The sequence below is a fragment of the Helianthus annuus genome, chromosome 16 (assembly GCF_002127325.2).
Source record: "Helianthus annuus cultivar XRQ/B chromosome 16, HanXRQr2.0-SUNRISE, whole genome shotgun sequence".
NCBI classification, from domain to species: domain Eukaryota; kingdom Viridiplantae; phylum Streptophyta; class Magnoliopsida; order Asterales; family Asteraceae; genus Helianthus; species Helianthus annuus.
The window spans coordinates 117,658,080-117,730,168 of record NC_035448.2 but is presented as its reverse complement, the minus strand read 5'-3'; the positions used below and the strand labels follow the sequence as shown (position 1 = coordinate 117,730,168).

The 72,089-nt window shown below is 38.4% G+C and overlaps 1 protein-coding gene, 1 long non-coding RNA gene and 1 pseudogene across 21 annotated transcripts; 1 reads left to right on the top strand and 2 right to left on the bottom strand.

Moving 5' to 3' along the window:
- Positions 1-3,803: 3,803 nt before the first annotated feature.
- On the bottom strand, positions 3,804-10,228 carry LOC110917012. Of its 15 annotated transcripts, none has more exons than XR_004883683.1 (9): positions 9,972-10,228; positions 7,166-9,814; positions 7,000-7,062; positions 6,651-6,704; positions 6,133-6,228; positions 5,955-6,049; positions 5,328-5,445; positions 4,590-4,701; positions 3,804-3,993 (listed from the first exon to the last, which is right to left on the bottom strand). It is a non-coding gene; the product is annotated as an uncharacterized LOC110917012 (long non-coding RNA). The 15 variants fall into 15 exon arrangements; XR_004883682.1 differs by having other exon boundaries at positions 7,008-7,062; XR_002580217.2 differs by lacking the exon at positions 7,000-7,062 and adding an exon at positions 5,530-5,715 and having other exon boundaries at positions 8,773-9,814.
- Positions 10,229-14,345: 4,117 nt separating this feature from the next.
- On the top strand, positions 14,346-18,706 carry LOC110919513 (annotated as a pseudogene).
- Positions 18,707-33,032: 14,326 nt separating this feature from the next.
- Positions 33,033-63,881, bottom strand: LOC110917245. 6 transcript variants are annotated; one of them, XM_035985206.1, is made up of 5 exons: positions 63,129-63,229; positions 62,936-63,024; positions 34,035-34,665; positions 33,583-33,703; positions 33,033-33,493 (listed from the first exon to the last, which is right to left on the bottom strand). In XM_035985206.1, the coding sequence occupies exons 3-5, from the start codon at positions 34,342-34,344 to the stop codon at positions 33,421-33,423; spliced, it is 504 nt and encodes a 167-aa protein (XP_035841099.1). In that variant the 5' UTR covers positions 34,345-34,665; positions 62,936-63,024; positions 63,129-63,229; the 3' UTR covers positions 33,033-33,420. The 6 variants fall into 6 exon arrangements, 1 of the variants encoding a protein (XP_035841099.1); XR_004883678.1 differs by having other exon boundaries at positions 33,570-34,665; XR_002580437.2 differs by lacking the exons at positions 62,936-63,024; positions 63,129-63,229 and adding exons at positions 35,391-35,479; positions 35,585-35,736 and having other exon boundaries at positions 33,570-34,665.
- Between the last annotated feature and the right edge of the window lie 8,208 nt (positions 63,882-72,089).

Below are 72,089 nucleotides of genomic sequence, written 5' to 3'. Positions count from 1 at the left end.
AGCGGGAATCACAACACTGCGGTTGGTGATTTTAAGGATGTACACAAGTTGTTGTTCAGTTTAGTTTTGAGCCACAAACACAACCATAACTAAAACTTTTGATTAAGGTATTTAAAAAGGCCCTAACTATCTTCACACCCAGTTTGCATATCTGCACACTTAGGGTTTACCTACGCTGCGTATTGACCTATACGCAGCGCATAGGGTTACCTCTATACGCTGCGTATAGAGCTATACTCAGCGTATATAAACCATGGATTTCAGAGCCTTATCAGCAATCATTGCACAAAAAACAAGGGTTATATACGCTGCGTTAGGTCTATACGCAGCGTATATAAACCATTAGATTTTTTTGAGTCATTTTGATAGGTTTGAGGGATTATTTTTTCACAAAGTTTAAATACGCTGCGTATAGAGCTCTAAGGAGCGTATATAAAGGTCTGAAAATGTCTTTTATACCCTTGTGTTGAGGCTATACGAAGCCAAATACAAGGGTAGTTGTGTCTTTTTTTGTCTCATACGCTGCGTAGGGACCTCTAAGGAGCGTATATAAAGCTCCATTTTTGTATTTTTTTTATTGTGTATTCATTTGTTTATTTATAAAAAAAAGTAAATTAATTGTGTGTATTTTGGGGTATTTCCATGTTTATTTATAAAAAAAATATTATTAAAAATAATACAAATATTATGAATTATAAGAATTAAAAATAATACAAATACTATCGTATCGTAGGGTGTGGTTTAGGTCCCGTATTGACCTCGTATAAGCCTATAAGTGAGATATCATGTCGTATAGGTGTAGTATAGGTCACGTATTGACGTCGTATAAGCCTATTGTTAGTACACGATATGTGGACGCGACTCAGTTCGGTTCAGCTAAGGTTCGGCTCAAGTCTAACGTTATGACATTCCTCCGTCGTGCGTTTGAAAAGTTCCATACACAAAGCTGGAGAGCCAAACCTTGAGCACCAGGCCGGTTTACCAGACTCGGGCTAAACCAAATGGACGAAACACAACTTGGGCCTCAAATGTTTTGGGCCAAAGCCCAAAGTCGACGAAACACATGGATGTCGACGAAACAGGACCTTGATCCCATTTCGTCATGTGCTCTTCCATTTCATCGAGTATTGCTTGTGTTTCGTCGACCTACTTGTGTTTCGTCATTGCTGTGGCTATAAATAGGCTGAAGACAGAACAGAAAAACGAGAGAGAGGACACAAGTGTGAGAGAACTAGAGAGAGTTTACAGAGAGCATTTGTAAACATAGTGCTGTAACTGTTTTTCAAGTATTAATACAAGGGTGTTAATCATTGAATCTCCGTGTTTAGTATCTTGTGCTTCCTTATCTCTATCTCGGTTTGCATCTCCGGTTGGATTCCGCACAACCGGCTGTGTTTGACAACATGGATTAGGCGACTAGATCCTCCCCTAGCCGGACCTACAAGTGGTATCAGAGCCTTGGCTCTTCTCCTTGTTAAAACCGAGGTGTTTCGGGTTTTTGAAGTTTATTTCTCCTGAAAAAAATCAGTTTAAAGCTTCAAAAGTCTTCATATTTTAGCTAAAAGTTCTTATAAAAACCATTTTATTTTTCATTTTCACATGTTAAAGATTGGTTTTTAGTGAAGTTTCGTGCAAAAATTTGTGTTCGGAAAATTTTCGGTTCACCGGAAAACTCATATTTTTACCGGATAAACCACTGTGTTCTTCACATATTCATAAGTGTTCTTCAAATTTTCAACTTTTTGATCTTGGTCAAGTAATTGTCAAAGTTGTTAGTGTTTTGAAAATTGTGATTGGATTAAAATATTGATACACCTTACTTTGGTTGGTAAATTGAGAATGGTGATGGTTTGAAAAGTTGTGTCAAGTGTCAGATAGGATAAGGTCAAGCCGAAAAATTTCACCAACTTTTCACCAACCCTCTCTGTTACTTTTTCGACGAAACAGATATCAGACGAAACAAAAGCCTTTTCGCCAAAAACATACTTGACGAACCACAAGTCTTGTTTCGTCGACTTCACTTTCGTCGATATAGATTCTTTTTCTGTTTTGTCGGTCAAAGCCCAAAAGGAAGTGTGTTTCTTCATACATTGGGCCTTAATTTGGATTTGGGCCCATTTCGTCAATTAGAAGCTCAAAAAGAAAAAGCTGTTTCGTCACAATAGTATTGGGCCTCTTTCGTTGACATATCACTTCTCAAACCTGCTTGCCGAACACTCGGTTTCGTCGATCAGTAAATCAGTTTCGTCATTCACACTTAAACAATTCTGTTTCGTAGACAAATCAAAGTCTGTTTCGTGAAACGTGTTTCGTCATGAGTGTTGTTAATTTTTAACAGAGGAGTTGTAAAAGTATTTTAACTGCCTGTTTCAAGTGATTTTGTCAGATAATCAGCTTTAACTATTCAAAATGAACCCGGATTGGTGGGGTAATCCGTCTACGGCAGAAAGTAAGTATTGAAGCACGGGTTTGTCACCTTCTTGGGCCGAGTCTCCCGCACCGGTATCTTCGCAAGCTAATCTTATTTCGACCGGTCAATGGGCATTCGTATCAAATCAAACTCCAAGTATTCAAAGCATTCTCTTAAGCGAGAGCGAAACCGGAAGTCTAAATCGCCCACCAAAATTGATGCACATAAACGAATATCCGGGATGGGTTGATAGATTCCATACATATGTTCTTGGGCAAAACACAGAATTGTGGTTACGTTTTACCACAGATTTCGATCAAACTCTCGAGGTTGCCGCTTCAACCGCCGCCACGTTTGCCGATCTTTCGGAAGATCAGAAAAAGGCATATGATTTAGAAAAGAAGGCATACGCTATTCTAACTCAAGCATTGAGCAAAGATATCTATCATCAATTTGTCAGCTTCAAAACGACAAAGCGATTATGGGATGCGTTGAAAACGAGAGGTGTAGGAAATGAAGCAACTCACCAATTGCGACACGACTTACTTAAGAAAGAGTTTGATGGCTTCACATGCATGGAAAAGGAATCCTTCGGAGATTTGACTAGTCGGTTTTATCACTTGCTTACTGAATTGGGTAACTATGGGGTAGTGACAACTCCAGCTGAGGTAGTCACAAAGTTTGTAGATGCATTGCCACCTCAATGGAATAGTTTCTTGGAAATCCTAAAATACAATGGAGTGTTGGCTACAACAAACATCAATGACTTCGTGCAGCTCTTGGAAAACAAAGATCAGGAAGAAACCCTAAAGGCGAAAAGGGTTCCAGTGCCACAGAATCCTGATATGTATTATGGAACTTCCAGCACTTCTTCTGCAAGACCCGTTTCACATGTTCCAATTCAAACAACGTTTGTTACTAGCACTGACACTACAAAAAAAATGCCATACAGTGACACACAAAAAATGCCACCAATAGCCAACAAAGTGCCACTAAAAACCCTTTAAAGAATGAGCGGCACACAAAAAAAGTGCCACTAGAAGCGGTGTCACTAAAGCCTTTTAGTGGCACTTTTCAGTGTGCCACTATAAACATTTAGAGTTTTAGTGGCACTTTTTGTTTCTGCCACAGTATTACAAAAGAAACTTTTTGTGGCACAAATTTTATGTCGGTAAAAACTATTTTTAGTTGAATATTCATACTACTTTTAGCGGCACATAATTTTGCCACAAAAATCACATTAACAAGTGCCACAACATATGTTTAGTATATTATTATTATCATTATTTATTTCCAGTATAGAATTAAAATAAAAATAAAGAATATAAAAATCATAATATCATCACTTCAATAAAAAGTTTGATCATTATCCAAACATATTCCAAATATTCGCAAAAATATATATATATATAGAGTTAATGTCAAATTAAGTCTAAATATCAAACATAAAAAAACAACCCATAAATGTTTGAATAAAAACTCGAATTCCATTCATCCATTGAGTTCTGAACCTCTTTGACAATCTTCATACAAGTAAAATGATCCCCATGCTAACGCTTTTAAGCAATGGTACTAACAATTACCTGTTTAAAAATATCACAAAGTTAGATTTCTAACAGGATTATTTTTATAAATTGCTAACAAGATTAGGTTTATATGAATATAATGTTTCCTTCAGTTGTAAACACCCAATTTACTTCTTCTCACATAAAACTAAGACACAAAAACATGAAATCAGTGGAAATGTAACGTGAAAGAATAATATCAACAATTCAAGACCTTGGTTTAATAAAGCACGTGAGGCACTCTAGAATATGTTGAATCTAACTAATACGATTTTATGTAGAATGTTTTACCTCAACTTATGACAGTTTTGGTTATGTCTTGTTATATTATCTAAATCAGATCAAGACCTTTTCCGTAAAAGAAAATTATAACCTGGAGTGAGTTGTTAATGGGTTGGCTAAAGTGCACTTTTAGACGGTTAAAGTGTGTCAATCTTAATTAACATTTCAACTTTTGAACGACTAAAATTCTTTTTTTAGACTTTTCACAAGTAACCATTTTACTATGACATGTACTTAAGAATATGTTCTAATGAAAAGTATGGTCCAAAAGTCATCAATTTTATTAACTTATCAAGTTCAATAAAATTAAAAGTTGAGTTGGGAGTAAATACTTGGTAGTGACTACACAAGTATTGACTGTTGAATTGAGTCACACCTTCATAGTAGAGTCTAACCATGTATAAAACAATCCAGGGTCTTCTTTTACAGTAGGAGTTTTATAAACTGCATAAAAGATATTGAAGCAATTTCAGAAATGTGAAGGTGCAAGGTTACATAAAACTATTGACACAAATTTGAACTACTCACTTGTCCTATGTTGTCAAAAGCGCAAAAAGCGCGCGCCTAGCCGCTCGGGTGCAGCGAGGCGTACCTATAGCGCCTTGTGGTAGCCTAGGCGCAAAAATGTTTTTTTTTTTTTGAAAAAACAGTGCTGATGTGCAAAAAGGCACACGCCTAGGTGCAAAAACGGTGCTGAGGGGCAGCACATAAGCAGAAAACAAAAGGTAACACAAAAAAAAACGAAACTGAGTGCGTGCAAAAACTGCCTCACGCGGGAGCATCTAACTTAGAGTGGCTCGAAACCACCCAATGCCAATGTACTTTTTTACTAAAACGACCCATTTGAACCTGAACACAATTGATACTTTATCTAAACAACCCATTTTACTAGTACCAAGTTTGTCCCGAACAAGTTTTGACCCCGACCACGCACATTTTGCTAGGCTTATGTGCAATGAATGTGCCTGTTCACATAATAAGCACATTTTGCTGAGACAAAAATAAATAAATAAAAAACCAGTGTGTCCATTATAGAGTATTAGAGTGAAAGGCAACTACTGAAAACTTACTTTAATTTTTTTTAGTATCATCAATATGTGTCACTGTCTGGTTCCCGTTCACCTGTGTGTTTCAGAAGGCAGAAGGTAAACATGATGAAGCCATCCTTCTTAATTGATTACTTCCTTCCTGACCAAGTAAACTAGATGTTAATCAAACCATCATCTCAAAGCTTGGTCTAATACACTCATTTAATAATACTAGTGGGAATACCAGCGCGTTGCAGCGGGTGCGTGTCAAAGTCGTTCAAAATGTACTTTTAATATAAAAAAGCACCTGAATCATTCTTCCAAAATTACCAAACTATAATCACTTATTTTTAATACATGCTTTGGCCCATGCGACTCTTATATTGGTTAGCATATTGTTGTTAGGGTTGTCATATCGTGTCAACTCGACCTGTTAAGACACGAACACGATAAGACACCATATGACTCTTTATATCGATTAGCATACTGTTGTATGGTTCTTCTGTGTCTTTGCACCCAGTCATCCCTTAACAAATCCTTTGGTTCTATATGTTTCAAATTAATAATAAGATATTAAGCACAACTGCACAAGCATTACCAAACTCAGTAGTTCCATCAATAAGTTTATGCTCTAGATATTAAACTCGTCATCGTTGTCTATTAACATACCACAAAATTCTGCTGAAGAAGGTAGTCCTAATTTCTTAAACGCATTGAAGCACCACCCGCAAAGTTCAACCTTACCGTCAGGAATATGCTAGACACTGCAAATAACGTTGAAAAGACCAATGTAGATTAATTATAATTTATAATCATATATATAATAATACTGTTTCAATGATCATACTCGTTCAAGAGTAAGGTGAGCAAGATCAGTTGTTGATATCATCACTCCAGTAGCAAAGCTACCCAGTTCAAGGCTTAGACCCAACTTGTCACTACACTGAAATAATAGGATAACTTGTCATTATAAGCACAATAAGGCATTCTTATAACTATTTTCAGTAGTGTATCATCATAAGATAACATATAGAAGTGACAAAATGGGTAGAGGCTGTAACGGGTCAAAATGGGTAAGATTGAACCAACATTCTTTTTACCCCAACTTTTTTTTATATAATATTTATGTGAATATATAAAATATGATTAATTGATTATAACATGTGAATATATAAAATATGATTAATTAGCTTTTTACCCGTTTGACCAGTCAAGAGTCAAGATGAAACATATAACAGGTTGACCTTTTCACAAGTAAACGGTTTGATAATTTTAATTTGCTACCCTTTGGTACAAGTAAAAGTAATTTTGCTATGCAAGATTCAAAAGCATTATGCCAGAGTGTTGAGGAGAATTGGAACTAACCAATGCGACTATCAAGCAGAAAGTCACTGGCGCCAATTGATGAAGTTCATTGGTCTACAAATTACCAATGAGGTGACATGAGAAGATATGAACCAATATGAAGAGAAATTAATCATTTCAGATATCAGAACATAGATAAATTTAGTTAAGTTAAAAAGGACATTGGTTACCTGAATAATGTTAAGTGGACACCAATTCCCAAATTAAGCTACAAGGTTGACACCCTTTAGATCTATACGATTTTTATGGGTTACTTGAAGAATGTTACACCATTACCCTGACCGACCCACCCATCTTGCCTTGTATAGTGAAAACAAATCCGAAATAAGATGTTAATCAAAGTTGGTACCTGATTACCTATCTATACAGTTTGCCCATAAAAAAATGTAACAGGATGAGCAATGGAGGTCAACTGAGAGAGGCAGAGAGCAATAGATCGCATAAAAACGATTTGACCTTTTAGAGATCAAATACAAAACAAACAACTCATATTATAAAAAAAATCAATGACTAACCTATAATTTATTTACTAAGATGTGATCTATGAGGTGAAGCCTGGTCTGTTAAGCAAAAGTTCAAAACTTGTAGACAAATATGTAATAACTTGTACCCAGCAACCAAAATTTTTCATTAATTATAAGATTTTTGAGACAAACCCAATTCAAAGACAGATCGTGATAATTTATCTTGATAACGTCATCGTTTCAGTCAACGCTACCAATTGCTTATTCACCTTCCTCTTTTCAGTCTTGAATTTCTTCGATCTCAGGGGTCACTACAAAGAATTCTCGCAATAGCGGTTTACATTACTCACAGAGCTCAAGCTCAAGCTGGGGCTTGCATTACTCACAGCTCAAGCTCACTACCCGGAGTTGAAACCACCTGCTTGTAACATCTTTCTACCCTATGTTGTCAAAGACGCAAGGCGCAGGCGAGGCGCATCGGCCTCGCCCGGAGCCTAGGCGCAAAAAAAGTGTGGGCTTTTTTAAGAAAAGCGCACATAGAGAAAAAAATATAAAAAATATGTTATGCTTTGAAAATAAATAAGATTCCACATATAAAATTAAAAAAAACTATTATATATGCCATTTAAGATCATATATAATAGTTTTTGCACGCACTCGGTTTCATTTTTTTCAGTTTTCCTGCTTATCCACTGCGCCTCAGCACCGTTTTTGCGCCTAGGCGCGCGCCTTTTTGCGCCTCAGCAGTGTTTTTTTCAAAAAAAAACCCATTTTTGCGCCTAGGCTACCACCAGGCGCTATAGGTGCGCCTCGCTGCGCCCGGGCGCCTAGGCGCGCGCTTTTTGCGCTTTTGACAACATAGTTTCTACCAACAACAAATTGCGAGAAAGTAAGCGGAGAAAAAGCTGTGTTGATGTTCTCTGCGATCTACCTGCTAGCTGTTGGTGGTGGAGGTGTAAAAGCCGCATTACCATCACAGTGGATTGTGCTAAACTTACCCTGTTACCTAGGTTTTTACTAGATGTACCCCTTTCCACCTATACCAGTGGCGAAAACAATCGGTCCGTTTTCGAAAAGATCTATTTCAGCAACTAATAGAGCTTGGCCTCAAGAGATTTCATAACCAAATGAAACCTAGTTTTTTATTTGCAATCTCACGCAATTTCAAACTTAAAAAATGATAGTTAAAAACTTATGTAAAAAGGTGCCGATATTCATAAAAACTGCAAGATAATATGTCAAAATAATAGAGTAAAAGTGTATTGATAATGAAAATATGATTATCAGCTTTAAAGCCTGGTCAGAACCCGAACTTATTTCACCAAAAACCGGGTTTGACTTTCTTTGAGCTAACCCCACAAGGTTTCAACCGAACCAATTTGAGCCAAAAACCCGATTTGTGCACCTCTCCTTCTCCTAATCTAACTTCTCTTTGGTACCTACTGGAAATACATCTATTGCCATGTATAAATAGCCTAGCCCAACCCTTGTGTTCTGAAAAAAAGCCCAACCCAACCCCCAACCCGCACCCAGACCTGCAACCCTAACCATACTTATATTTGACTAAAAAACAGTCAAACATCATGAAATCAACAACAGATCTACTCAAATTACTAACATAACAACTGAAATTACAAAGCAATTTGGAATATTCGTACCGTTTTCGAAGTGGCGTCGGAGAATCAGGCGAGATGGAGGTGCTCCGGCAGAGTGAAGGCGGTGCAGCGGTGCGGTAGTGCTCCGGCAGACTCAAGGTTGTGCAACGGTGCGACGGTGGAGATGATGAGTTGTGGTGTGTGCAGATTTCATCTTGGAGGGAAAAGAGGGAAAAATGCCACTAAACTGGTTGTGTGAGCTTTTTACACATGTTTTATTCAGGGATAAACCCTAGTCCTTCGATCAGTTAAGCAAACAACGACCCAGATCAGTTGCAAAGCCCGTGTACTGGATCAAGACTTTTAGCGGCGACTTTTTAGATGTCACCGCTAATGCTTGAATTTCTTGTAGTGGGTATAATCGTCAGCGACAAAAGTAGTGAAATCTGTCAAGTTCTTGAACTTGCGATGTTATGAAAAAATTAGGGTTTGTTCAAGTAGACGGTGCCAATTCGCAAGCATTGGGTTGATTTAACGCAAAAGGAAAGAGGAACCATCGTTGATATAACATAATAATCTCAAAATAAGCTATAGGCATTTGATCGAACACCTTATAAGCATGCTTAGAACAATCAAAGCACATGCAAGATACAACTCATGAAGCATACTTTATTAATTTGAAGAATTTAAAAGCTAACTCATGCTTCTTAATCCATCATAATAGCAAACTGAACTGAACCACGGTGCTCTTGCACTATTGATTATCACTAATTCCAGTACAATTAAAGCTTCATTACTTTCAAACTCTAAAATTAATCTTTTCATATGTTTACAAATCAAACAGGTTGTGGCCCGATGATAAAATTACCAATTCTCGCATATTTACAATTGTCTATCTAACTATTTGAGGGTATGTAGGATGAATAAAAACAAAATAAAAACAAATTCATACAAATGCACAGTTCTACATGAAAAGAAAAAGATGATTAGCACCAAATCCAAGATTGCTCACCTGAATTGATGAACAAATTGAAATAGAGGCCTCATTCTTGAATAGTTGATTCTTCCAATGCAAGATTAAAATAAAGAACAAATTCAGCCAAACCTATGATTTGAATTTAAAAACAATCTGATGTTCATATCTCAATTAAAGAAACAAACCTAAGATTACTAGCTTATGCACGATAGGTATATGAATCTTAAAATATATAATTAATAATTTACCAACTACCAAATCTAAAAATATACAATTAATAATTTACCAACTACCAACGAAACCCAGTATCAGTCTCCTCCGAGGTTGTAACGAGTGTATAGAGGACGGATGATAGAGAGGATGGGGGATAGGTGAGAGGGGCTTCGTCCCCAATAACTTCAATCTGCTTGATACCTTCAAGGTAGATGACGGTTAGGAAGTGACGAAGAGTGGGAGAGAAATGTGGGAGCATAAAAAAAACCTAACTAGTGAAGAAACACTCCAAACTTCTGTATGAGAGGGAGATTTGATTGGATGGGAAATTTGATGGGCGGGAAATTTGATGGGCGGGAAATTTTAATGGTTTTAGCGGCATAAAAAATTTATAGATGCGCTCAAAGTTACAGGATTAAATGGGAGAACTTTCTAGTGTCATACATTAAGTGCCATTAAAAACATATATTAGTGGTATATAAGTTAAATGTCACTAAAAATGTGTACAAGCATATATGGCATACACAATGTGCCATTAAAAGCTAGATTAGTGACATTAAAGTCAAGTGCCATTAAAAGTGTGTGCCACTAAATGGCATTTTTTTGTAGTGTGACTTATATGGCAATCCGATACAGGTTCCTGTAAAGCCAGCTCCAACAACAGACTTGTATGGAAATCCTTTACCGTCAGCTCCACAACAGCAAGCCTTTCGGCCCTCTACCGTAGCAACTGACTTATACGGGAATCCACTTCCTGTTCAACAACAAGCTTGTTATGGGAGCACATCATCTGCTGGTCAGCCATCTAAGCCAAATACAGTACGGCTTGACACTTCAAGCTTCTCGAAAGTAACTGTTGAAGTAGCAAAGGAACATATGGAGCTACTGAACACCTTGGTGAGCGCGTATTGTGGATTAGTGGAAGGTCAGATTGGAAACATTAATCTGACACAAGAAGATTATCAGCAGATTGATAAAGAGGAGATGGATTTGATGGACATCAAATGGGCTTTCGCAAGTGCTGTAAGGCGAGCAAAGGATTTTATGGAAAGAACTGGCAGAACTAGCTTGGAAAGCAAGAAAGACACCAAGTATGGGTTCGATAAACAGGCTGTCAAGTGCTTCAACTGTGGTGAACGGGGTCACTTCAAAAGAGAATGTACAAAGCCTGCTCAGCATGGGAATCAGAATCCGTTCAGGAATCAAGGCAACCAACAGAATCAGAACAGGAATAACGAGCGTACGTTGATACCTGTCAACAACCCAAGTCAAGCGGGACCATCAAATGTCAACCAGGCTCTTGTGGTTCAAGTAGATAGATGAAGGTTGTGATTGGTCAATACAGTTGGGAAATGATACTCCTGATGGAACAACTTGTTTTGCTGAGGTTGTCAAGGATCTTAAACACGCCAGTGGTGGAGAATCTTCCACCAATGGTGATGAATCTTCTGAAGATGAAGACAGTTCCGGTTACAGTAGAAGCTCAGATGAAGAATCCTCGAGTTCAGGCGATGATCATTTGGATGACACATCAAGTGTGTCAGTCGATGCAGAGGTTGATAAACTATTGGAAGAAGCTGCAGCAAGAAATCAAAGGAGATCTATATTGGTGGATCAAGCAGCTTATTCTTCTTCTTCTCTCCACTCAGCCTTTATGGCTAATGTCGACAGTTCATCAAGTTAGGTATGTGTCGATGAACCTACTGTTGTTGATTGTGATAATTGTGCTAGATTAATTATTAAATGTGATGATTTGGAGGCAAATATGTCTGAGTTGCAAGGCAAACATGATGCTTTAAAAGCTAATTTGTTTGACTTGCAAGACAAACATGTTTTGTTGAATGCTAAGTGGTGTGACTTGCAAAGCAAACATGAGGATTTGCAAAACAAGTATGATGTGACATTCATCCACAACCAAAAGTTGACAGTAGATCTTTCTAAGTGCACAGAAGCCAACATGTTTTATGAAAACCATGAAAAGGAATTTAAATCAATGATTGAAAAATTAAAGAAAGATAAAACTGAGCTGACAAAAATGGTTTCAAGAAAGCAAACTGACATAAATTTGTATATCAATCGCCTTGAGATAATGCAAAAAGAGATGGCTTGTGTTAAAACTAAAAGTGAGGCGATCCAGCTCAAGTTAGACAGTTATTTAAGCTCTAGCTATGTGTTGGATCACATCATTGATGTTCAGAAAGAGAAAAAGGATGTCACATGCATTGGATATAAGAAATGTCCACCACCTGTTAGACACAATTATGATGCCATGCCTGATGAAGAGGATCGAACTTACTTTGAACCATCTGTTCCTTTGGACATTGAGGAATTTGCGACAGGACTTGGATACAAGAAGGAAGTATCATCAGATTCGGATGTGTTAGCAGATACTTGTGTGTCTTCTGCTGAACCGAATCAGGATCCTCCAGTTGTGATTGAGGATGCTGATTCTTCTGATGATGAATCCGATGATACTGACTCAGCAAAGTCTGATGCGGTAATCAAAGAAGAGGATATATCTCTTGGATTGTTGATAGTGGGGCATCCAGGCACATGACAGGCGACATGAAGCTTCTCTACGACGTCAAATCTATTAGAGGAGGTTATATTGCTTTTGCTGGAGATAAAGGCGGATATATTACTGGTGAAGGAATGATATCCAACGGGGTTGTAAGCTTTGATAAGATCAACTTTGTACAACAACTTGATCACAATCTTCTCAGCGTTTCACAAATCTGTGATAAGAAGTTTTCAGTACACTTTGATGCAAATGGATGTTATGTGCTGAAACCCGGCTTCAATATTCCAAAAGAATGGATTCTCTTATCTGCTCCAAGGATAAATGATTTGTATGTCCTTGATATGAGCCAAGCTATTACAACGTCTGCACAAGCAACCAGTTTTGTTTCCAAAGCCACAGAAAAAGACTCAATATCTTGGCACAGACGAATGGGTCACATTCACTTACGCAAAATGAATCATTTGGTGTCAAATGAATTGGTGAATGGTGTTCCTCTTAAAAACTTCCATCTTCAAGACGTCTGTGTCTCGTGCCAGAAAGGAAAACAAACGAAGAAGCGACACCCGACTAAGAAGATCAACACGGTGGTCGTTCCGCTCGAACATTTGCACATGGATTTATTCGGTCCTGTCAAGCATAAAAGCATCCGGAATGATCAATATTGCCTCGTGATAACTCATGATTATTCAAGATTTTCTTGGGTGGCGTTCATGGCACACAAGAGTGAAACTTTCGGTATTATCAAAAACTTAATCATTCAGATTGAGAATTTGTATAAGTTGAAGGTTAGACGGATACGAAGCGACAATGGCACTGAATTTAAAAATCATGCCATGGCGGAGTTTTGCACTTCAAAAGGTATTCTTCACGAATTTAGTGCGGCTTACACTCCTCAACTGAATGGCGTCGCTGAACGTAAAAACCGTACATTGATCGAGACTGCTAGGACGATGTTAGTAGAGTCACAATTGTCGATTCCCTTCTGGACTGAAGCTATTGCCTCTGCATGTTACACGTTGAACCGAGTCCTTACAGTCAAAAGGCACAACAAGACCTGCTTTGAGCTTCTTAACAAACGGAAACCAGATTTGTCCTATCTTGAACCATTTGGAGCTACGTGCACTATAATCAATCCTAATGGAAAGTTTGGGGCAAAAGCAATTGAGGGATACTTTCTTAGGTATGCCACCCCGAACTTAAGAGTCTGGAATATAGAGACTAAAAGGGTCGAGGAATGGTCTGAGGTCAGAGTATAAAGGCACACATTGCTAGTCAAATGTCCTGGTCAGCCTTGGATGTTTGAGTACGATGATTTTTTTCAATTCGATCCATGTTGAAGCAGTTGAAGAAAATGCTGCGGCAAGGATGTTTTTCGAGAGTGACAACGCAACAGATTCACCGTTGGTTCGTCCAATTATTGTCAATCAAGAATCATCTTCAGTGAACAATTATGCTCTCGACAATGAGGATTTTCACGATGCTACCGAATTGAACGAATCTTCAGAGGATGATGAATTTCTAGATGCAGATCAAGAAGCTCCAACAACAGCAGTTCATGGTACTTCAGAGGGTACACCTCCAGTGGACGCCCCTAGAACAGCTGAAGCTACTGCATCATCCTCTTCGTCAATTCCGGGTATTGATTTGGTTGTGGATCTTAATCTCAACAATCTGGGTACAAATATTCCAGTTCAAGATAATCCTGAAACAAGGATTCATAATACCCATCCACAACAAAACATCATTAGAAATGTACAGAGTGGCGTTCAAACAAGAAACATGTTGTGAAACAACAACAATGCAGGCTTGTATGTAGCTATTCTAGAATCTGGTCAACAAAACGATTGGTCTTTCGCGTGTTATGTCTCACAGGAAGAGCCAAGAACTTGGAAAGAAGCTTTGAAAGATAACTCTTGGGTTGAAGCAATGCAGGAAGAACTTCAACAATTCCAGAAACTTGGTGTCTGGAAGCTCGTAGAGAAACTTGCAGGTTACAAGAAGATTGATACCCGTCGGGTGTTCAAATGCAAAAAGGATGACCGTGGAGTTGTTATTCAGAACAAAGCAAGGATAGTCGTTCAAGGTTTTTGTCAGATAGAAGGGATCGAATACAACGAAGTGTATGCACCAGTTGCACGTCTGGAAGCAATTCAGATCTTTCTGGCTTATGCCTCATTCAAAGGATTCAAGGTTTACCAGATGGACGTCAAAAGTGCATTCTTACATGGTCTGGTTGAAGAAGAGGTGTACGTCGAACAGCCTCCAGGTTTTGAAGATCCTATTCACCCTGATCGGGTTTGGTTGCTGAACAAAGCTCTCTATGGTCTACATCAAGCACCACGAGCTTGGTATGCAACCTTATCTAATTATCTGCTGGAGAATGGATTTCGCAGAGGTCTTATCGATTGTACTCTTTTCATCAAAGAACAAGATGGAGATCTTCTACTGGTACATGTATACGTTGATGATATTATATTTGGTTCTACTAATGATGTTTTGTGTAGGAATTTCGAGCGTATTATGCAGGATAAATTCGAGATGTGTGCTATGGGGGAAATGACTTTCTTTTTAGGTCTACAAGTGCAACAAACTGAGTCTGGGATATTCATCCATCAGACTAAATATGTTGGTGACATCTTGAGCCGGTTCCAGATGTCTGATGCAACGCCCATCGGTACCCCATTCCAGACTTGAAGGGTGAAGTTGTTAGCCCCTCTTACTACCGCGTGATGATAGGATCTCTTATGTACCTCACAACATCAAGACCAGATATAATGTACCCAACGTGCCTGCTTGCCAGATATCAAGTCAACCCGAAGGCCTCCCATCTTGCAGCTGTAAAAAGGATTTTTCGTTATTTGAAGGGTTGCCCTGACACCGTTCTATGGTACCCTAGGGATAATAACTTTGACTTGATCGCTTTCAGTGATTCTGATTTTGGCGGATGCAAAATCGACGGCAAATCCACAACGGCTGGATGTCAGTTTTTGGGAAATTGCCTAGTCACATGGCAATGCAAGAAGCAGACTTGTGTCGCTACATCAACATGCGAAGCTAAATACATTGCTGCCTCAAGTTGTTGCTCCCAAGTCCTGTGGATCCAACAACATTTGCGTGACTACGGTTTTGAATTCCTAACTACTCCAATTTACGTTGATAATTCTGCTGCCTTACAGATCACTAGAAATCCTGTGCAGCATTCAAAGACCAAACACATCGAAATCAAATATCACTTCATACATGATTGCTTTGATAAAAGGCTAATCGATGTTGTTAAGGTCCACACCGATGACCAATGTGCCGACCTTTCTACCAAAGCATTTGACAAATCAAGATTTGACTTTTTATTATTGGTAAACGGCATTAAGGTCAAGCAAGAGTAAAACCAACATCGGAAAATCATTTTTGTAAATATCTTTGTGTCTTTTAAATTTATCATAGTTTGTTGATTTTAGGGGGAGTAAATCCAAATTTGAAAATCCAAAAACATCAAAAAATTTCAAAAACACAAAAAAATAGAAAAACAAAAATGAGTTTCCTGGCGAGAAAAAGAGAATATGATAGTACATCAGTGGTCTGTCTAAACCTCTTTAAACCTAAAATGAAAAGCGATAAGCAGCTCTATATAAGATGTATCGGTAGGCTCACAATCATTTTAAAGTGTGCAGGGTGATATAAATCTTAATCGACTGAAGATCAGGTGGGAACCACACATTGGCATATGGTCTTAGTACCGAAATTTCGTTTGAGAGATTGCCGAGGTTCTGAGATATTCGGTCTTTATGCTGCTTATCTGTAAGTGCAGTTCCTGCCGGGTAACTATCGCTTATCAGTTCTGGTCAACCAAAGCAGAAGTCCAAGTTAAAGTCAACCATAATGAAGAATTCAAGACCACATGAAGACCATGCATTGATCAAGGGGGAGTTGTTAATGCACTTTGGGTGAAGAGTGCATGCCTTCCAATTGTTAGGGTCTTTATTGTACATATCTTGAAAGTTAGTCCAAGGTTTATCCTTGGACAACTTGTCCAAGTTTTAGGAAAACTTTTGTCTGAGTTTTATGTTTAGGGCAAAAGTCAGAGCTTTGTGTAGATTGTATTGTCCGAACTTTAGTCCCTAGTCTATATATATGTGTTGTATAGGATTAGGGCAAATTGATAGAGATATACAAGAACAACAACGAGAGAAAGAGAGAAGCTTTGTGCACCTCTCTAGGGAGACTATGTGTTAGTGAGAGAAAGCTAGGGTTTAGATCTTTGTGATCTAAATCCAGCTTGTAGATGATGTATACTCCTTTGGTTTGTGTAATCTGTGATGACTGATTCATCAATAAAGAGATTCATCTTCTACATATTTCCATCTTTTTCATATTTTGTTCTTCATGTCTTGAATCAAGTGCAATGTTTGATGTTCGTCATCGATCCAGTGCTTTCACAGTGGTATCAGAGCGTGGTTACCGATTCAGAATGGTCTAACAGCCTTCTGAATCACCATTGCTATTGATTTGATCTTTGTTTCTGCCAAACATCTTGAAGACTTGAAGATTTTGCAGAAAAGTTGAAGAAATTGGAGCTGTTCGTGGTTGTTTTGTTCTCCAAGTTGTTGCAGATATGGGGTTTGATCCAAAAATTGCTCTGTCCGAGTTTTTCTTAGTGTTAAACTTGTCTGAGTTTTAAAACTCTGTGTTTGCATTTCCGGGGTATTGTTGAACCAGTGTGAAGTCACATTGGGGAGATAGTTCGGAGATTGGTTCTTCTGTTCTTGTTCTGAGTTTCAAATCTCCATGTCCGATTTTTAAACTCCTCTTATTGTCCGAATTTTACTTAATCTATCTAATCCGAGTTTATTGGTTTTCTTGTGTCTGAGTTTTGATTCCTCTCATTGAGTCCGAATTTTTATTAGATTGTCCAAATTTTATTAGTTATTGTCTGAGTTTTGATTCTCTCCAATTTTTCCTAAGTGTCCGAACTTCATCTTTCAACATATTCTTAGTCAGAACTTTGTGTTTTCCTAGGTGTTCGAACTTTGTGTTGAAAGTCCGAATTTTAATTTTATAATTGTCTGAGTTTTGTTTCCTCTCAAATCCTTCCTTGAGACCGAATTTGTTATAAGTGTGGTCCGAGTTTCATATTTAATCATAAAGATCCGAGTTTCATATTTAATCATAAAGATCCGAGTTTCATATTTAATCAGAAGATTAGGCCTTGTATTCCGAGCTTAACCCTTTGACTTTTGTCCGACGTTTAACCTCTTATGAAGAGTCCGAGTTATACACAGTCAAGTCCAAGTTTGTAAACCAGTCAAGTCCGAGTTTTACAAGTCACTTTGCTGTCCTGTCCGAGTATTAAGTCAATTATATGTCCGAGTTTTGTACTGTGGGTGTGATGTCCGAGTTTTACACAGTCCGTTTTGTTGTCCGATGTTTTGCTGTCCGAGTCTTTAAAAGACTTGCTCCGAGGTTTAGCTTTTGAAGTCAGTTTGCAACCGAGTTCTGATCAAGAAGTTCCGAGTTTTGAAACTCAGACATTAACTGTTCAGTGACTGATTCCGAGTTTTGAAAGTGCTCCGAGTTTCAATCAGTTAACAGTTGGTCAGAGTTTTGGTTTAAATGATACTTAAATGAATTTCCAGGTTTAAATGGGTGTCTATGGTCGATGAACTGTCTGAGTTTCAAGAGTCATAGGTTCCGACTTTTATGCTAGCCGGACGAGGAAAGTGCAGCCTCGGATAGAGTTCCTGAAGCAGTGTGGGTTCAGTTCGAAGGATTTCTATAAAATGTTGATCAAAGCGCCTCTTTTCCTTAGCTTGTCGTTTGAAGATAACCTTGCACACAAGCTGGTTCTGTTGCTCAAGATTGGGTATGAACATGGAACAAAGGAGCTGGGTTTGGCAATGGGATGGGTGTGTAGAACGAGTTGCAAGAATATGCAGGAGGTGATTAGCCTGTTGTTGAATTATGGGTTGACTTGTGAAGAAATTGTGGCAATGGGAAAGAAGCATCCACAGGTACTGCAATACAATCACAAATCAATGAAGCAGAAGCTGGACTACTTGACTGACTCAGGAGATGGGGTATGACGTTAGAGAGATGTTGGCTTTTCCGGCTTTTCTTGGTTATGGGTTTGATGGAAGGATTAAGTACAGGTTTGAATCCAGTGGAAAAATCTCAGGTGAAGGGATGTCGATTAACAACCTATTTAGCATGTCCACTGCAAGATTCTCCAAGAAGCAAAAAAAGCAGCTGCCTGCAGCCATAACCAAAAGCAGCTGAACCTTTCTTGCTTGTTAATTTTCCTATGCTATGGCAACATGATGAAAGTAATGCAAAGATTGGTAATGAAAAAAAAAATAAAAAAAAATCGAATTTATGGGTTTTTCAGATTTCTTTGCTTGTTCTGAATTTCTTTGTACTCTAAGTACTATTCCGATGATGTGATTCGAGTTTTCAAGAGCTTTCGGGTTTTACGAGTTCCGAATTTTCTAGAATTCCGGGTTACCTGGGGTACCGGATTTTTAACTAAGTTTAGAAGCTTGTGTAGTTCGGAAGTTTCGAGTTGTGCATGTTCCGAGTTTTTCTAGTTATTCCGGGTTACCTGGGGTACCGTATAACTAACTAAGAGTCAGAATTATGCGTAGTTTGAAGACTTGAAGTCGGTTTCGGATTATCGAAAGTTTTATGGTACTTATGTTGTCCGGATCAAGTGAGGAGGTGGAGAAAATAAGACTTGCTTGGATCTTTGTATTGTTTACAAAGAAAAAGGGGGAGTAAAAATTTTGGAAATCCTGTTTTCTTTGTAAACCAAAAGCTCGTAGTGCTACATCGAAACAAGTTCATGTTCACTATCTTTGAGATTAACTTAGTGTTAATCTTACCGGTGGCGAAGTGTAACATGAAGCAAGTTAGAGCTAGTGTATGATTGAGTTTTGTCAAGTTTGTTCGAGACTTAATCAAGTGTTGACGTGATGAAGCAAATTGTTCGTTTGGCAACTAGTTGAAGGTCATGCCTTTATCGTATGCCGGTTAGAGTAGAGAAGATTAGTCTTCTTGGTATCTCTTCCAAGTGGGTGACTGATCGGATTCTCGAAATAGGGGTTCTTACATTGAGGGAGAGATCAGAGACGAAAGTCATCGGGTAATTGGTGGATTTGTGAAGATACCAGATTGGATCTTGAAGATTCGAGATGAAATGATTTCAGACACTCGGTTGAAGACTTTTGATTAAGATGGTGGATGTACTTTTACAAAGTTCAGTTTGTTATTAACCTATCGAACTGAGCTTCATGTCTTTGCGGAATTTGAAGTTTTAGATGTTAGGCATTGGAAATCCGACGTTTCGTTCTTCTACCGGTTAAGTTTGGAGATTAATGTATTGAGCGAGATTCTTACATGTGGTTGTAGGTCGGTTCGCGTTAACTTGATTTGGGAGTAGTTTGAGGGGGAGGATCTGCAGTTTTTGATGTCGGATTCTTCGGATTTCTCAAAGCGGCCTTAAGTGATCGTCAGCAAGTCTTTAATTAGAAGGGTTGAAGATCGTTGTGCTCTACCTAAAAGATCAAGTCTCAGCCAAAGTTGAAAGCTGACATGATATCTTCAGTTAAAGGGGAGTCTCTAAGTGCAGTATCCGGTGATTGAAGATTATCGATGCCACACAGAACTGATGCAACAGTTAAGGGGGAGACTGTAAGTGCAGTTCCTGCCGGGTAACTGTCGCTTATCAGTTCTGGTCAACCAAAGCAGAAGTCCAAGTTAAAGTCAACCATAATGAAGAATTCAAGACCACATGAAGACCATGCATTGATCAAGGGGGAGTTGTTAATGCACTTTGGGTGAAAAGTGCAAGCCTTCCAATTGTTAGGGTCTTTATTGTACATATCTTGAAAGTTAGTCCAAGGTTTATCCTTGGACAACTTGTCCAAGTTTTAGGAAAACTTTTGTTTGAGTTTTATGTTTAGGGCAAAAGTCAAAGCTTTGTGTAGATTGTGTTGTCCGAACTTTAGTCCCTAGTCTATATATATGTGTTGTATAGGATTCGGGCAAATTGATAGAGATATACAAGAACAACAACGAGAGAAAGAGAGAAGCTTTGTGCACCTCTCCAGAGAGACTATGTGTTAGTGAGAGAAAGCTAGGGTTTAGATCTTTGTGATCTAAATCCAGCTTGTAGATGATGTATACTCATTTGGTTTGTGTAATCTGTGATGACTGATTCATTAATAAAGAGATTCATCTTCTACATATTTCCATCTTGTTCATATTTTGTTCTTCATGTCTTGAATCAAGTGCAATGTTTGATGTTCGTCATCGATCCAGTGCTTTCACATTATCATCTAGGTATCATGGTTGTATCTTTTACTGAAAAATAACGAGGACGCAAGTCTAGATCTTCCATGATACTATACATACGTGTACATATTGCATTCGACCTCAATAAGTGATAAACAATCACATGTCCCTCAAAATAAGTGATAAAATATCACATTTATCCGGGAGTCAAGTTCGTCTCTTTGCTGTGCGAAAGTACTAACCTGTTCATGGACTTGCTCCTGTGCCCTCATGCATCTGAAAATCAAGTTCCTCATCAATAAGTGATTCTATCACATAGGGCTTGTTTTCAATCAAAATAAGTGAGAATCTCACATCATATAGACAAACCTGAAATTTAAAAAGGAAAAGAGTTAGTATACTGAAAAGGAAGTAAGATTCGAAGAACATACTAGTGTTGGTTGCAGACTTGCAGTCTTTGGTCTCGTATAGATAACCTGAAATTTTAAAACAAAAGTCGGTTCTAATGCTGAAGTGTGAGCTGCCGTCTTAGAGTCACATGTAGAAAAACGTGACATAATAAACGGAAGTTAGCGGTCCAGTTTGGTTCATGAGCGGTGGAGCCGGGTTGAAGGACATTGCATCATGGTTCACATGTCGAAAATCAGCAGAGGTTGATAGTTAGAGCCACGCCATTTCCTTTTCAGCTCCAAATATTGGGATTTGAAAGAATCAAGGCGGTTTCCATAGTTCTCATGGACCATAGCAACACCATTGTTAGCGGCTACGACGGTGGTGGTGACGACGGTGGCGACGGTGGTGATGGTGACGGTAGTGAGAAGGAATTTATAAAAAGCAACGGAAAGAAGTATGTCTCCAATTTTAAAATTTTAATTTATATTTTTATAAAAATGTATTTCATGTTATAAATATAGTTATATGGTTATTTCAAAATTGTAGGTTTACAAAGAATAAGGTAAGTAGATGTGCAAAGTATATATATGAGCAATGTTATAATGGGGATTGGGTCACATTCAAAAAGGTCCCACATAATGTTAGGATGCACTTGTTCAACCGCTTTCGGGTATCTTATCAATTAATTATTTATATATGTTTTTGATTATTTGTTTTAATCATGGCATTTTGACTTTTGTTTTTGTAGGTCCCTTTCCGATGGATGACGAACCTAAACCTTGTTATACAAACCCACTAGCGAGTGCGGAATCCAAGCTAGTAAGCAAACCGGGATGAAGCAAGTAGAAACACAAACACACAAAGATTCACCGATTAACACCACTTGTATTAATGCGAATGAAAGGTTTCGGTTACAAGCACAATGTTCACAAATGTATTTTGCAAACTCTCTAGTGTGTGTGTGTGTTTTGGACAGAATGCTCTCAACTCACTATGTGCATCTATCTCACAAGTCTCTCAAGTCTTACTTTGAACACACACTACATGGGTATATATATACCCAGCATCTGATGTCTGGTCCGAAGGATCCGATAGATGATCGAAGGATCATCTATCGATGACAAATCTGTCGAATGATCCACAAATACTTCGAAGGATTGCATATCCTTCGAAGTCTAACAGTATCCTTCGTAGCCTATCTTTCGATGTCATCGAAGGATCTACAATATCCTTCAATTAGCTATCCTTCGACACAGAACAATACAACCATCTTTCTAACTGTTTGGCCAAGTCAAACCAGGAGGACGGTTGACTTGGTCAAACATACAAGACTAAGGAACATCGTTTACATCGTGACCGAATACAGACAAAGTACAGACACAAGTGCACCAACAGTTTTTACTTTTACAGACCAAATATAGATGGAATCGTGGAGCTAACCAGCTAATATATATGCTAATATATATGATACATTTATCAACGTGCTCAAAAGAAGACTCGTCTCGAACTTCGATGGTCTTTGGTCTTCGAGTTCTCAAAACTCTGATGTCCTTTCAAGTCTTCAATGCCGGAGGATCTTCAAAGTCTTCACGTATTGAAAGCAGAGAGTGTATCAACAAACTACCCGTATCATGTAGGAAGTGTGTTGACAAACTCCCCCTTAACATAAGCTCCCCCTTGAGTTATGCTCGTGAATGACTTGATCTTTATGAAGTGAGATCCTTGTGGTGTTGATGATGGCCAGCGGCAACTCAATCATTTTCATCACTTGAGTGCCTTCACGTCGTGTCTTCGTTCCAAAGCTTTGTCATCGACCATGTTCTCCCAGCCTTTAGAATCTGCACATGCAAGAAATCTAAACGCATAATGAGAACACTGCTTGGAATATAGTTAACATAAACAAATGACACACTGATGACCATGTCACTATCAAACACCGTCCGACAGTTTGAAAGTTTAAAAAATTTATCAATTTTAATCTTTAACTTTCAAATCATGCAGATTTTGACCGTTTATGAAGATTTAGTCAGTTCTGTTTTCGGTCAGGTTTCAGGTAACGAAGACTCGAGCTCCAACATCGTACGATCGAAAATAAAGTAGAAATAAAATCTTTTTGGTATTTTTGAATTTTTCAAATGTAAAGACTGAAAGCAGTAAATAACTATATACAGACATTCTTTTTGCGAATTTCGAGGGTAAGAGAATCATATCAGTGTACGGTCATGCCAAACGCTCCTGTTGTTCAGTTAGTTAACATTAAGATAAGCATCCTATAACAATTATCGGTATTGTTGTCCAATTAAGCTCAACTTATCAGATGTAATCGTGGCGAGGGGATACGTTAAGGTATGATTTATACTTACCGACCGGTGTTCATCCACATCACGACACATTCCCGTATCAAGGTATGCACGAGAATTCATCTTACCGGTGAGTATACCCATTATCATCTGTTTGACCGTATAAAAAGTGAGATACTCACTTATTTTGATTTGAAAACAAGCCCTATGTGATATAATCACTTATTTATGAGGAACTTGATTTTCAATATGCATGAGGGCACAGGTGCAAGTCCGTGAACAGGTCAGTACTTCCGTACAGCAGAGAGACGAACTTGACACCCGGATAAATGTGATATTTTATCACTTATTTGATTTGGACATGTGATTGTTTATCACTTATTGAGGTCGAATGCAGTATGTATTATGTACACGTATGTATAGTATCATGGAAGATCTAGACTTGCGTCCCCGTTATTTTTTCGGTAAAAGATACAACCATGATACCCAGATGATAAGCAGCATAAAGACCGAATATCTCATAACCTCGGCAATCTATCAAACGAAATTTCAGTACTAAGACCATATGCCAATGAATGGTTCCCACCTGGTCTTCAGTCGATTTAAGATTTATATCACCCTGCACACTTTAAAATGATTGTGAGCCTACCGATACATCTTATATAGAGCTGCTTATCGTTTTTCATTTAAGGTTTAAAGAGGTTTGGATAGACCACTGATGTATTATCATTTTCTCTTTTGCTCGCCAGGAAACTCATTTTTGTTTTTCTATTGTTTTTGGTTTTGAAATTTTTCGTTGTTTTTGGATTTTCAGATTTTTGAATTTACTCCCCCTAAAATCAACAAACTAAGATAAATTTAAAAGACACAAAGATATTTACAAAAATGATTTTCCGATGTTGGTTTACTCTTGCTTGACCTTAATGCCGTTTACCAATAATAAAAAGTCAAATCTTGATTTATCAAAAGCTTTGGTAAATAAGTCGGCACGTTGGTCATCAGTGTGGACCTTAACAACATCGATTAGCCTTTTCTCAAAGCAATCACGTATGAAGTGATATTTGATTTCGATGTGTTTGGTCTTTGAGTGCTGCACAGGATTTCTAGTGATATCTAAAGCAGCAGAATTATCAACGTAAATAGTAGTAGTTAGGAATTCAAAACCGTATCCTGCAACTGTTTCGTGCATTGCAAGGAATCTGAGCGCTCTCCCAACTGGATATCCACCCGGTGTGGATTTCAAAGTCGATTTTGTAGCTACTGAAGAATCGTTTCACAGCAACATGATCAAAAACCTTTGGTTCCGGCTGGCCTTCCATATTGCACCAGCGAAGGTCTTTGACTTTCTCTTTCAGAAATGATGTGCGGATGTTCAATCCATGCCAAAGCTTCTGCACACATTTCATTGTATTCTTTCCTGAGGACCCGATCAAAAACCATAACAACCAAATTTTGTCACGTCCTTCATTTGGTCGAATTTTGCAACTTCATTCAGCCACATTCTTTCATCAGACATTTTTGTCTTCTTTTCCTTTTCCTTCCTCTCCATTAATGACAACATCATTCTCCTAGATATAACAATATTTCGGAGCCTTATGTCGCCAATCTTGTGCATGGACGCTCCACTATCAACAATCCTAAGACTATCAATAGTTCCTCCTGGAACATCCTGCACACTCATTCAGAGATTAGTTGGAGAGGGGGACCCAAGCCTTCACAGACTTGGGTCGTCCGTCATCATCGAGAATTGTAACATCCATTTCCCGATGATTCGGAATTGATGTAGCTCCCCCTGAAACAATTACCGGTTTTGGTATCCAAATTTGTTTCTGTTTTTCATGCTTAACATCTGATTTAACAGATTTCGTTTGGATGACCTCCGGTTTTAAAACCTTTTCAACTTCTTTTCTTTGTTTCTTTTTCTGTTTCTTTTCTCGTTGTTTAACAAGACGAGGGTCCTGTTTTGGTGAAACAGATCATTTATGGTAATGTATTCTTTCCTGAGGACCCGATCAAAAACCATAACAACCAAATTTTGTCACGTCCTTCATTTGGTCGAATTTTGCAACTTCATTCAGCCACATTCTTTCATCAGACATTTTTGTCTTCTTTTCCTTTTCCTTCCTCTCCATTAATGACAACATCATTCTCCTAGATATAACAATATTTCGGAGCCTTATGTCGCTAATCTTGTGCATGGACGCTCCACTATCAACAATCCTAAGACTATCAATAGTTCCTCCTGGAACATCCTGCACACTCATTCAGAGATTAGTTGGAGAGGGGGACCCAAGCCTTCACAGACTTGGGTCGTCCGTCATCATCGAGAATTGTAACATCCATTTCCCGATGATTCGGAATTGATGTAGCTCCCCCTGAAACAATTACCGGTTTTGGTATCCAAATTTGTTTCTGTTTTTCATGCTTAACATCTGATTTAACAGATTTCGTTTGGATGACCTCCGGTTTTAAAACCTTTTCAACTTCTTTTCTTTGTTTCTTTTTCTGTTTCTTTTCTCGTTGTTTAACAAGACGAGGGTCCTGTTTTGGTGAAACAGATCGTTTATGGTAATTTTTACCATGGGGGGCATCAATTTTTGACTTTCTCTTGGTGAGATATGGACAATTCTTAATGATGTGTCCATACTCACAGCATTCAAAGCATGATCTCCGCTCAACAAACCTCGGAGTATCATAACTGCAATAGCCGGATGATGAACTTCGTGATCTTGAGGTACTTGGTCCTACATCACAACCGTTTGTGTGTTGTGTATAGTTGTTTTGACTGTTTCTTTTCAAAATTTTACTTTGTTTAACAAAATCCTTATTGGATTTGTTTTTGGAAGTATCAATTTTATCAGTCCCTCTTGATTTCACGAGGTTTATCTTCCGAACCTTTTTCTTGTTTTCGCCCTGTTTGCCTTTTCTATTCTCTTGGGCGGCATGATTTTGTTCACGGGGATCATCAACCTTTGCTTTCAATTTATGAAGATATGGACAATTTCGAATGATATGTCCAATTGTTCCACACTCAAAACAATATCTTCGTTCAACAATCCCCGAAGCATCATGTGATCGTCTTGCCGACCATGATGAACTTTGTGATCCCGAGGTACTAGGTTTTGAACAGTTTGGATCATTTCTTTTCAACACTGTTGCTTGTTTAACAAAATCTAAGTTAGATTTGTTCTCAAAAGTTTCGATTTTGTCCGTTCCCTTAGATTTCACAAAGTTCACATTCTTGTTTTTCTTTTGGGTCTGTTTCTTCTGACCCTGAGTCGGTGCTTTTCCTTTAGGTTTGGTGTGATTTGGCTGCCTCTTCTCTGTTGGTAATTTCTGATTGCCATATTGTTTTCGAATTTCAGCCTTTGGAATAGGAGGACACTGTGTAACTGTAACACGTGATCCTGTCTTTCCCAAAAACTTACATGTCGAATTTTGAAAGACTTCACTGATTAATGATTGATTAACATTCTTAATCGAAAAATCTTTGTCAGAGTAGATTTTATCATCACCAACAAGAGTGTACAGCAAGTTCACACCCTCCGACTCTTGTGCAGACGAGGACTCGATTGCAACAGTCTTAGCGGTTTTTGCAGGAGGATCACATAGAATGTAATTCTCGAGAGGTATGTCCCCAATCTTTGACTTCTGCATCAGACTTTGCTGGGACAGCATTATCAGATTCATCATCAGAAGAATCAGTATCCTCAGTAATGACTGGAGGATCCTGATTCAGTTCAGCAGAAGACACACATGCATCTGCTGACACAACTGAATCTGATGATACTTCCTTCTTATATCCGAGTCCTGTTGCAAACTCCTTTACATCTAGAGGAACAGATGGTTCAAAGAACACTCTATCCTCCTCATCAGGCATCGCATCATAATTGTGTCTCACAGGTGGTGGACATTTCTTATATCCTATGCATGTGACATCCCGTTTTTCTTTCTGAACGTCAATGATGTGATCCAACACATAGCTAGAGCTCAAATAACTGTCTAGCTTAAGCTGGATCGCATCACTTTCAGTTTTGACACAAGCCATCTCCTTTTGCATTATCTCAAGGCGAGATATATACAAATTAATGTCAGTTTGTTTTCTGGAAACCATTTTAGTTAGTTCGGTTTTTTCTTTCTTCAAGTTCTCAATTACCGATTTAAACTCCTTTTCATGGTTTTCATAAAACATGTTGGCTTCAGTGCACTTAGAAAGATCCACGGTTAACTTCTGGTTGTGGATAAACGTCACATCATATTTCTCTTGCAAAGCTTCGTGTTTGCTTTGCAATTCACACCACTTGGCATTCAATGAAACATGTTTGTCTTGCAAGTCAAACAAACTAGCTTGTAAAGCATCATGTTTGCCTTGCAACTCAGACATGTTTGCTTCTAGATCAGCACACTTATCTCTTAATCTAGCACAATTATCACAATCCACAGCAGTGGGTTTATCGACAGATACCTGACTGGAATCAATCTCAGGTGTTGGCCTTTCTGCATCAGAATTAATAACCTCCCTTGATGATTCACATTCAGATCCATCCTTGCTTGGACTTGAACTTGAAGTTGTATCACCCTCAACTGAAGTTGAAACATCTTCATCTGAACTTCTGTCATGTTCAGAACTGTCATCATTTCCCGAGGATTCACCATTGCTTGCATCTTTGACAATTTTAGCATACAACGCCGACTTTGTCTGACTACTGTTCTTTGTATCAAGAGATGATGGTTCTACAGTAGAACAATGATGCTGTAAAGCAACTAGGGGTAATGGATTTCCATACATGTCTGTGGTGGGAGGTGGCTTAACAGGAACTAGCACTGGATTGCCATACATATCCGTGCTTGTAACGAACGCCGTTTGTAATGGAGCATTTGGAACGGTTCTTGCAGACGAAGTACTGGAAGTTGCAAAATACATATCAGAATTGCATGGCACACTGGATCTTGTAGAAAACGTACTGCTCTCTGCAGTTGACGGATTACCCCATGCCGGATTCATTTTTGATCAGAAAAATGAATTCTATATGAATATTTCGAAAGATGATTGACAAAGGATTAAATTATCGAAGGATCAAATTATCGAAGGATCAACCGAAGGATCACACGAAAGACAAACACCAAACCGGTCTCGAAAGATGATCTTTCGTAAGTTGATACAAACGAAAATAAAAATGATTAGCAGATCTTGGGCTTTGGTGATTTTCTAAACGTGGGCGGTGCACAACAAACAATCAAATTTTATTGGCTTATTGGGCGGTGCCTTGGGCATTGAACACAAACAATAAACAACGAAATTTATTGGTCTATTGGAGCGGTGCATTGGGCCGTGAACATAATGATTTAACTGAAGCACATGGGCTGTTGGCCTGTTTTAATTGAACACCAACAACAAACAAATGGCAGTGCTTTGGGCGGTGCACAACAACCAACAAATGGCGGTGCTTTGGAAGTGAACACCAACAACCAACAACCAAAAGTTATTTGTCACTTGGGCAGTGCACACCAATCAACAAAACATCATTCGAATATATCTGATTTGTGAAAGTGGGCGGTGCCGAACTGACAACAAATATCTTTATCTTTCGAAGTTGCTTGGATAATGTTGATCTATCGAATCTTTCGAAGCTGTTGTTAGATGATTCTTCGAAAATTTTGATTGATCTTTCGAAATTGTTGTTATGACCCTTCGAAACGAAAAAGAATAAATATCTGATCTTTCGAGATTTGTAGAGGTTTCCCACAAAATATCTTGATCCTTCGAAAACAACAAGTTGACCTTTCTATTCAAACAAATGACCTTTCGAAAAAAAAAGAATGATCTTTCGAATAATAAAAAGGATGACCCTTCGAATTGTTTATGATCTTTCGAGGTTCTTAGATGATCCTTCGAAGTATGAAGAAAAAGATGAACTTTATCTTTCAAAATATGAAGACGATAAGATCATCAAGAACACAGCGACTGTTAGTTTTCCAGATTTGACGAAAACTAACCCAAGACTTGAACAAAAACCCGGTTTTAAACAAGGTAAAGAGCCTTAGCTCTGATACCACTTGTAGGTCCCTTTCCGATGGATGACGAACCTAAACCTTGTTATACAAACCCACTAGCGAGTGCGGAATCCAAGCTAGTAAGCAAACTGGGATGAAGCAAGTAGAAACACAAACACACAAAGATTCACCGATTAACACCACTTGTATTAATGCGAATGAAAGGTTTCGGTTACAAGCACAATGTTCACAAATGTATTTTGCAAACTCTCTAGTGTGTGTGTGTGTTTTGGACAGAATGCTCTCAACTCACTATGTGCATCTATCTCACAAGTCTCTCAAGTCTTACTTTGAACACACACTACATGGGTATATATATACCCAGCATCTGATGTCTGGTCCGAAGGATCCGATAGATGATCGAAGGATCATCTATCGAGACAAATCTGTCGAATGATCCACAAATACTTCGAAGGATTGCATATCCTTCGAAGTCTAACAGTATCCTTCGTAGCCTATCTTTCGATGTCATCGAAGGATCTACAATATCCTTCAATTAGCTATCCTTCGACACAGAACAATACAACCATCTTTCTAACTGTTTGGCCAAGTCAAACCAGGAGGACGGTTGACTTGGTCAAACTTACAAGACTAAGGAACATCGTTTACATCGTGACCGAATACAGACAAAGTACAGACACAAGTGCACCAACAGTTTTTACTTTTACAGACCAAATATAGATGGAATCGTGGAGCTAACCAGCTAATATATATGCTAATATATATGATACATTTATCAACGTGCTCAAAAGAAGATTTAGAGACATAATGAGAAATCTGAGACAAAAATCTAAGAAAAGCTACTGATAAGGGGCATAAAATACCTACTGGTAAATACAATTTAATGTCCAACGTAGATATCCACTAGATGGGATACCTCTTGAAAAGTGGGAACGAATGTGTAGTGTAAGGAATTTAATAAATTACTGTATATTGTTTTTAATTTCTATTTCTCTTTATATATTCTAGATATATATTTTTCCCTTACAGTTCTCGAACACTTAAGAATGGGTCTGAAGCCGGGAAAAGCAACCGCAAAAATGACTTATGCATTCATACGAGAGGGTCAATCGGATTTGATGAGCACCGCGCCAACATGGTAAGCTAATCATAATTATAAATTTTAGTAACTATTTCTACATTTAGTACATATCATTTACATTACTCCGTTTGATGTAGGAAAAGAAAGAGGGTAAAAAAGTTGGATACAAGAAAGTATTCTTCCAGACCCACGCTATAAAGGAGTGCAAAAAGAGGGTACAAGATGGAGAGATTGATGCAAATGACTTTGATAATTTAGAGTTTGTTACTTATAAGCGTGCAAAGAATTCATATGTTAGTTATCATTCATTATTTGTTTATAGTTATTGATTCAAGTCTCAGTGTTTAAAGTTTTCATTTCGTAAGTTTTAGGTCGTGGCATACACGCAACAACTTGAAAAAATGTACCCGGAAGAAACATAATGCGATGATTTGGCTATTTGGAGAGTTTGAATCCCAAGCGTAAGGGTGGTAACTTGTTCGGGGTGGGATCTTCTGATACTCATTTGTGCTGATCGGCACACCATCTTCCACAACTTATGCGTCATATGATGATGCCAGGCAGTTACAAGAGGTATTATCATTATTGTTGTTTTTTTAGATTGACCCGTTAGTCTTCACATATAGAACTGCAATTATTAAAAGTTTTAGGTTTATGATATTTGTTGGCCTGTTGCTCTCATATGGTAGTACAATGCTAAAAGAGTACAACGTGTTAGAAACTTGTTAAACCTTTTTAGGCTTACACGGACATTGGGTTATGGCATGGGTTAAAGCCGGTATATTTAGGAATTTTTGCATTGTTAGTTAATGATTGTATTTCTGAATGTTGCCTAGTATAATTAAGGTGATCCAAAAAACCGGTCAATAAAAATTGCAGAAAAAACCGGATCGCTGCAGTGCCGAAAAAACCTGTAGAACGCTCTAGAACGCTGCGCTTTTTTTTGACGGTTTTTGCTGAAAAATATACATTTTTTGGCGTTTCTTTTTGCTGAAAAATCTACATTTTTGGATTTTTTTTTTTTGCTGAAAGAACCTGCAGTTGTTAGGCCGTTTTTAGCTGAAAGAACCTGCACTTTTTTTGACATTTTTTGATGATAAAAACCTGCATTTTTTTGGGTTTTTTTTGCTGAAAAAACCTGCAGATTTTTGGCCTTTTTTGGCTGAGCAATCCTTCAATTTTTTGATCATAAAAACCTGCATTTTTGGCGGATTCTTTGCTGAAAAAAACCTGCAGTTTTTATTCTTTTTTTGCGGAAATAACCTGAACTTTTTTTTTTACTTTTTTTGCTGTTAAAAACCTGCTGTTTTTGGCGTTTTTTCACTGAATTAAACCTACATTTTTTGCCGATTTTTCGCTCAAAAAACCTTATAAGCAACGTACATGTCGTTAACTGACAACGTACACGTCGTTAACTGATTTTTTGCCGATGTTGTTTTTACTGAACAATTTGCCTATTTTATGGTTATTTACGATAATGCCCTTGCACATGATAACGCCCCTAAATATGTGTTTAATGTTACAATTTGTTTTTTTGTTAATATGTATTAATAATGTCTACTTTGATGAATTCTAGAAAAAAGTATAGAAGCGCCTTTTGCACAAAGGGAACAAGAGCAGGAACAAGAGCAGGCCAAGCGTGAACGGGAGCGGGCCGCAAATGCAGTATGGCAAAAAAAGATGGAAGAAATGATGAATAGTTCAAGAAAAAAGTAAAGATCGTGTTCATTTTGTAATATGAAAACACACTTTTCATATTACAAAAGCGCGTTTTCATATTAACTTTCGGTTTGTGTTACATTTTGAAATGTTAAGATCATATTAGTTTTGTAATATGAAAACACGCTTTTCATTAGAAATTTTTGGTTATTATTACAAAAGCGCGTTTTCATATTAACTTTCGTTTTGTATTACATTTTGAAACGTTAAGATTGTATTAATTTTGTAATATGAAAAGCACTTTTCATTAGGATTTTTGGTATTCATATTTAAATATTGTGTACAGGTTTTTTCTATTTTCTAAAATTTTTCTGCAATTTTTTGCAAAAAAAAAAAAAAAAAAATCTGATTATATTAAAAAAAATGTCGCAAATTTGTCGGAATCTGGTAACTTTATTTCTGTAGGAAATTTGTAGGTTGTAGGTACCGTGTCGCAAAAAAATCTAAAATTGGTAGGAAATTTGTCTAAACAGTTTTTAGAATATGTAGGAAGTTTGTCGAAAACGGTTTTTTAATTAATTGTTTTCTTAAATTATTATAAAGTATGTTAAAAGTGGGATTTGTGACAAATTTGTCGAAAAATGGTGGAAAAGGCTTTAAAAAAAATTGTCAGAATTTTGTGAAAAATCTTGCGATGGTTGTAATTTGTCGGAAAGTTGTAGCAAATTTTGTGGTAGTTTTGTTGCAATCATACTTTCCGACAAGTATTTTTCACATGAACCTGTTTTGTCGCAAATATGTAGCTAAGGCCACTTTTCCACAGATTTGTTACAAATATGCTTGTCGTAAATCTGGCTGTTTTCTAGTAGTGCTTTAAGGAGGTGAAAAATTAAGTTTGCCAATTGTATTCGCGGTAAAAACAAACACCGTCTACACTTGTTTCTAGTTTTGAATGACAAGAACCAATTACACCATATTGAGATAGAAGAAAGGATTATCTTCAAGAGTGATTAGACCTTCAGGGAGCTCCTTTTTCCAGCAACCTTTTTCCAGCAAACTAGTGTCAGTAAAAGCCACCATTGACTTTGTTTTCTACTGCCACCTGTGATTAGACCTTCAGGGACCTCCTTTTCCAGCAAACTGATCATCATTCCATGTAGAAGTCAGCATAGGCTCACTCAGCATGTTCACATTGTTAGCATAGTATTCTTGTACCATATTGGTCCCAATGTACCAGCATAAGGATCCAAACCTAACATCCCATTGTTGTCTAAAGTCCACACATGAGCCAGAATCTCAGTCTGGGCCTGGGCTTGAGACAGGCCCTGAAAATCAGCTTGAGCCTACATAACATATGCACAATTACATACAATATACATTAATCTACAAGCACACAAGCGCAGAGATCAACTCGATTACCATTAATGATCACCTGCGCAGAGGATTCCGTGATATATCCTGACCAGCATTAGAATCAGCATGTGTCTTTGAAGTATAATGGTCCCAGAATACCCCCCACCAATCACTTAAAAACCCATCAGCTGCATCACACCCTACACCAACACATAAATCGCTAACTTAAAAAAACCTTATGTTCATATCGGGAAATTGTACTACTTATTGGGCCACATTCTAAAATCAAATGCCCAATCTTTTCTTTTAGAATCTTGAATTATAACTGATTGGGCCACATTCTAAAATAACATTCACGCTTTTGGTTCAGATTAGGATATAGCTCAACATAAGCTATAGCAACACGGGGTAAGTTGATGTTTTGATAAGGAGCTATGCCATTGTACTTGAAAGATGATACGTTTGGGGCATCAATGGTGAGACCCATGGGCTTATTGAATCCAATAAACCATAACTCGTGGAGAGAATTACTTGAGATGTTAATACATCCACTCATAGCACAGCCAGCAAGTGTCAACATCTGAAGAAGCGGAAAACTTTCGTTGCAGTTTACGAACATCGTAGTGTTCATAGCAACCCCAACTAAATGCAAATTCATTAACTTTTTGCAATTAATAAGCTCAATCGTGCATGGTTTGCCACGCGGTCCATGGAAGTATAAAGTTTTAAGATTTGGTGTGTTGAGGTACAAATTCTTCAAGCTTCCACAGCGGTTCAAGTGAACAATTAATAGCTTAAAATTCACAAGCTTCAGGTTTCTCATCCCCAGGCATTTAATCATCTACTGAGTGGAACTCATCATTCAAAACCTTTGGAAATTCCAACTCGTTTAACCGCTGCTTAGTCAGCCAGAGCACTGTTTGGTTTTGCGCATTTCGTCGGCGCCATTCTCTCGATAGAAAACGAACATTATCTTTGTCTAATGGCGGAAGAAAAGACATGATATGTTGAAGTACATTTTCAGGCAATCTGGAGACTGTGTCTTGCGGATCAAGTATCCCATGCTTGCTTTCCAAGAATCTTTCCCAGGAAGACTTTCAAGCATTTCGCAGCCTCATGATACCTTGAACAAAGGTTTATGATTGCAAAGGTTGAATATCCCCTGTACACACAGAAAGATATATAAAGCACCAAATTTTTCGTACACGCATAGCTGGACATAATACTGGTTAGATCTACATTCAATTAAAATACAGGTAATGCATTGGAAACATGAAATAAGAGACCAGTATTAGAGTTAAACCTATGAACTAGAGAGTGGTTAATCATGTTTATGTACTATTTTAAGGACAACTGATTTGCTTATGACATGATATGAAATATTTTGACACTGCTGATTTACTTATAAAGATTATCTAACTATCCTCATTTCTTTAGAAAATCAATACAAAAATTATCAAACTATCTTCGTATCTTTAGAAAATCAATCACTGTTGTATTCAACAATCAACTAAAATCCCGCCGGAAAATCAAGCCCTTTCGACTTAACTATATATGGATTCAAACATAGAAAACCAACACTGCATTCACGCAAGAGAAACCAACCATCTACAGAAGCTAACATATATTCTACTGTGAAATGGTGGTGAAGATCTTAAATGGACGGCAAAGGTGATTAATCGAAACTCTAAAAGCAGCAGAGAAAAACAAGTAAAACCTATAATATTACTGAAAACAAAATGATCTCTAATGTGCTCTGTTTGGATTAAATTAAGCACCACAAAAAAGCAGAAGGAAGATCAACATCTCAACAAAATCTATAGTCATTTGCAACAGATCTAAAAGGTAGTTGAACTGAAATTTCAGAAATGTAGAGTTTAAAGTTACCATGTGCAGTCAGATTGCACGGGATACCTGTTATAACCTATGAATTCTCAACATGTTATGATCGAGTAACATGTACGTTCTTCAGTTCCCTGCATGATTAAACCGAATACAAGTAAGAAAACCAAAAGCTTATGAAAAAAACAGAACTGGAAATCTCGTCACAATAATAATAGAAAACAAGATTGAAGGTTTACCCTGAGATCACGTCGCCTCTTTTCCTCTAACATTGTTAACGATCGTTACCAGCTAGGGTTGTGTACGGCGGCACTGGCTGAAAAAGATACGTCTGTCGAATTGTTGAAAACTAGGTTTCTATGGTTGTGCGTGGGTATGGGTAAGGTGTGAAATTTACTACTCTACCCCCTCCATTTTACATTTTGTTTTAGTCTTGTTCATCACTTACCCCTTAAATTTGTGGATGTTCATTAATATATATAAGTCCGGATAACTTATATGCATTCTGATTTTAATAGAAAGGTGATGCCACCTCACATAAAAAAGAATATATTGGGGAGAGCACAATACATTCCATACCCAAATCTGGGAAGCTTAAGCTAAAGCCAAAACCGAGTTACTATAACACTGAAAAAAGATAATGAAAGAGTGTGCCTATTGGCACACTAAAGTGCCTATTGGCACACCAAACCCTAGAAAAATTAGGGTTTATCTACGCTGCGTATTGGTCAATACGCAGCATATAGGGTTAACCTTATACGCTGTGTATTGACCAATACGCAGCGTAGATAAACCCTAGATCTCAGTGCCTGATAACCAATCATTGCACAGAAAACAAGGTTCCTATACGCTGCGTATTGGTCAATACGCAGTGTATATAAAACTGATGCAAATTTGGGGTCATTTTGGTAGGTTTGAAGTGTCAAATTTTTGCCAGGTTTGTATACGCTGCGTATTGGTCTTACGCAACGTATACAAACCTGGCAAAAATTTGACACTTCAAACCTACCAAAATGACCCCAAATTTGCATTAGTTTTATATACGCTACGTAGCGGGTAACAATTACGTAACCGTACTTCTTTTCCGTTTCTTGTACCCAATTCTTCAAATTAGTTAGAGACATGAAACGCTAAAAAAAAGTTACGTTAATATTTGATCATTTTATAAAACTCATACTTCAGGGACTAACATGGTCATTATTGAAACTATTTTAACAGAATGGTTTAACAAGGTTAACTTTCATATAAAGATTTCTTCTTTAAACAATAACTCAGTTAGCATAATTAACTGAATAGTACAGGGACCATTTGTGTCAGTTTTTGAAACATCAGGGACCATTTGTGTCAATTTTTGAAACTTCAGGGACCATTTGTGTCAATTTTCGAAACTTCAAGGACCATTTTTGTCAATTTATCAAACTTCAGGGACCATTTTTGTAAATTTACCAAACTTCAGGGACCATTGTTGTAAATTCATGAAACATCAGGGACCATTTATGTAAAAATAGAAACTTCAGGGACCAAAGTGTAAATATATATAAAAATGTGTATAAAAGGGGGTCTTCTTTAAAGAACCGGCCCTTTGCATGAATCGAACTCGTGACCTATCGTTTAGAACCGTAACGCCTTAACCAGTTTATCCTCCGTCTCGGAGCTGTTAGAATATGAAACTTACTTCTGATATGTAGTATTAACTTATACGCTGCGTATTGACCTATACGCAGCGTATATGGACACTTTATATACGTTGCGTATAGGTCTATACGCAGCGTATATGTAACCTTATATACGCTGCGTATAGGTCAATACGCAGCGTATATAACCTTCTGAACTTAAAATGCACACAGAACCTGTTATATTCCAGAACTTGTTAAATAACCTGTTATATTCCAGAACTTTATCGATACAGCAAAACATGTTATATAAGCTGCCATAATTTTAAATGTACACCATAATATAAAAGTTTGTGCATACATAACAAAACGATATATACAAGAGTTTGATATATACAAATAAAAGTTTGTGCATACATAACAAAATGATAAAATACTACTGCTGCTCCTGCTGCTGCTGCTGCTACTGCTGATGCTGATCCCATTCCGCATCCGTAATGAAGGGTAGTGGAGGTAACCCGTCATGCTGTCGCTGCTGCTGCTGCGCCGCAACCACCCACTCCAACAGATAATTGTTTCTTTCAGATAACCGAAGCTGCCGCTGATATGACGGGTCAGCACCGGGCCAAACATGGCGTGGGAACTGAGGCGCCCCTGGTGGTCCACGCGGCGGTGGTGGCTGCGGAATGACGACGGCCGGCTCATACGGCTCCGGCTGCTCCGGATCGCGTGGGGGATAATACAAAGGGAACTCCGCCGGCAGCTGTTGAAGCTTATATTGCGTGCCGTCCTTGTTCTTAAACCGCTTCCCCTCTGGGAAGTCTTTGGTAACGTGCATTCCGGATATAACGTTCTTCCCCATCCGTTTCGGCTGTGCCGGCGGGCCTACATTGTCGCGGTCAGTCTCCGGATGATTGCCCAACGAAAGGGCTATCCTAGTCACGTAGGCTCCGCCGAATAACTGTCCGCGCTCCTGTCGATGATGCGCGGAGGCGAAGTATTGCGCTAACCCGTAGGCGAGAGCGCACGTCCTCTTGTATAAGAGGCAATATAAGAAAAATAAATCGCCACTGGTGCACCACTCCCGGCTTTTGTTTCGAGCAGTGATCGAAGTGGAAATCATTTTGTGTAAATACCTGCACAAAAGGAAACCAGTCAGTAAATAATAATCAGGCGACATCGACTAAGATCGACGTTAAATAATATTTTTTTATTATTTAGTCGACGTCGTCCGTAAGGCGCGTACGGGCCGAACGAGCGTCGAAACTAAGCCCGTCGTTAATAAATTATTAACGACGGGCTTAGTTTCGACGCTTGTTAGGCCTGTACGCGCCTTACGGACGACGTCGACTAAATAATAAAAAAAATATTTTTTAGTCGACGTCGTCCGTAAGGCGCGTACGGGCCTAACGAGCGTCGAAACTAAGCCCGTCGTTAAAATAAACGACGGACTTAGTTTCGACGCTCGTTAGGCTCGTACACGCCTTACGGACGACGTCGACTAAATAATAAAAAAAATATTATGTAGTCGACGCTCGTTAGGCCCGTACGCGACTTACGGACGACGACGACTAAATATTATTTTTTTATTATTTAGTCGACGTCGTCCGTAAGGCGCGTACGGGCCTAACGAGCGTCGAAACTAAGTCCGTCGTTAAAATATTTATAGTGGAACGACGGGCTTAGTTTCGACGCTCATTAGGCCCGTACGCACCTTACGGACGACGTCGACTAAATAATAAAAAAAATATTATTTAGTCGACGTCGTCCGTAAGGCGCGTACGGGCTTAACGAGCGTCGAAACTAAGTCCGTCGTTAAAATAAAAACGACGGACTTAGTTTCGACGCTCGTTAGGCCCGTACGCGCCTTACGGACGACGTCGACTAAATAATAAAAAAATATTATTTAGTCGACGCTCGTTAGGCCCGTACGCGCCTTACGAACGACGTCGACTAAATAATATCTTTTTTATTATTTAGTCGACGTCGTCCGAAAGGCGCGTACGGGCCTAACGAGCGTCGAAACTAAGCCCGTCGTTAAAATGGACTTAGTTTCGACGCTCGTTAGGCCCGTACGCGCCTTACGGACGACGTCGACTAAATAATTAAAAAAATTATGAAATAAATCTGTTTAAAAAAATCTGTTAAAAAAAAGCAGTTTTCTGTTAAAAACAATTTAAGTTTTAAAAAAAATCTATTAAAAAAAAAACAGTTTTCTGTCGACGCTCGTACGGGACCTACGCGCCTTACGGTTCGACTTGGACTAAATAATAAAAGATATGTATATTTTAACGACGGGGTTAGTTTCGACGCTCGTTAGGCCCGTACGCGCCTTACGGACGACGTCGACTAAATAATAAAAAAAATATTATTTAGTCGACGTCGTCCGTAAGGCTCGTACGGGCCTAACGAGCGTCAAAACTAAGTCCGTCGTTAAAATATGACTTAGTTTCGACGCTCGTTAGGCCCGTATTCGCCTTACGGACGACGTCGACTAAATAATAAAAAAAATATTATGTAGTCGACGCTCGTTAGGCCCGTACGCGCCTTACGGACGACGTCGACTAAATAATATTTTTTTTATTATTTAGTGGACGTCGTCCGCAAGGCGCGTACGGGCCTAACGAGCGTCGAAACTAAGTCCGTCGTTAAATATTTTAACGACGGACTTAGTTTCGACGCTCGTTAGGCCCGTATGCGCCTTACAGACGACGTCGACTAAATAATAAAAAAAATATTATTTAGTCGACGTCGTCCGTAAGGCGCGTACGGGCCTAACGAGCGTCGAAACTAAGCCCGTCGTTAAAATATTTATAGTTTAACGACGGACTTAGTTTCGACGCTCGTTAGGCCCGTACGCGCCTTACGGACGACGTCGACTAAATAATTAAAAAAATTCTGTTTAAAAAAATAAATCTGCTTAAAAAATCTGTTTAAAAAAAATTCTGTTTAAAAAAAAATTCTGTTTAAAAAATATTCTGTTTAAAAAAAATTCTGCTTAAAAAAATCTGTTAAAAAAAATTCTGTTTAAAAAAAAACAGTTTTCTGTTTAGAAAAAAAAAACAGCGTGGGTTTAAAAAATCTGTTAACTAACGTACCTGTGAAGTGGATCCTTAATCGTCGTAACCCTCCCCTTGGATTGCTGGTGGTCCCACTGACTGATGTCCGCGATCAGAGCCCAAAACCCTAAAAGCGTGGGTTTATCAACAATTACCAACCCCTGTTTACACGAATGTTTATTAAAGGTTAAATTAATATTAAATCTTAAATTTTATATATTAAAATAATAATAATAATAACAATACAAATTTTGTGTTAAACGTACCGTCCTATATAGATCCGTAGCGATCTCAGCCTCCGTATACAAACCGCTATGCACCGCAAAGTCTGCAAGTGACATAGAACGCGCCTGTCCAGCCATGCGAAACGAAACCTCGGCCGGCTGCGCGGGGTCCACAGCCTCATTTGGCCGACGAGGATGAAACTCGAACGACGACAGGAACTCGATCAGTATCTCCCTGTAGCTCGGCGTAAACGATAGCTCAAACAGTCGATCCCACGGTGAATCACGTGGAACAAACTCCCGCGCCCAATCTTCCGCCCCGAGCTCCCGGAGGGTTTTGAAGAAACCGCAAAATGGGCACAGACGTGCATCTTCCGAAGCTTGTCGCAACGGAGAGCAGCGTCGGACTTCGGAGGAAACTCCAAATACGGGTGATTCAGGAGAGGATCCGCCGGTGGACGCTTCTGCTTTTGCGGCTCCTCCGGATTAAAATCTTCTATTTCCATTTCAGCGTCCATCTTTCTCGTCCTGAAAACCAAAAAATTTATTAGATAAACCAACGATATTTTTTTAATTATTTAGTCGACGTTAAAATATTATTTAGTCGACGTCGTCCGTAAGGCGCGTAGGGGCCTAACGAGCGTCGAAACTAAGTCCGTCGTTAAAATATTTTAATGAAGGGCTTAGTTTCGACGCTCATTAGGCCCGTACGCGCCTTACGGACGACGTCGACTAAATAATATTTTTTTTATTATTTAGTCGACGTCGTCCGTAAGGCGCGTACGGGCCTAACGAGCGTCGAAACTAAGTCCGTCGTTGCTCGTTAGGCCCGTACGCGCCTTATGGACCACGTCGACTAAATAATAAAAAAATATTATTTAGTCGACGTCGTCCGTAAGGCGCGTACGGGCCTAACGAGCGTCGAAACTAAGCCCGTCGTTAAAATATTTAACGACGGACTTAGTTTCGACGCTCGTTAGGCCCGTACGCGCCTTACGGACGACGTCGACTAAATAATATTTTTTTTATTATTTAGTCGACGTCGTCCGTAAGGCGCGTACGGGCCTAACGAGCGTCGAAACTAAGCCCGTCGTTAAAATATTTAACGACGGACTTAGTTTCGATTAAGCCCGTACGCGCCTTACACACTTATGAACTCATACAGAGATTTTATGTTTATGATTGTGAATAACATGAAAAGAAATCAAATAAGCACATATGTTAATAAAACACTTGGTAAACAGGAAACATGTAGAAATCGATCACCTATCTATTATAGTGAATGTTACAACATGGACTTCGGTTTCTAATTGTTGTTTCCCTGTACGTGATACATTGACTTGCAGGCCTAACACAAACCCTCCAATTGGCATCACCACCCAGCAGATTCATAATACAAACCCCTACCATATACAAACCCTCCATTTAACTCTATACCATTACAAATCATACATACAGAAGCTTAACCAAACCCTAATCACTAACCAAACCCTAACTTACCTAAAAAACTTCTAATTTACGGATAAAATACAAAAAAAAAATCATAATTACTTGAATAGGTTGACCAAATACCTGTTTTATACTTCGAATTCGGGTCGTATACGGTCGAATAAGCCTGGTCGCCTCTCTTCTTTGTGCGTTTTTGTGTGTATTAAGATTTGGGGAAGAACAGAGCTGCGTAGGTATTTCCCTGATTTAAATCAGTACCTCTACGCAGCGTAGAGATCCCTACGCAGCATATAAGGATAACCATTTGACCATTTTACCCTTATGTTTTGGGGCAATACGAGGCTGACAATAAGGGTAAAAAAGTCATTTACGAAGGCCAAGGGGCGGCGTATGGATCTCTACGCTGCCATGTGTTATTATTATTATTATTATTATTATTATTATTATTATTATTATTATTATTATTATTATTATTATTATTATTATTATTGTTATTATTATTATTATTATTATTATCCTGAAACAAAGGCTCCGTAGAGATCCATACGCAGCGTAGAAAAAGTTGTAAAATGACATTTTTACCCTTACAGCTAGCCTCGTATTGCCCCAAACACAAGGGCAAAATAGTAGTTTAACATGTAAAGGTTTTGAAATTTTGGTTTGGGGGGAAATTGTCCGCCTTTTACATACGCAGCGTATGGATCCATACGCTGCTTTTGACAATGCTCATTTTACTCTTTTGCCCTTATGTTGAGGCAATACAGAGCCAAAAACAGGGGCTTTATTGTCCTTTGCACTACATACGCTGCGTAGGGATCCCTACGCAGCGTATATAAAGTTCCATTTTTTTTAATTTTTTTTGTGTTTTCCTTTGATAAATAATACAAAAATTATGAATATATTATAAAAAATTAAAAATGATACAAACTTTATAAATTAAAAAAGTTCTACAATTTACAAAAATACAAGTTTCCAGTTAATCTTCGATTTCATTTATACTCGGTTCTCTGTCTTTGTCTCGGTCTGATTTAGGATGCATTAACTCGTAGTAGTGCTCTAACCGCGGTCTATACATTTCTTCCCACCGTTTCGCAGCTATTGATCGATGTGCCGACCACAACGGGTTCACTAAAGGCATGGGGTAGTCTCCTTCCAACTTAGCATGTATGAAGTGTCCCCCGTGAACATGTACAAGCGTTATCGCTTGAGGTCGTGGATCTAGTGGGGCATCCGTTAATGGGAAGATGGTAGAGCTCCATTCAATGCTTAGCACGTGGAGGACAATATTATACCTTTGCGCTACGAGAAGCCCTACCTGGGGCATTTCCATCCAGTGACTTTCATCGCACCCTTTCACTGAATGCCATTCGATGCTCTTACGTATTCGTTTAAAGTCTCCTTCGTTATATGTTTCGAATACATGCTCCCAACGCGGTTTGTTATGGTTAATCTCCAGTAGTAAATCTCTTCGAATATTGGGCCATGCGTGTTCCGTAAAACCTAACCCGACAGCCACAGACCTATACCCACAATGACCGTCTGGGGTCACATCTTGTATACGCGATATGTAAGAGCGAAACTCTGATGGAATTTGATTCTTAAACCTCTTAATGCATAACAAGTGCTCGTCCCCCTTTATTAATGGAAAAACCTTATCATCCCGCGTCTCCTTCTTTTTAGAACTTGTTGAACTGTTTGGTTGCCTTTTAGGTTTTTCAGACTTCACAAACGAACCAGTTCCACGACAGCCCTCTGACGGTCCGTATGAGCTGTGTCGGGGTAAATCGTACCTATGTTTGGGGGAAGCGGTAATTACGTTGCTGTCCTCGCCATAGGAGCTGTATCTCGCAGCTTCGTCTACTTCGCAGCTTCATCTAGCCTTTCTTGTACTTTCTTTGATGTAGGCCGACCGCGAGTATTTTGCTGGACGATCGGTGGTTTCTTGGTTGACGATTTCGGGGTGAAGACCGCTTTTATCTTTGAAAGCATACTCTTTTGCTGAACGGGGGACTGCGCCTCTAAATGTTGCCGCACATTATTGAGCTCTGCTATAATATCGACCTCCTCATCTACCAGTTTGCACGGGAGCAAGTCAAGCTTACGCCAGAATACATCTATCTCGTCGAGTTGTATTATACGCCCTGCACAGTTAAGTTAATACAGTGCGAGAAACAGCTAAATCGTACAAAATAACAAAAGGTTTGTGGTTTTAATATTTTTTACCTGTACGTTTGTAGTTTTCCAGCCTAGAAGCACACGGCAATCCTTTGCTAAGCCACATATGGCAACCACATGATGCGTTAAGTTTCCGCAACACATCCATCTTCCTCAGTAGCTCTTTTTCCAGCAAATCAAGTGCTTCATGGGAAACCTTTCCACGAAGGTTGTCCAACATTCGGTGTCTGTGGTGGTTCATCGTTTTTTCGATGCTCTCAGTGAAACTTTTTTGTATTTCATCGTACTGAGTTTCAACTATATCAATGATGTATCTTGCTATTCGCTCCAATGAACTCCCGCGCGTAATGTATCTTTTTAAATTTGCGTGCTGGCTCTCAACTCTGTTGGTGGTGCGCTGACCAAAGTTGCGACACTTATCGGTCCACGCATAAACGAACATTTCTTTATAGTCTTTGAGCCAGTTTTCGTAGACGTAATCATAGACACCTGCAAAAATAAAATAATGAAATGTAAAAGCGTGTGTGAAATATAATAGATTGGGTGAGTCGTTTGTTGAAGGAACACTTACTTTCTCGGTTGGCAACCACGAGTCGGTTATACATTTTCTCCAAGTTGTACTTGTACATGGGCTCTGATGAAGATTCGCACAATGTCCGCCAGTACGACATAAATTTCCCCCAATCTTCTTTATCGAACCCTTTCTTGCACTTTCTAGCTATATTTTGTTGGATGTGAAAGTGGCATAGAAGCCTGGTTGCGTTCGGGAATACTTTAGAACACGCGTTAATTAGGGCAAGCTCCCTATCCGTGACTATCACACGCGGCATCATACATTCATGCAATATTGACTTGATCCGCTCAAGCACCCACACGTAGTTACCCCTTCGTTCTTTACAAATAACGGCATGTGCGATACAAAAAGACTTCCCAGTCGACGTCATACCCACAACCTGGACAAATGGCATGTTGTAGGGGTTTGTTTTGTAGGTCGCGTCGATCAACATCACGTGCGGGAATGCACGCCACATAGTGATTGAATAAGGATGAACAAAGAAAATCTCTGTTACGACATCTGTTTTGGGATCCTGTCGGGTGTCGTAAATGAATCGGCGGTCATGCAGCAGGCTTTCCAGTGCCTGAATAGGATTCTTTCCGTCCATTATTGTCGCTCTAATTTTTTGTACCGCATTTTGCACGTCTTTCTGAACGTGCAGGCTGTCGGGGAACTGCTTTCTTAGGGTTTGAAATATGATACATGGCTCCATGTTTTGAGCAGTTAGCTGCTCCACTAGCTTGTATTCGGCTTTAGTAAATCTTCTCACAAAAGCGTGGCCCAACAGACTCGTCGTAGGTTCGTGGTTATGGTTCGCACAGTCCACTTTTAACTCCCACGTGTCATTCGTCACGTCCTGGATGGCGAGTAACGAAAATGGGCAGCCGATTTTTTTGTTACCAGCTTTCCTAACTGTTGCTTTACTACGGTGTTCATCACTACGGTCGCACACAAGCCATACCATCCCAGTAGTACCGCCAATATTTTTTGATCGGCGGGTAACAATTACGTAACCATACTCCTTTCCCGTTTCTTGTACCCAATTCTTCAAATCAGTTAGAGACATAGAGACATGAAACGCTAAAAAAAGTTACGTTAATAATAATAATAATAATAATAATAATAATAATAATAATAATAATAATAATAATAATAATAATAATAAAAAAAAAAAAAAAAATAATAATAATAATAATAATATAATTGAAACTCATACTTCAGATACTAATATGGTTATCGAAACTTCAGGGACCATTTGTGTCAAAAAGACAATAATAATAATAATAACAATAATAATAATAATAACAATAATAATAATAATAATAATAATAATAATAATAATAATAATAATAATAATAATAATAATAATAATAATAATAATAATAATATAATTGAAACTCATACTTCAGGTACTAATATGGTCATTATTGAAACTATTTTAACAGAATGGTTTAACAAGGTTAACTTTCATATAAAGATTTCTTCTTTAAACACTAACTCAGTTAGCATACTTAACTGAACAGTACAGGGACCATTTGTGGCAATTTTCGAAACTTCAGGGACTATTTTTTGTCAATTTTGAAACTTCAGGGACCGTTTTTGTCAATTTTCAAAAATTCAGGGACTATTTTTGTCAATTTTCGAAACTTCAGGGACCATTTTTATCAATTTTCGAAACTTCAGGGACCATTTTTGTCAATTTTCAAAACTTCAGGGACTATTTTTGTCAATTTTCGAAAATTCAGGGACTATTTTTGTTAATTTTCGAAACTTGAGGGACTATTTTTGTAAAATTTGAAACTTCAGGGACCAAAGTGTAATAATAATTATAGAGCATAAATGGAAGGATGCGAAATCGAGCATAAATAGTAATTGTTTCCATAAATAAACGGATGTGGCATTCCCGGCCGAGTGGTTAGTGCGTTGCTTTGTGTACGAGAGGTCGTGAGTTCGAAACCGGTTAGGGGCCGGTTCCTTAAAGAGGAACCCCCCTTTTTATTGTTTTTGGCACTTAACTGGACTAACTGAGTTCTCTAACTGAGTTCTCTAACTCAGTTAGTGGTCCCTTGTATTAAATGCTAACCTAGTTAGGATATAACTATGATTTAACTAACTAAGTTAGGTTTAAACTAACCATTTTAACTAAAAATCAATTTCATGATTCTTTTATTTATTTACAATACTAATTTATTTAAAATATTTTTTATTAATTTATTTATTTAGAAAAGAAAAATAAATAGTTTATTAACTTAACTTTCTTAACTTGTTTATTTACTAAATCTTATAATTATTTGTGTTAACTAGACTAACTAGATTATTATTATAAAAAGAATAAAATTTTAAATAATAATAATAATAATAATAATAATAATAATAATAATAATAATATTTTTAACAATAATAATAAAAATAACAATAATAATAATAATAACAATAATAATAATAATAATTATAATTATAGTATTTTAACAATAATAACAATAATAATAATTATTATAATTATATTATTTTTAACAATAATAATAATAATAATAACAATTATAATTATAATAATAATAACAATAATTATTTTAATGTGTTACCTCATTTACTTGAAATGGATTGCCCGGGGTAGATGGTTCATAAAGTGATGTGTTACGGGGCTCATAACCATATCCACCATGTTCTTCGTATCCACCTTCATCCCCAGATCTATCGTATGCACTGTATCCACCGTAGCCCCCGTATCCACTGTAACCACCATCACCCCATATCTATCGTATCCACTGTATTCACCGTAGCCCCCATATCCACTGTAACCACCTTCAACCCCGTATCCACCTTCACCACCGTATCCAATGTAACTTCCGTATCCACCTTCATCCCCGTATACCCCATAACCCGGATACGATTGCTACGTCGGGTAATATGGTTCATCAACAGGTGCATTCTCAGCACCGTATCCACTTTGTTGCACGTACGGAGATTCATACCCGTATCCGTAATCTGGACACACTTGATGCGCCGGGTAATTTGGTTCATCAACAGGTGGAGTGGGAGTCTTGTTCAAGTCTGGCAACTTTGTTTTTTGATCAACAGGGACTGCAGACACAACCTCCTCCTCCTCATTGGCAGCATTTGATCCCCATGTGTCGTTAGAATAGCGATTACCGAAATAATTATCCTTCCAAAATGATGACATTTTAACAAGATTGAACCAAAAACTAACAATTCTTTACTGAAGAAGAAGATGAAAAGGAAAGCACGGTATATTGAATTGTCGGGTGATGGGTAACAGATATGAATGGAGGGATAAATAGACTTTCAGCTGACATGTCAATACGCAGCGTATTGGTCTCTACTCACCGTATTACTTTATTCACGTGCCCTGGACAACATCGTATCAGGGTCAAATCAGTCTGTCAATACGGTGCGTATTGATCAATACGCACCCTATGATAGACTGATTTGACATGGTACTAGGTTTGACTGTCTGGTCGTGTACCTACCACTTATATACGCTGCGTATTGGTCAATACGCAGCGTATTTAGGTAACCCTATACGCTGCGTATTGGTCAATACGCAGCGTATGTAAACCCTAATTGTGCAGATAGCCTGCCTTGGTGTGCAAATAGTGAGAGCCTAATGAAAATAGAAGCAAAGAAACAAGAATTAAAGAAAGCTTTGCCTGAGATCCCATCGCCAGTGCGTTGTATGTTTCCTATAATATAACACTGGCAATGAAGCTTACCGATAAGGGTTGTCGACCATGGGAATTAAAGAGGTCTAGAAAAGACACAACTGATTAAATAACCAAAAGAGAAATAAGTATTTATGATTGTGCATGTCACTACTCGGATTTAGAGCAATGTTGGCGACATATGTGGCCGTTAATGATGTCACCACTATTACATGCGGCGAATGTTCAATAGTGGCAACATTGATCGCCGCTAATGCCTATGCCGGAGCCTTTGTGAAAAATTTGCCAAAGACGGAACAAAACATAATTGGGTGGAGGTTGTTACTAATCAAATTGAACACGAAAATGAAACAATAACCATTAATTTACATTACAAAATTTCTACAAAAAATTATCTAACTAGCTATTTTCAAAAACCATTACCGCTTTGAGCAATCAACATGTTATGATTAGTTAACATGTACCTTTTTCAGTTCCCTGCATGATTGAACCAAATACAAGTAAGAAAATGGAAAGCTTATGATAATACCAAAATGGAAATCTCGTAACAACAATAACAGCAAACGAGATTGAAGGTTTACCCTGAGATCCGTTGCCTCTTTTCCTCTAACATTTTAAATGACCATCACCAATTAGGGTTGTGGACGGTTCTTTGGACAAGATACGTCTGCTTAATTGTTGAAAAATAGGTTTTTAGATATATAGGAAGAGGTAATGGGTCTAATACCCTTCAGAAAAAAATATAAGCATAGATAACTTATATGACATTCTAATTTGGGTAGCAAGATCACCAAACTTCACAGATAGAAAGAGAATGTATTAAGGGGAGTGCAATATATATGTTACCAATTTGAAAGCATACACTAAAGCCAAAAGTTAGCGTCAAAATGATTACTCTAAAAAATAAATGAAGATTTTTGATTTTTCAATTTTTTTTACATGTTTTTGTATTTTCTGAAATTTCTCCCCCTAAAATGCGAAAAGTTAAGTAAACTGAAAATCTTTTTGGATTTTTGACGTTTAAGAAAATAGTTACAAAAACGATCAGCCGAAAGAGGTTTACTCTTGTTTCACCTTAATACCATTGACCAACAGGTCAGCATGCTGTTCATCAGTATGGATTTTAACAACATCGATTAATCTTTTGTCAAAACAATCACGTATGAAGTGATACTTAATTTCGATGTGTTTGGTTTTGGAGTGTTGGACAGGATTTCTAATGATAGATAAAGCAGCATTATTATCAACAAAAATAAAGGTAGATAGGAATTCAAAACCGTAGTCGCGCATTTGTTGCTGAATCCACAGAACTTGAGAGCAACAACTTGAGGCAGCAATGTATTCAACTTCACAAGTTGATGTAGCGACACAAGTTTGCTCCTTGCACTGCCACGTGACTAAGCGACTTCCCAAGAATTGACATCCAGCCGTTGTGGATTTGCCATCTATTTTGCATCCGTCGAAATCTGAATCACTAAAAGCAACCAAGTCAAGACTATCATCCTTAGGGTACCAGAGACCGGTGTCCGGGCTTCCCTTCAGATGGCGGAAAATCCTCTTAACAGATCCAAGATGAGATGCTTTTGGGTTTGCTTGATATCTTGCAAGCAGGCACGTTGGATACATGATGTCAGGCCTCGATGCTGTGAGATACATGAGTGATCCGATCATAGCGCGATAATAAGAAGAGTTGACACTTTCACCCTTCAAGTCCGGAGTAATCCCGTGATTAGTCGGAAGTGGGGTACCAATGGGCGTTGCTTCAGACATCTGGAATCGGCTCAAGATGTCACCAACATATTTAGGCCCAAAAAGAAATTCATCTCTCCCATTGCACTCATTTCAAACTTCTCCTGCTTAACACGTTCAAATTGCCTGCACAAAATATCGATAGTAGAACCAAAAATGATATCATGAACGTATACCTGTACCAACAACAAATCACCATCCTGTTCCTTGATGAAAAGAGTACAGTCGATAAGACCCCGTCGAAAACCGTTCTCCAGCAGATAAGTAGATAAAGTTGCGTACCAAGCCCTCGGTGCTTGATGTAACCCGTAGAGAGCTTTGTTGAGCAACCAGACCCGATCGGGATGGATAGGATCTTTGAAACCTGGAGGTTGTTCGACATACACCTCTTCTTCAACAATGCCATGCAAGAATGCGCTTTTGACGTCCATCTGGTAGACTTTGAATCCTTTAAAAGAAGCATAAGCTAGAAAGATCTGATTAGCCTCCAGACGAGCAACCAACTGGTGCATAAACCTCATTATAATCAATGCCTTCGATTTGACGAAAGCCCTGAATAACCAATCTCGCCTTGTTGCGATTCACCACTCCACGATCATCCTTTTTGCACTTGTAAACCCAACTGGTGCCAATTTTCTTGTAGTTGTCGGGTTTTTCAACAAGTGTCCAAACACCCAGTTCTGGAACTGTTGTAGTTCCTCTTGCATTGCTTCAACCCAAGAATTATCCTTTAAGGCTTCTTTCCAAGATTTCGGTTCTTCTTGTGAAATGTAACACGCGAAGGACCAATCATTTTGAAGACCAGATTCTCTAATGGCTGAATACAAACCAGCATTATTCTGGTTGTTTCTCAGCTGATTACACGTCTGCACCCCGCGTTGGACATGTCCTATGATATTCTGCTGTGGATGGGTATCATGAATCCTCATTTTAGGATTTTCAGGAACACGAGCATTAATACCCAAATTGTTAATATCCTGCACATCAACATCCTGCACATGAGGAGTTTCAACAGAGGTGCCCTGAGTAGGAGCAACTGGAGCTGAAGTCCCTTCAGTAGCATCAAGATATTCATCATCTTCTGATGACTCATTGTACTCAGTAGTATCTTCAAATACCTCATTTTGAACCGTGTTGTTAACCGAATTAGAACCTTGGGGGTTAACAATAATGGGTCTAACCAATGGCGAGCTAGCAGCGTTGTCACTATCAAATAACATTCTAGCCGCTGCAGAATCTTCGTCAAAGGTTGGCAGATTAAAGGAGTCGAATAGCCCATCGTAGTCGAACATCCAAGGATCACCCGGAGCTCTAACAGAACTAGTATACCATTGAACCCTTACTTCACTCCATAGCTCAATCTTTTTGGTAGCCAGATTCCATACGCGAAAATTAGGAGTAGCATATCCAAGGAAGAAACCCTCGATAGCTTTAGCGCCAAACTTTCCATCCGGCTCAATCATAGTGCATGGACCGCCAAAAGGTTCTAGAAAAGATAGATCCGGTTTCCTTTTCTGTAGAAGTTCGAAACAAGTCTTACCATGTCTCTTCAAACAAATGACACTACTTCTGTCTTCTCAACAATCAATCACTCTGACCAATCTAGACAAAAACTTAATTATGAGCAAAGCAAAATTATAGACTTAAACATGATACGAAATTAAAAACACAAATATGTAACTGAATGAATTAAAAAACTTTTGTAAAGTAATCATCTTTGCATGTGCCCAACTCTTGAATGGGATCATAAAAGAGCTATCACCTCCGGATAGTTCTTGTAAGCTTGCAGTTGGAATAAAAAATGAATCTGAATAATTTAAGCTACACAACTTCAAAAGCTCTCCAGATTGTTGCTTCAATGATGGATCATGATTCATCACACCCACCATGTATAAAAACATGGGGCTCACACACTCTTGCTTAAAGCGAGTTCACTTTCTAGGACAGTTTATAAAGCATCCAGGATGAAAATGTAACCCACGAGAATTGATGTGTGTTTTGATTATTATCATTATATTATTAAATGTGCATTGATGTGCAACCCATGGTTGCCTTCAAAAATATAACGTAGAGAAAAGAATAAAGTGAGTTATGGGTTTTAGTTAAATGATTATTAAATGTGCATTGATGTGTAACCCATGGTTGCCTTCAAAAATATAACGTGAGTTATGGGTTTTAATTAAATTAAATGATTACATTATACACACACTAATTGCTTATTTGAAACCCTCCATTCTCGTATGCAGTTACATATTTATATGTTTTTTCTAGTTCATATACCCTTTTAATAATAAAAGAGAAACTCTTTTTTTTAATTTCCTTCAATGATCATAAAACTCTTGACTTCCTTTGTATAAACTGGGTATGAATTAGCTTCCTCTATAATAAATTCATGATGGTGTTAGAAAGACAAATTCACCCCCAAAATGAAATTAATATACATTAATATGTTGTATACTAAACATTTGTACTTGTACCTTAAAATTTTTAAGAAGTCCCTATGGAAAAAAGACAACTTTACCCCCACACTTAATTAATCTATGCAATGTGTGTTGTATAATAAGCATTTCTTCTTGTACCTCTTAATTTTTAAGAAGTCCTTGGGGAAATGCTTTATAATATAGTATAGTAAGTATAGAAGTATAGATATAGATAAGTCCGGATAACTTATATGCATTCTCTGATTTTAATAGAAAGATGATGCCACCTCACAAAAAAAAATATATATATATATTGAGGAGAGCACAATACACTCCATACCCAAATCTCGGAAGCTTAAGCTAAAGCCAAAACCGAGTAACTATAACTCTGAAAAAAGATAAAGAAAATAGTACCAAAGAAACAAGAATTAAAGAAAGCTTTGCCTGAGATCCCATCGCCAGTGCGTTGTATGTTTCCTATAATATAGCTGTAGGTCCGGCTAGGAGGATCTAGTCGCCTAATCCTTGTATACTAACCAACCCGGTTGTGTGGAATCCAACCGGAAAGCCAAACCGAGATAGAACACTCAAATACACGACACGCCATATTCACCGATTAACACCTCTGTATTAATACGTATGAAAGGTTCGGTTACAAGCTCAATGTTTACAAATGTATTTTGCAAACTCTCTCTAACTCTCGTGTGTGTGTGCTCTCTACAATGTGTTCTGTTTGTCTAAGACTAGTAACAGTCTATTTATACACACAGACACAACGAAACAGAACTTGGCGAATCACTTTTTGAAGAAACACCTTTTTGAAGAAACACCTTTTTGATGAAACACCTTTTTGATGAAACACTTTTGTTTCGTCAACAACCAATGTGTTTCATCAATAATGGGCTTTGGCCCAAAGAGTGTTTCACCAAATCATTATTGGCCCAAGTGTTTCTTCATGTAGATATCAGCCCATTGATCAAGGTTTATGATCCTTTGAATGTTTGGCCTGCTCTTGATCTTGATGTACACGACTGAGGAAGGTCATGTCATATCCAAGTCTCGATGCGCGAGTCGTGTCCACAAATGTGTATCAACAAACTCCCCCTTGGACGCTACTCGCGAGATTCGCCTTTCGTGTCTTCTATGTCGGAGGATCTTCAAAGTCTTCACGTCTTGAAAGCAGAAAGTGTATCAACAAACTCCCCGTATCATGTAGGAAGTGTGTTAACAAACTCCCCCTTAACATAAGCTCCCCCTTGAGTTATGCTCGTGAATGACTTGATCTTTATAATTTGAGATCCTTGTGGTGTTGATGATGGTCAGCGGCAACTCGATCATCTTCATCTTTTGATTTGAGTGCCTTCACGTCGTGTCTTCATTCCGAAGCTTGTCATCGACCATGTTCTCCTTGCCTTTAGAATCTGCACATGCAAGAAATCTAAACGCGTAATGAGAACAACTGCTTGGAATATAGATAGCATAAACAAATGACACACGAATGACCATGTCACAATCAAGCACCGTCCGACAGTTTGAAAGTTTAATAAAACTTATGAATTTCAGATTCTAACTTTCAAAACTTGCAAATTTCGACCGTTTATGAAGATTTAGTCAATTCGGTTTTCGTTCAGGTTTCAGGTAACGAGGACTCGAGATCCAACATCGTACGATCGAAAATAAGATAGAAATAAAATCTTTTTGGCTTTTATAAAGTTTATATTAAAACACACCTAAAATCTTTTTGGTATTTTTGAATATTTGAAATGTAAAGACTGAAAGCTGTAAATAAATATTTACAGACATTCTTTTTGCGAGTTTCGAGGGTAAGAGAATCATATCAGTGTACGGTCATGCCAAAACGCTCTTGTTGTTCAATTAATTAACATTAAGATAAGCATCCTATAACAATTATCAGTATTGTTGTCCACATAAGCTCAACTTATCAGATGTAATCATGGCAAGGGGATACGTTAAGGTATGATTTATACTTACCGACCGGTGTTCATCCACATCACGACACATTCCCGTATCAAGGTATGCACGAGGATTCATCTTACCGGTGAGTATACCAATTATCATCTGTTTGACCGTATATGATGTGAGATTCTCACTTATTTTGATTTTGAAAACAAGCCCTATGTGATATAATCACTTATTGATGAGGAACTTGATTTTCAATGCATGAGGGCACAGGAGCAAGTCCGTGAACAGGTCAGTACTTTCGTACAGCAGAGAGACGAACTTGACTCCCGGATAAATGTGATATTTTATCACTTATTTGATTGGATATGTGATTGTTTATCACTTGTTGAGGTCGAATGCAATATGTACACGTATGTATAGTATCATGGAAGATCTAGACTTGCGTCCCCGTTATTTTTCGGTAAAAGATACAACCATGATACCCAGATGATAAGCAGCATAAAGACCGAATATCTCAGAACCTCGGCAATCTATCAAAACGAAATTTCGGTACTAAGACCATATGCCAATGAATGGTTCCCACCTGGTCTTCAGTCGATTAAGATTTATATCACCCTGCACACTTTAAAATGATTGTGAGCCTACCGATACATCTTATATAGAGCTGCTTATCGTTTTTCAGTTTAGGATTTAAAGAGGTTTGGATAGACCACTGATGTACTATCATTTTCTCTTTTGCTCGCCAGGAAACTCATTTTTGTTTTTCTATTGTTTTTGTGTTTTTGAAATTTTTTCGGTGTTTTTGGATTTTTCAAATTTCGGATTTACTCCCCCTAAAATCAATAAACTAAGATAAAATTTAAAACACAAAGATATTTACAAAAATGATTTTCCAATGTTGGTTTTACTCTTGCTTGACCTTAATGCCGTTTACCAATAATAAAAAGTCAAATCTTGATTTGTCAAATGCTTTGGTAAAAAGGTCGGCACGTTGGTCATCGTTGTGGACCATGACAACATTGATGAGTTTCATATTGAAACGATCACGTGTGAGGTGATATTAAAGTTCAACGTGTCAGGTCAAAGAGTGCTGTATGAGATGATAATAATTCATAAAGCAGCTTAAAAATCAACAAGTATAGGAGAGATAAAAAATTTAAAAACCGTATCCTGCAACTGCTTCGTGCATTCCATGGAATTTGAGCACTCTCCCAAACTGGATATCCACCCGGTGTGGACTTCAAAGTCGATTTTGTAGCTACTGAAAAATCTCTTCACAGCAACACGATCAAAAACCTTTGGTTCCGGCTGCTTTTCCACATTGCACCAGCGAAGGTCTTTGTCTTACTCTTGAGAAGTAGTGTGCGGTTGTTCAATCCATGCCAAGGCATCCGCACACATCTCATTGAAATCTTTCCTGAGGACCCGATCAAAAACCATAACAACCAAATTTTGGTACATTTTTCATCTCGTCGAATTTTGCAACTTCATTCAACCACATTCTTTCACCAACATATTCTTCTTCTTTTCTTTTTCTTTCCTCCCTCTCCATCAATGGCAACAACATTTTCCTAGATATAACAATATTTCGGAGCCTTATGTCGCCAATCTTGTGCACGGACGCTCCACTATCAACAATCCTAAGACTATCAATAGTTCCTCATGGAACATCCTGCACACTCATTCAGAGATTAGTTGGAGAGGGGGACCCAAGCCATTGTGGTCTTGGGTCTTCCATTTTCATCAACAACAATAACTTCTATTCTTTGATGATTCGTGAATTGTGATGGTCCCCCTGATTCAGTAACCGTTTTTGGTTTCCAGGTCTGTTTTGTTTTACCAGTGTTGTTCTTTAAAATTTTAACTTCATGGTCGTCAGAAGTTTTTGAATTGTCTGGTTTTACAGAAACAGATGTTTTGTTAACCACATCGGTTTTAATCGCCTTTTTAATTTTCTTGACCTGTTGGCATTTCTGTTTCTTTTCCCTTTCTTTTACAAGGCGGGGATCTTGTTTTACAGAAACAGATCGCATACGGTCAGTCTGGTCACGGGGAACATCAACTTTGCCTTTTTGTTTATGAAGATATGGACAATTTCGAATTATGTGTCCAATTGTACCACATTCAAAACATGATCTTCGTTCAACAAACCCCGAAGTATCATGTGATCGTCTTGCCGATGATGATGAACCTTGTGATCCCGAGGTACTAGGTTTTGAACTGCTTGATTCATTTCTTTTAGACACAGTTGCTTTCTTAACAAAATCCAAGTTTGACTTGTTCTCAAACGTTTCAATTTTGTCCGTTCCCCTTGATTTCACAAAGTTCACATTCTTGTTCTTTTTCTGATTCGGCTTCTTTTGATCTTGAGCCGGTAATTTTCCTTTTTGCTTGGTGTGATTTTGCTGTTTTTGCACTGTTGGTAATTTCTTATTGCCAAATTGTTTTCGAACTTCAGCCTTTGGAATGGGAGGACATTGTGTTACTGTAACACGTGATCCTGTCTTTCCCAAAAACTTACTTGTCGAATTTTCAAAGACTTTACTTATTAAAGATTGGTTAACATTCTCAATAGGAAAATCTTTGTCAGAATAAATTTTATCATCACCAACAAGAGTGTGCAGCAAATTCACACTCTCCGACTCTTTTGCAAACGTGGACTGTATTGCAACAGTCTTAGCGGGTTTTGCAGGAGGATCACATAGAATATGATTCTCAAGAGGTATGTCCTCTTCTTTGATTTCCGCATCAGACTTTGCAACATCAGTATCATCGGATTCATCATCAGAAGAATCAGCATCCTCAATAATGACTGGAGGATCCTGATTCAGTTCAGCAGAAGACACACATGTATCTGCTGATACGTCTGAATCTGATGATACTTCTTTCTTGTATCCGAGTCCTGTTGCAAATTCCTTAACGTCTAGAGGAACAGATGGTTCAAAGAAAGTTCTATCCTCCTCATCAGGCATTGCATCATAATTGTGTCTCACAGGTGGTGGACATTTCTTGTAGCCTATGCATGTGACATCCCGTTTCTCTTTCTGAACATCAATGATGTGATCCAACACATAACTAGAGCTCAAATAACTGTCTAGCTTAAGCTGGATCGCCTCACTTTCAGTTTTGACACAAGCCATCTCTTTTTGCATTATCTCAAGGCGAGTTATATACAAATTAATGTCAGTTTGTTTTCTGGAAACCATTTTAGTTAATTCGGTTTTATCTTTCTTTAATTTCTCAATTACCGATTTAAACTCCTTTTCATGGTTTTCATAAAACATGTTGGCTTTAGTGCACTTTGAAAGATCCACGGTCAACTTCTGGTTGTGGATAAACGTCACATCATATTTCTCTTGCAAAGCCTTGTGTTTGCTTTGCAACTCACACCACTTATCATTCAATGTAACATGTTTGTCTTGCAAGTCAAACAAACTAGCTTGTAAAGCATCATGTTTGCCTTGCAACTCAGACATGTCTGCTTCTTAATCAGCACATTTAACACTCAAACTATCACAGTTATCACAATTAACAACAGTGGGTTCATCGACACATACCTGACTTGATGAACTGTCGACATTAGCCATAAAGGCTGAATGGAGAGAAGACGAAGAATAAGTAGCTTGATCAACCAAAATAGATCTTCTATCAGTTCCTGCTGCAGCTTCCTCCAAAAGCTCATCAATATCTGCATCGACTGACGCGATTGATGTCTCACCCACATGATCATCGCCTGAACTCGAGGATTCTTCATCAGAACTTCTGCTGTAACCAGAAGAGTCTTCATCCTCAGAAGATTCACCACCATTGGCGGAAGATTCTCCACCACTGGTGTGAATTAAATCCTTAGCCACTTCAGCAAAACACGCTGTTCCATCCGGAGCATCACCACTCAACTGGATTGACCAATCACAACCTTCATCTACTTGAACCACAAGTGCCTGGTTCGCATTTGATGGTCCCGCCTGACTTTGGTTGTTGACAGGTATCAACGTACGCTCATTGTTCCTGTTCTGGTTCTGCTGGTTGCCTTGATTTCTGAAGGGATTCTGGTTCCCATGCTGTACTGGCCTTGTACATTCCCTTTTATAGTGACCCCGTTCACCACAGTTGAAGCACTTCACAGCCTGCTTATCGAACCCATACTTGGTATCTTTCTTGCTTTCCAAGCTGGTTCTGCCAGTTCTTTCCATGAAATCCTTTGCTCGCCTAACAGCACTGGCGAAGGCCCACTTGATGTCCATCATCTCCATCTCCTCCTTATCGATCTGCTGATAGTCTTCTTGTGTCAGATTAATGTTGCCAATCTGACCTTCCACTAACCCATAGTACGCACTCACTAAAGTGTTAAGCAGCTCCATGTGTTCCTTTGCTACTTCCACACTGACCTTTGAAAAGCTTGACGTGTCGAGCCGTACTGTATTTGGCTTAGATTGCTGACCAGCAGATGATGTACTACCATAACATGCCTGTTGTTGAGCAGGAAGTGGATTCCCATATAAGTCAGTGGTGGGAGCTGGCTTAACAGGAACTTGTATCTGATTGCCATACAAATCGGTGCTTGTGACAAACGCTGTTTGAAGTGGAGCATGTGAACCGGGTCTTGCAGACGAAGAACTGGAAGTTCCATAATACATCTCAGGATTGCATGGCACAATGGATTTTGCAGAAGAAGTACTTGAAGTTCCATAATACATTTCAGGATTTTGTGGCACTGGAGCTCTTTTTGCCTTTAAGGTTTCCTCCTGATCCTTGTTCTCTAAAAGCTGCACGAAGTCATTGATGTTTGTAGTAGCCAAAACCCCGTTATACTTCAAAATCTCCAAGAAGCTATTCCATTGGGGAGGCAACGCATCAGCAAACTTCTTCACCACCTCTGCTGGAGTTGTTACTACCCCAAAATTACCCAACTCAGTAAGCAAATGATTAAACTGACTTGTCATGTCTCCTAACGATTCCCTATCCATACATGTGAAGCCATCGAATTCTTTCTTGAGTAGATCATGTCGCAGTTGACGTGTTGCTTCATTTCCTACCCCTCTAGTCTTCAACGCATCCCACAGTTTCTTCGTTGTCTTGAAACTGACAAACTGATGGTAAATATCTTTGCTTAACGCCTGAGTAAGAATGGCATAAGCCTTCTTTTCCTGATCATACGTCTTCTTTTGATCTTCTGGAAGATCGGCAAACGTAGCGGCAGATGAAGCGGCAACCTCTATCGCTTGATCGAAATCTGTGGTGAAACGTAACCACAATTCTGTATTTTGCCCAAGCACGTATGTGTTGAACCTCTCTGCCCATCCTGGATATTCATTTAAGTGCATCAACTTTGGAGGTCGATTCAAACTTCCGGTTTCACTCTCGCTCAATAAGATACTTTGAATGCTCGGAGTTTGATTTGATACTAATGCCCATTGACCGGTAGATATGGCATTGGCTTGTGAAGATGTCGATACGGGAGATTCGGCCCATGAGGGAGATAAACTTGTATTTGTATACTTACCCCCATCCGGAGCCGGAGTACCCCACCATGAGGGAGATGAACTTGTATTTCTATACTTTCCCCCATCCGGAGCCGGAGTACCCCACCAACTCGGATTCATCGTTGATATTTATAAATGATAACCTGAGAAACACACTCAAATGAAACAGTTAAATCCCTTTGGAAAACCTTCTGTTTAAAAAAAATTTTCCAAGTTGACGAAACAGGTTTTAAAATTCCAAGTGATGATTGACGAAATGCCTTTTTGGGCCTTTTTGGGCTTTTAATTCAACGAAACACAGAATGTCTTTTAATTAATGAAACAAAGGTCCACTAAATGGATTTTAGACTTGGTTTTCGTTGACTTTTCAAAGCAAAATGGTCTTGTGTGTTTTAAATATTGAGGGAACAGGGCTATGCTTATTTGCTTTCACTGAAAAGAAATTTGTTTTGGCTTTGGGCTTAATACTCGACGAAACAAGAAGGTGAAGGCCCAAATTCTTTGTAAGCCCAAGTATTTGACGAAACAGAATATATATTCTTAATTTGACGAAATGGAAAGTCTAACAAGAAACTTGTATTGGCTAAACAGATTTCTTGTTTGGCTTCCTGGGCCGACGAAAAGGATTATGGGTCTTTTTGGGCCTTTGACGAAACAGAATGAGGCCCAACAAAGTGTTTCGTTGAATTGATCTTGACGAAAGGAATTTTATGTTTCGTCGAAAATGTGTTTCGCCGAGGAAGTTGTCAGTGGTTGGTAATTTTTTCAAACCTTATCCTTTTCTGACACAAACAGAAACTACTTTCGGCTCAGGACATGATGCTTTCACCAAACAAGTATGGCTTTGTATATTATAATCACTTATCACACCCCAATGCACAAACAACTTTCTAAACTAATCTTAAGGATCAAAAAGTGTTACTTTTGAAGAACACTATGAAGATTTCAAGAACACTATGAATTTCCGATGACACGAAACTTTCCGAACACAATATTTTGCTTAAAACTTCACTAAAAACCACCTTTTAACATGTGAAAATGATAAACAACAAGGTTTTTATAAGAACTTTTAGCAAAACAACAAGATATTTAAAGATTTGACAAGATTTTTCCAAGAAAAATAAGAACTTCAAACACCCGGAAAACACCCGAAAACACTCGGTTTTAACAAGGAGAAGAGCCTACCATTTGTAGGTCCGGCTAGGAGGATCTAGTCGCCTAATCCTTGTATACTAACCAACCCGGTTGTGCGGAATCCAACCGAAAAGGCAAACCGAGATAGAACACTCAAATACACGACACGCGATATTCACCGATTAACACCTCTGTATTAATACGTATGAAAGGTTCGGTTACAAGCTCAATGTTTACAAATGTATTTTGCAAACTCTCTCTAACTCTCGTGTGTGTGTGTGCTCTCTACAATGTGTTTTGTTTGTCTAGGACTAGTAACAGTCTATTTATACACACAGACACAACGAAACAGAACTTGGCGAATCACTTTTTGAAGAAACACCTTTTTGAAGAAACACCTTTTTGAAGAAACACCTTTTTGATGAAACACCTTTTTGATGAAACACTTTTGTTTCGTCAACAACCAATATGTTTCATCAATAATGGGCTTTGGCCCAAAGAGTGTTTCACCAAATCATTATTGGCCCAAGTGTTTCTTCATGTAGATATCAGCCCATTGATCAAGGTTTATGATCCTTTGAATGTTTGGCCTGCTCTTGATCTTGATGTACACGACTGAGGAAGGTCGTGTCATATCCAAGTCTCGATGCGCGAGTCGTGTCCACAAATATGTATCAACAATAACACTTGCAATGAAGCTTACCAATAAGGGTTGTCGACCGTGGGAATTCAAGAGGTCTAGAAAAGACACAACGGATTAAATAACCAAAAGAGAAATAAGTATTTACAATTGTTCATGTCACTACTCGGATTTAGAGCAATGTTGGCGACATATGTAGCCGCTAATGATGTCACCACTATTACATGCCGCGAATGTTCAATAGCGGCAACATTGATTGTCTCTAATGCCTATGCCGGAGCCTTTGTGAAAAATTTGCCAAAGACGGAACAAAACATAATTGGGTGGAGGTTGTTACTAATCAAATTGAACACCAAAATGAAATAAAAACCATTAATTTACATTACAAAATTTCTAAATAAAATTATCTAACTAGCTATTTTCAAAATCCATTAACGCTATGAGCAATCAACATGTAAGATTACCACCTCTACAATATGTTTTACCCATTAGGAAAAAAAACCTGAATCCACACATTCATAGGTAAACATGTAAGATTACCACCTCTACAATATATGCACACATACATGCATAAAAAGGTTAATCTGTCATCAAGGCAACTGCTGCTGGATCAAGACAAGTTGGCTGGAATTCCACAACATTTTTATTTCACAACAAACCGATTGAGCAGCCGATTTCATGAGTTCTTCAACATCTACCACGTACGAACTTGATTCCACCAAATTTTTTCCAGACCATACACCTTTGACTAGATGTATGGTTCCTTTTCCAACCTCTTGTCCCTTATCATCTGTAAGTATAACATGTTGTCCAATCTTGAATTTAGAACGCTTTTCGGGGACCACAACCGTATCTTTGGTTCTTGAAACTGATCTCCTGCGATCTTTCCTGTGGGTCAGTTGGGATGTAGATGGAGACGGATCATAATCTTCATCCAATAGATTCTCCGGGGAATTTGGGTCTTGCCCCCACCAATCACTTAAAAATCCATCAGCTGCATCACACCCTACACCAACACATAAATCACTAACTTAAAATCAATCACTGTTGTATTTAACTATCTTCATATCTTTAGAAAATCAATCACTGATGTATTTAACAATCAATTAAAATCCCTCCCGAAAATCAAGCCCTTTCGACTGAACCATCTATGAATTCAAACATAGAAAACCAACACAGCATTCAAGCAAGAGAAACCAACCATCTACCAAATCTAACATATATTCTAATGTGAAATGGTGGTGAAGATCTTAAATGGATGGTAAAGGTGATTAATCGAAACTCTGAAAGCAGCAGAGAAAAACAAGTAAAACCTATAATATTGCTGAAGACAAAACGTTCTCTAATGTGCTCTGTTTGGATTAAATTAAGCACCAGCAAAATCAGAAGGAAGATCAACAACATCTCAACAAAATCTATAATTATTTGCAACAGATCTAAAAGGTAGTTGAACTGAAATTTCAGAAATGTGGAGTTTAACATTACCATGTGCAGTCAGATTGCACGGGATACTTGTTATAACCTATGAATTCTCAACATGTTATGATCGAGTAACATCTACGTTCTTCAGTTCCCTGTATGATTAAACCGAATACAAGTAAGAAAACCGAAAGCTTATGAAAATACAAAACTGGAAATCTCGTCACAATAATAATAGCAAACAAGATTGAAGGTTTACCCTGAGATCACGTCGCCTCTTTTCCTCTAACATTGTTGATGATCGTTACAAATTAGGGTTGTGTACGGCGGCACTGGCTGATAAAGATACGTCTGTCGAATTGTTGAAAACTAGGTTTTTATGGTTGTGCGTGGGTATGGGTAAGGTGTGACATTTACTATTCTACCCCCTCCATTTTACATTTTGTTTTAGTCTTGTTCATCACTTACCCCTTAAATTTGTGGATGTTCATTAATATATATAAGTGCAGATAACTTAATTATATGCATTCTGATTTTAATAGAAAGATGATGCCACCTCACATAAAGAAAATAGAAGCAATCAAACAAGAAATAAAGAAAGCTTTGCCTGAGATCCCATCGCCAGTGCGTTGTATGTTTCCTATAATATAACACTAGCAATGAATTCGCTTACCAATAAGGGTTGTCGACCGTAGGAATTAAAGAGGGCTAGAAAAGACACAACTGATTTAACCAAAAGAGAAGTAAGTACTTACGGTTGTGCAATACACTACTCGGATTTAGGGCAATGTTGGCGACATATGTGGCCGCTAATGATGTCACCACTATTACATGCCGCGAATGTTCAACCGAAAGCTTATGAAAATACAAGTAAGAAAACCGAAAGCTTATGAAAATACAAAACTGGAAATCTCGTCACAATAATAATAGCAAACAAGATTGAAGGTTTACCCTGAGATCACGTCGCCTCTTTTCCTCTAACATTGTTAATGATCGTTACCGGTTAGGGTTTCGTACGGCGGCACTGGCCGAAAAAGATATGTCTGTCGAATTGTTGAAAACTAGGTTTTTATGGTTGTGCGTGGGTATGGGTAAGGTGTGAAATTTACTATTCTACCCCCTCGGTTTTACATTTTGTTTTAGTCTTGTTCATCAATTACCCCTTACATAGAAAGATGATGCCACCAATGTTTTAAAAACCGGTAAATACCGGCCGGTTATACCGGTATTACCATTTCCAGATGTAAATCCGGTACGAAACACCCCGGTAAATATGTGAAACGGTACCGGCGGTAAAATCCGGTATACCGGTTTGAAACGTAATACCGGTACCGGCACAGGGTTATTTTAGTTTGAGTTGATACTTATTTTCAATATATATGTTACTTATCTTATTTAATTTTTATATATTATGATTATTCGTAACTAGAAGTTCTTATTTAATATTGTACGAAACGAAAATAGTTGATGTATTCAACATTCAAATGGGTTAAACATATCGTACACTTTCATTTAAACGAGCTTGTTGAAAAATTGAATGATTTTCAATTATCTTTTGGATTATTTTTTATTATGGATTTACTTTTGGATCATTTTTTAATACGTAATCATTCATTTTTGGATTAACTTTTGAGTTGATGTTGTAATTTATGAAATTATAGAGTCAGCTAGTCAACCCGGTTGAACCGCTCGGTACAACCTGGTTCAACCGGTTGAACCATTTTTTAGCCTAATCCGGTTTTATCTAAAAACCGGTTTTTAAAACATTGGATGCCACCTCACATAAAAAAGAATATATTGAGGAGAGCGCAATATTTCCATACCCAAATATTTATCAGATCACGTATCTCACTAACTCAGCCATTTTGTTTCTAACTTATATTTATTGACCGATGTTGACTCGAAGCATAGCCATCTAAATCTTGTTTGTATGCCGGAAAACAATCGAATCTTCATAAATGGTCGAAGTTGACAAATTTTGAAAGTTAAAGATCTAAAATTGAACAATTTTGAAACTTTCAAAATATTGACGGTTGGTAGTTGAATAAAAGTTGGTCTCCCATGTGTGTCGTCAGTTAATACTATTTAATATCAATCCTGTAGGTCCGGCTAGGGGAGGATCTAGTCGCCTAATCCTTGTATACAAACCACCCCGGTTGTGCGGAATCCAACCGAGATAGCAAACCGAGATAGAACACGTAAATAAACGACACACAAGATTCAACGATTAACACCTCTGTATTAATACTATGAAAAGTCTGTTACAGCTCAATGTTTACAAATATACTCTGTAAACTCTCTCTCAGTTCTCTCGTGTGTGTGTTCTGTGTGTTCTGTGTTCTCTCTATGTGTTCTCTAACTAGTTCTGTGTTGAGACTGTCTATTTATAGTCACACAACATCCCAGACACCACGAAACGGAACTGGCTTGGCGAAACAAAACTTTATCGACGAAACAAACGAAACAGGCTACGAAATGGAATCTAGTCGACCAAACAAGTGTGTTTGGTCGACTTCCTTTTGTTTCGCCGATTATGGGCTTAGGCCCAACATATGAAGTCCACTAGTGTGTTTCGCCGATCTGTTTAGCCCAAGGACTAAGTTCAAAGTCTTTTATGTCTTGGCCCGCTTGAAAGCTTGAAGCACGCGACGGAGGAATGTCGTTGCTAAGCCGAGTCGCGTCAAGTCGAGTCGCGTCCACAAATATGTATCAACAAACTCCCCCTTGGACGCTACTCACGAGATTCGCCTTTCATGTCTTCTATGTCGGAGGATCTTCAATGTCTTCACGTCTTGAAAGCAGAAAGTGTACCAACAAACTCCCCGTTTCATGTAGGAAGTGTGTTGATAAACTCCCCCTTAACATAAGCTCCCCCTTGAGTTATGCTCGTGAAAGACTTGATCTTTATAACTTGAGATCCTTGTGGTATTGATGATGGTCAGCGACAACTCGATCATCTTTATCATTTGAGTGCCTTCACGTCGTGTCTTCATTCCGAATCTTGTCATCGACCATGTTCTCCTTGCCTTTAGCATCTGCACATGCAAGAAATCTAAACGCGAAATGAGAACAACTGCTTGGAATATAGTTAGTATAAGCAAATGACACACGTATGACCATGGTCAACTACCGTCCGACAGTTTGAAAGTTTAACAAATTAATCAATTTCAGTTTTTAACTTTCAAAAACTTGCAAATTTTGACCGTTTATGAAGATTTAGTCAATTTGGTTTTGGTTCAGGTTTCAGGCAACGAAGACTCGAGATCCAACATCGTACAATCGAAACTAAGATAGAAATAAAATCTTTTTGGCTTTTAGAAAGTTTATATTAAAACACACCTAAAATCTTTTTGGAATTTTTGAATATTTCAAATGTAAAGACTGAAAGCAGTAAATAAATATTTACAGACATTCTTTTTGCGAGTTTCGAGGGTAAGAGAATCATATCAGTGTACGGTCACACCAAAACGCTCTTTTTGTTCAATTAGTTAATATTAAGATAAGTATCCTATAACGATTATCGGTATTGTTGTCCACATAAGCTCAACTTATCAGATGTAATCATGGCGAGGAGATACGTTAAGGTATGATTTATACTTACCGACCGGTGTTCATCCACATCACGACACATTCCCGTATCAAGGTATGCACGAGGGTTCATCTTACCGGTGAGTATGCCGATTATCATCTGTTTGACCGTATATGATGTGAGAAAGTCACTTATTTAGATTTGAAAACAAGCCCTATGTGATATAATCACTTATTGATGAGGAACTTGATTTTCATATGCATGAGGAACTTGACTCCCGGATAAATGTGATATTTTATCACTTATTTGTTTGGACATGTGATTGTTTATCACTTATTGAGGTCGTATGCAATATGTACACGTATGTATGGTATCATGGAAGATCTAGACTTGCGTCCCCGTTATTTTTCGGTAAAAGATACAACCATGATACCCAGATGATAAGCAGCATAAAGACCGAATATCTCAGAACCTCGGCAATCTCTCAAACGAAATTTCGGTACTAAGACCATATGCCAATGAATGGTTCCCACTTGGTCTTCAGTCGGTTTAGATTTATATCACGCTACACACTTTAAAATGATTGTGAGCCTACCGATACATCTTATATAGAGCTGCTTATCGTTTTTCAGTTTAGGTTTAAAGAGGTTTGGATAGACCACTGATGTACTATCATTTTCTCTTTTGCTCGCCAGGAAACTCATTTTTGTTTTTCTATTGTTTTTGTGTTTTTGAAAATTTTCGATGTTTTTGGATTTTCAAATATGGAAATAATTTACTCCCCCTAAAATCAACAAACTAAGATAAATTTAAAAGAAACAAAGATATTTAAAAAAATGATTTTCTGATGTTGGTTTAATCTTGCTTGACCTTAATGCCGTTTACCAATAATAAAAAGTCAAATCTTGATTTGTCAAATGCTTTGGTAAAAAGGTCGGCACGTTGGCCATCGGTGTGGACCTTAACAACATCGATTAGCCTTTTATCAAAGCAATCATGTATGAAGTGATATTTAATTTCGATGTGTTTGGTCTTTGAATGCTGCACAGGATTTCTAGTGATCTGTAAAGCAGCAGAATTATCAACGTAAATAGGAGTAGTTAGGAATTCAAAACCGTAGTCGCGTAATTGTTGTTGGATCCACAGGACTTGGGAGCAACAACTTGAGGCAGCAATGTATTCAGCTTCGCATGTTGATGTAGCGACGCACGTCTGCTTCTTGCACTGCCATGTGACCAGGCGATTTCCTAAAAACTGACATCCAGCCGTTGTGGATTTGCCGTCGATTTTGCATCCGCCAAAATCAGAATCCTTGAAAGCGATCAAGTCAAAGTTATTATCCCTAGGGTACCATAGACCGGTGTCAGGGCAACCCTTCAAATAACGAAAAATCCTTTTTAGAGCTGCAAGACGTGAGGCCTTCGGGTTGACTTGATATCTGGCAAGCAGGCACGTTGGGTACATTATATCTGGTCTTGATGCTGTGAGGTACATAAGAGATCCGATCATTGCGCGGTAGTATGAGGGCTAACAGATTCACCCTTCAAGTTTGGAGTAATTCCGTGATTTTGTTGCAATGGGGTACCGATGGGCGTTGCATCAGACATCTGGAACCGGCTCAAGATGTCACCAACATATTTAGTTTGATGGATGAAAATCCCAGACTCAGTTTGTTGCACTTGTAGGGCCAAAAAGAAGGTCATTTCCCCCATAGCACTCATCTCGAATTTATCCTGCATAATGCGCTCGAAATTCCTACACAAAACATCATTAGTAGAGCCAAAAATAATATCATCAACTTATACCTGTACCAGAAGAAGATCTCCATCTTGTTCTTTGATGAAAAGAGTACAGTCGATAAGACCTCTGCGAAATCCATTCTCCAGCAGATAATTAGATAAGGTTGCGTACCAAGCTCGTGGTGCTTGATGTAGACCATAGAGAGCTTTGTTGAGCAACCAAACCCGATCGGGATGGATAGGATCTTCAAAACCTGGAGGCTGTTCGACGTACACCTCTTCTTCAACCACACCATGTAAGAATGCACTTTTGACGTCCATCTGGTAAACCTTGAATCCTTTGAATGAGGCATAAGCCAGAAAGATCCGAATTGCTTCCAGATGTGCAACAGGTGCATACACTTCGTTGTAGTCGATCCCTTCAATCTGACGAAAACCTTGAACGACTAATCTTGCTTTGTTTCGAATAACTACACCACGGTCATCCTTTTTGCATTTGAACACCCAACGAGTACCAATCTTCTTGTAACCAGCAGGTTTCTCTACGAGCTTCCAGACACCAAGCTTCTGGAATTGTTGCAATTCTTCCTGCATTGCTTCAACCCAAGAGTTATCTTTCATAGCTTCTTTCCAAGTTCTTGGCTCTTCCTGTGAAACATAACACGCGAAAGACCAATCATTTTGTTGACCAGATTCTCGAATAGCTGCATACAAGCCTGCATTGTTGTTGTTTCGCAACATGTTTAAGTGAATGTAACCCATTCGTCTGTGCCAAGAGATTGAGTCTTTTTCCGTGGCTTTGGAAACGAAACATGTTGCTTGTGCAGACGTTGTGATAGCTTGGCTCATATCAAGGACATACAAATCATTTATCCTTGGAGCTGATAAGAGAATCCATTCTTTTGGAATTTTGAAGCCGGGTTTCAGCACATAACTTCCATTTGCATCAAAGTGTACTGAAAACTGCTTGTCACAAATTTGAGAAACGCTGAGAAGATTGTGATCAAGTTGTTGCACAAAGTTGATTTTATCAAAGCTTACAACCCCGTTGGATATCATTCCTTCACCCGTAATATATCCGCCTTTATCTCCAGCAAAAGCAACATAACCTCCTCTAATAGATTTGACATCGTAGAGAAGCTTCATGTCGCCTGTCATGTGCCTGGATGCCCCACTATCAACAATCCAATGACTACTGATAGTTCCTCCTGGAACACCCTGCACATAAACTCATTTGATTAGTTGGAGATGGGGACCCAAGCCATTGTGGTCTTGGGTCTTCCATTTTCATCAACAACAATAACTTCTACTTTTTGATGATTTGGAAAATGTGATGGTCCCCCTGATTCAATAACCGTTTTTGGTTTCCAGGTCTGTTTTGTTATACCAGTGTTATTCTTTAAAATCTTAACTTCATGGTTGTCTGAAGTTTTTGAGTTGTCTGGTTTGACAGAAACAGATGTTTTGTTAACCACATCGGTTTTAATCGCCTTTTCAATTTTCTTGACCTGTTGGCGTTTCTGTTTCTTTTCCCTTTCTTTTACAAGACGGGGATCTGGTTTTGATGAAACAGATCGCTTGCGGTCAATTTGGTCACGGGGATCATCAACCTTTGCTTTCAACTTATGAAGATACGGACAGTTTCGAATTATATGTCCAATTTCACCACATTCAAAACATGATCTTCGTTCAACAAACCCCGAAGTATCATGTGATCGTCTTGCCGATGATGAACTTTGTGATCCCGAGGTACTAGGTTTTGAGCTGTTTGGTTCATTCCTTTTCAACACTTTTGCTTGTTTAACAAAATCCAAGTTAGATTTGTTCTCAAAATTTTCAATTTTATCCGTTCCCTTTGATTTCACAAAGTCCATCTTCTTGTTTTTCTGACTTTGTTTCTTTTGACCTTGAGTCGTTGAATTTCCCTTTGGTTTGGTATGATTTTGCTGCTTTTTCTCTGTTGGTAATTTCTGATTGCCATATTGTTTTCGAACTTCGGCCTTTGGAATAGGAGGACACTATGTTACCGTAACATGTGATCCTGTCTTTCCCAAAAACTTACTTGTCGAATTTTCAAAGACTTTACTGATTAAGGATTGATTAACATTCTTAATAGGAAAATCTTTGTCAGAATAAATTTTATCATCACCAACAAGATTGTACAGCAAATTCACACTCTCCGACTCTTTTGCAGACGAGGACTCGATTGCAACAGTCTTAGCGGGTTTTGCAGGAGGATCACATAGAATATGATTCTCAAGAGGTATGTCCTCTTCTTTGATTTCCGCATCAGACTTTGCTGGGTTAGTATCATCAGATTCATCATCAGAAGAATCAGCATCCTTAATAATAACTGGAGGATCCTGATTCGGTTCAGCAGAAGACACACATGTATCTACTGACACATCTGAATCGGATGATACTTCTTTCTTGTATCCAAGCCCTGTTGCAAATTCCTTAATGTCTAGAGGAACAGATGGCTCAAAGTAGGTTCTGTCTTCCTCATCAGGCTTGGCATCATAATTGTGTCTCACAGGTGGTGGACATTTCTTGTAACCAATGCATGTGACATCCCGTTTCTCTTTCTGAACGTCAATGATGTGATCCAACACATAGCTAGAGCTCAAATAACTGTCTAGCTTAAGCTGGATCGCCTCACCTTCAGTTTTAACACAAGCCATTTCTTTTTGCATTATCTCAAGGCGAGTTATATACAAATTTATGTCAGTTTGTTTTCTGGAAACCATTTTTGTCAGCTCGGTTTTATCTTTCTTTAATTTCTCAATTACCGATTTAAACTCCTTTTCATGGTTTTCATAAAACATGTTGGCTTCAGTGCACTTAGAAAGATCCACGGTCAACTTTTGGTTGTGGATGAATGTCACATCATACTTGTCTTGCAAAGCTTAGTGTTTGCTTTGCAACTCACACCACTTAGCATTCAACGAAACATGTTTGTCTTGCAAGTCAAACAAACTAGCTTGTAAAGCATCATGTTTGCCTTGCAACTCAGACATGTTTGCCTCTAAATCAGCACATTTAACACTCAATCTAGCACAATTATCACAAATAACAGAAGTGGGTTCATCGACACATACCTGACTTGATGAACTGTCGACATTAGCCATAAAGGCTGAATGGAGAGAAGAAGAAGAATATGCAGCTTGATCCACCAGAATAGATCTCCTATGAGTTCCTGCTGCAGCTTCTTCCAAAAGCTCATCAATATCTGCATCGACTGACGCACTTGATGTTTCATCCAAATGATCATCGCCTGAACTCGAGGATTCTTCATCTGAACTTCTACTGTAGCCAGAACTGTCTTCATCTTCAGAAGAGTCACCACCATTGGCTGAAGATTCTCCACCACTGGCGTGTTTTAAAGCCTTGACAACCTCAGCAAAACAAGCTGTTCCATCCGGAGCATCATTACTCAACTGAATTGACCAATCACAACCTTCATCTACTTGAACCACAAGTGCCTGGTTGGCATTTGATGGTCCCTCTTGACTTGGGTTGTTGACAGGTATCAACGTACACTCATTGTTCCTGTTCTGATTCTGCTGGTTGCCTTGATTACTGAAAGGATTCTGGTTCCCGTGCTGAGCTGGCTTTGTACATTCCCTTTTAAAATGACCCCGTTCACCACAGTTAAAGCACTTTACAGCCTGCTTATCGAACCGATACTTGGTGTCTTTCTTGCTTTCCAAACTGGTTCTGCCAGTTCTTTCCTTGAAATCCTTTGCCCTCCTCACAGCACTTGCAAAGGCCCATTTGATATCCATCAAATCCATCTCTTCCTTATCAATCTGCTGATAATCTTCTTGTGTCAGATTAATGTTGCCAATCTGACCTTCCACTAACCCACAATACGCGCTCACTAAATTGTTCAGCAGCTCCATATGTTCCTTTGCTACTTCCAGACTGACTTTTGAAAAGCTTGAGGTGTCGA

Coding starts and splice junctions, on each gene's coding strand:
- LOC110917245 (XM_035985206.1), bottom strand. CDS start 34,344: ATGATTAAATGCCTGGGGATGAGAAACCTGAAGCTTGTGAATTTTAAG. Junction 33,704..34,034: donor TGGATGTATTAACATCTCAA/GTAATTCTCTCC, acceptor GTGTTGGTGTAG/GGTGTGATGCAGCTGATGGG. Junction 33,494..33,582: donor TCACGGAATCCTCTGCGCAG/GTGATCATTAAT, acceptor TATGTTATGTAG/GCTCAAGCTGATTTTCAGGG.